This window comes from Melanotaenia boesemani, chromosome 19, assembly GCF_017639745.1.
Source record: "Melanotaenia boesemani isolate fMelBoe1 chromosome 19, fMelBoe1.pri, whole genome shotgun sequence".
NCBI lineage: Eukaryota > Metazoa > Chordata > Actinopteri > Atheriniformes > Melanotaeniidae > Melanotaenia > Melanotaenia boesemani.
Genome location: NC_055700.1, coordinates 12,511,900 through 12,572,847, shown reverse-complemented (window position 1 = coordinate 12,572,847; position 60,948 = coordinate 12,511,900). Strand labels below are relative to the sequence as shown.

Here is a 60,948-nt window from a genome sequence, read left to right as displayed (position 1 = left end):
GATCACCTGGGACAAATGAACTGTAAAAAAATATTTCTTCTCTTTGTTTAAATGTATACACAAACACAAGACATTGGTTATAAAGTAACTTATAATTAAAACATCTTTCAGTTCACATGTCATTTAGAGAATGTTCTCCTGAACTTTTCAAGTTTGAAAAAAGACGTTTTAGAGTGATTCCACAGAGATTGCAAAGTATTTGCAGCAAAGTTTGGTTTCAAATTTGTTCCTCCAAAATGTTATGTTATGTAAATGTGGTGGCGGGGGTGAATTAAGTTTAATGTACACATATCTGGGACAGTTCCCCCCTCATTTGGAGATTTGATAACAGAGTTGAAGATTGTCCAAAATCTTCCAAAGGTGTTCAACTAGATTAAGATCTGGTGATTATGAACCCCTGAAATTTTTTTTATAATTATAAACATATTCAATTATCTCATTATACAGATGGGGTCAGTGTCCTCCTAGTTAAAACCATTCTTCCATCTAGAGAGTGTTAGATATTATTTTAATTTGTCTTGGAATGTATAACTTGCGTATGACCTTAATTAAAATATTTAGTTGCAGCTATTGTAAGTTGGGGAAAAAATTACACACACTTAACAAGAACGTTGTCTAAGCGTGGGTTAACATGTTGCTTTCTGCTTCTAAGTGAAGAAAAGGAGAAGATGACACCTAAAAATTAAAACTTGTATTAGGGGGAAATGGTCTGCAAGACGTGTCTGCTTTTGGCCGTACTTCTGTTTTTGAAGAAACAGGAAACCAGTACCTCAGATGGATCCAGCCGAGGGTGACAGCAGAAGATGCAGAAAATATCTGCCTTGCAACAGCTGATTAGTTAGTTATAGCGTCCAGTCACTGTTTAGTTTAGACAAGGTATAACTACTGGGTTCAGGGAAAGCAGCGGGGTTCTGATTTTGGCTATCAGAACTACTTCCTCTGTAACCAGAGAGGGTGAGATAGTCTAGGAACCCAGAATTCTGTGCACATTTCCAATTATTTGTAAAAATAAATATCTTAATTTGAGAGAAGCTGTTTGTTTTCACTGGCCAAAATCAACGAACACGCGTGGAAGGCAAACCTCAGGGACAAGATATTATTGTGGAACAGTACCTATACTAGTTAAGGAAGTGGGAAATTAGTACCTACTTGGTTAATACTGTGGGAAGAAGTACCTGGTCATTATTACCTGTGCATTTGAAGGTTTTCTTTAACAAGAGACATTATTAAACATGTGAAAAATCCCTTTAAAAGGGCCCAAACTATGCCAGCAAAATGCGTGAAAAGGCCCAACATTGTGAAGGTCAGCATTCAGGCTTTATATAGGTCTGTTGTTTTTCACAACACATCAGCTGGACCTGAAAAATAAACTGTAATTGCTTATCAGACCACAGTTTTTTCTTCCACATCTCTGTGGATTGACACAAGTCTGAGCTAAGAAACTGCGACTGATGCTCCTGCCATCTCTCTCAAAGTCGCTCTGCCTCTCACTTCCTCCACAAAAGCAGAATCAGCTGGTCCTGCTCGACACGTATACACGTTATTTAATCAGCTGCACCATGCTCAGGTGCAGCATTCACTGTGTTTCTCCGCTCATTTATTAAATTTTATTTTTATCACCTGACACAAAATGTTACTGAACCACTGTTTGTGCAGTGAATAGTTTTGACCACAAGATGGACTTATGGATGCATGGCTATGCACTGCTTGGAATGACAATGAAAATTACATCCTGTGCAACTTATGTACACACACAAGTGGTAATAATAATAATAATAATAATAATACATACACACATATATATATATATATATATATATATATATATATATATGTCTCTTGTTAAACACTGACTGGCAGTGCACTGAGATGATTTCATTACATTCGTATACTGTGGGTACAGCTGAGTAAATTCATGCACTGTCTGCAGTATACTGTTAAGTCAAGTTTCACAAGTTTTCTAATGATTTATATAAAAAAAAAAAAAAAAAAACAACTTCTTGTTATTTGTGGTTGGCATACCACTCTAAAGGAGGACGTATTTGTCAGTGCATGCTGTTTGTCTCTAACTTCATCGAAGATATTCGTCCTACCTCGTGGGTATGGCAGGCCTCTGTAGCCGCAGGCTCCTGCTGCTCTGGGCTGGAATCGCTGCTTTGGCTACTTGTAAGTAAAATCATTTAAAGTTGTTATTAGTTCTGAAATCAGATTATATTCAGAATGAGGTGCAGTAATTCTTAATTACTAATTGTTTTTAGTTTTTTGAGTTAGTGAAATTCTTAAATCTGCCCCACACCACTCACTCTTTTCACCAAAATATAATTCACAAACCTAACATTATTTATAGACTCAATAAGCAATTCGTCATTTTAATTTTTCTTTTATCTTTTTCTTTTACATATCTAAAGTAAATCAAATTGTGAGCTGGTCTCTTTTATGTGCAGATGCATTTTTCCGTATGGAGAACGTTACCATGAATAGTGGCTGTAAAGTTGCTGTGTTTATCGTCCATGACTTCTCCTGTTGATTGATTTTGAATATTTTTTGATGTAATAACACACACACTCACATACACAAAGCAGTTTGCAATTGCAAATTTAAATATTACATGAAGTTACTTTTTGTTTTGGGTGCTTTAAATTCTAAAATAATCATGGCCTCTCCTGAAGAATGTTGTACTAGTGGGAGTTATCAGACATGGACTTGCATGGACTTTTATATCAGAATAATAGGTGCAGTATACATATTTTACTAAACAATATTCAGAAATGTTCTTATTGGTTTGCCTGGTCTGAAGTCTTCATACATGAACCACTATCAAGACCAAACTAAATGTGTTCTACATCTGTGGAGTGGCTCTATGATTTTGCTTTCTGAAATAGCAAATGTGTTTTTTTTTTGTTTGTTTTTTGTCAAATTGTCATGATATCCAGGTTGCACAGCACTGCATTTATATATTTGATCCAATATACGGTTTTCTGAAAAGAAAAATAACTATTTTTTTTTCTCTCTCTTGTATTTTCAGGTGAAGGATACAAAAGTGAGTAATCATTACATCGATCTTCATATATTATAATATTATGTATGTAATGACACGTCCAGTAGCGCTTTAATGTATTATTCAGAAAAATACTTTTTTAAAATGTATCTAGGTAAAGCTAAAAATTGTAAAAAAAAATATATTATGTATATAATGAATCACCTCAGTGCTTATTTGTAATTACGCCTTCAGCAGCAGAGTCAGAGTCCTCTCCAGAATGTCAATCAGACGAACAAACACTGAAGAACACTTGTAAATTTAATCGGCTCTCATTTCACGGGGCAATCTCAATGAAGGTTTTAAATACAAAAATGACATAATAAAACCAAACTAAAATGCCAAAAACTAAAATACCAAAGCCTGCTTAAATACTCAGAAATGAGGGTGACTTAAAATGAAATGCTGCTTAATTCATTCATTTTTTTTAAATTTTCATTTCAACATAAGAAGTAATCCCAGTCTCTTTTCATGTGGAGCTTTAGTTTCTGTATAAAGTGGATATTTAACTGAAACTAATTTTCATCCTGATTATTTTACAACGGATTATTTTTACAAATCTGCAAGTAAATGCGCATCAAGCCTGGATAATGTGAAGTATAGATATAAATTGTACATGATAGACATCAGCTTGCTGAAGAAGAATCACACTGTGAAGTACTGACTACAAGATGTTTTCTTTATGAACATCAAGCCAGACACTGGTTACTCCCCTGAATTTGTTCAAACAGTGTAGATCTATAATCTCTTGTCTTTTTTTTTACTTTTTAAAAGATTATTTACTCTTTCTATGGAAAACAGATGAGTCAGCCACCTCACCTCTACGCACTCTGGCAACATCGATTGCCACAGCTTCAGATACCAAAGTTGTCCTCAATTATTCACTCACCTCGTCACCCCCCACCTCAAACACCTCATTTCAGTCAAACCTTTCAGCCACCATAACTGGTAATGTATTCAGTTTCAGACTCAAGTTTTATGAGGTATATTGGTGCTACATTTAGTATGATGGAAGTGTACAATGTTGGTTAAACCTGATATCAAGTAAAATAGATGGAAGGGAAGTTTTTCAACCTGCAGATCACCTCCAGTATGCTCTCTAACTTACAGTCATTCCTGCTTCAAACACCTCAAATCAGAGCTTACCCACACCCACCTCCTCTAGCACAAGTTCTGTCCCTCAGAACCAGAACCAGACCACTCCTCCAGTCATTCAGTCCAACACCACAATGGCAGCTCCCACCACAGGTTGGAATTTCCTCCATTATTTTATGGGATTGTGGTAAGAACGTACTATTAGTTTGAGTATAGATGATGGACATCAGCTCTGCTGAGGTACAAGCTGAGAACAGATCACTGGTATCCATGTTGAACAGGTGACGACTTCATCAAGATGAACACTGTTATTACTCCACTGGATTTAAAATTGTGTCCAGTATATGTTTATAACCTCTCTTTTTTTAAATGTGTGAGAAATGTAAAGTTTTGGAATGAGAAGTGGTCTGGCTAACAAGAAGAAAAGATTGTTTTATTGTTAAAGGGAAAGTTCTACATGTAAGATCTCCCAGTGCTGCAACAACTATGTACATATTTATTTGTTTACTCTTTCTATGTAATACAGATGAGTCAGCCACCTCACCTCTACGCACTCTGGCAACATCGATTGCCACAGCTTCATATACCAAAGTTGTCCTCAATTCTTCACTCACCTCGTCACCCCCCACCTCAAACACTTCATTTCAGTCAAACCTTTCAGCCATCATAACTGGTAATGTATTCAGTTTCAGACTCAAGTTTTGTGAGGTATATTGGTGCTACATTTAGTATGATGGAAGTGTACAATGTTGGTTAAACCTGATATCAAGTTAAATAGATGGAAGGGAAGTTTTTCAACCTGCAGATCACCTCCAGTATGCTCTCTAACTTACAGTCATTCCTGCTTCAAACACCTCAAATCAGAGCTTACCCACACCCACCTCCTCCAGGACAAGTTTTGTCCCTCAGAACCAGAACCAGACCACTCCTCCACTCATCCAGTCCAACACCACAATGGCAGATCCCACCACAGGTTGGAATTTCCTCCATTATTTTATGGGATTGTGGTAAGAACGTATCATTAGTTTGAGTATAGATGATGGACATCAGCTCTGCTGAGGCACAAGCTGAGAACAGATCACTGGTATCCATGTTGAACAGGTGACGACTTCATCAAGATGAACACTGTTATTACTCCACTGGATCTAAAATTATGTCCAGTACATGTTTATAACCTCTTTTTTTTAAATGTGTGAGAAATGTAAAGTTTTGGAATGAGAAGTGGTCTGGCTAACAAGAAGAAAAGATTGTTTTATTGTTAAAGGGAAAGTTCTACATGTAAGATCTCCCAGTGCTGCAACAACTATGTACATATTTATTTATTTACTCTTTCTATGTAATACAGATGAGTCAGCCACCTCACCTCTACGCACTGTGGCAACATCGATTGCCACAGCTTCATATACCAAAGTTGTCCTCAATTCTTCACTCACCTCGTCACCCCCCACCTCAAACACCTCATTTCAGTCAAACCTTTCAGCCATCATAACTGGTAATGTATTCAGTATCAGACTCAAGTTTTATGAGGTATATTGGTGCTACATTTAGTATGATGGAAGTGTACAACGTTGGTTAAATCTCATATCAAGTTAAATAGATGGAAGGGAAGTTTTTCAACCTGCAGATCACCTCCAGTATGCTCTCTAACTTACAGTCATTCCTGCTTCAAACACCTCAAATCAGAGCTTACCCACACCCACCTCCTCTAGCACAAGTTCTGTCCCTCAGAACCAGAACCAGACCACTCCTCCACTCATCCAGTCCAACACCACAGTGGCAGCTCCCACCACAGGTTGGAATTTCCTCCATTATTTTATGGGATGGTGATGCGAACATATCATTCAGATGAGTAGATGATGGACATTATTGTTGCTGAGGGACGAGCTGAGTAACCATCACATACTCGTAAGAGGGTTTTTAAAAAGTATTTAAGTAAATAATCAAGTTTTAATGTTTTTCTTTTGTACTTTAATCATTGAAGCAGGCACTCAAACAACTGCTGGACCATCTCCACAGTGTGAGTGTTAGTTTAAATATTATCTGTTTTATAAATGGTTGCAGTAAATGTGTCCATCCTGTGTTTTTTTATTTACAGTAAATGTACAAAATATTTTTTTATCTTCAGCTTTAATAAGAACAAACTTTCAGATTAGAAATTTAATCAGTAAATTTACTTTAACTGACTTAAAGATTTTGTTGATTTTCTGTGCAGGTTTTTACCAAGTTCAACACATCCCGGGTGGCTTCTTGATCAACATAACGAATTCTCCCGTTGGAAACTACATTATTACCATTACTGAAAACAACCAAACAGTGAAACAAGAAAATGTTTTTGTTTCCCATGAAAACGCAACACATGAAATCAAACATCTGAAGCCCTGTACTGAATATGAGCACAGCGTTGTCCATGCTGATAGAGGAATAACCTGCAACAGTGATGCAAATAAAGCTAAAACACAGTGGAGTGAGTACAAATACGTTTGTATTTTTATTCATTTTAATTGTTTACAAAGACTGTAAAAATATATAATATGTGCATTATTTGTGTTTTCAGTTGATGATATTAAAGAAATCAGCAACACTTCTGGATATGTTTGTTACCAAAGCCCCTGGAACCTCAATTTTTCAGTGTCACCATCAAAAAATCATCGATATGAGCAAAGAGAAGATGGAAAATTATGTTTCAAACTTGCTGATGAGGATTTTTGCTCAGATTTTAACATAAACTTCACTCCAGAAAACTGTAATGAGACCTTTCATCGCACCAGATACATTTCTGTTGGTATGTGAGAAAACAGATAAATAAAACAAAATTTATTTTAAAGTTCACATCCTTTAGATCTGATTTCATCAAGTTTTGTTTGTTAATTTCAGATTTCATTGATCCAAATGCCATCGTTCAGCGTGAACCCACAGGACTTCCTGCAAAAATAGAAACAAAGTTACCTTCAAACTGTAAAAACTTCATGGTGGATTACACCTGTTCAGGTACGTTAACAGATGACAAATAGATTTAACAGTAACTTTAGGAAAAGAAGAACATCAGAAAAAAAGTGGACACTTAGAAAATCTCATGCTAATGAATTATAAGCAGCCTGAAAAATACTTTGATGCTTAATAAGCATTATTTTCTATGTTCTCTCAGTTCAGTTTTGTTCTCTAAATCAGTTAACAAAATATTTTTGCTTTAAAGAACTCAGATACAAACTGAGAAACAATTAATGAGGAAATTATTTCATCTTTCTGTCTCCTCAGAAAGTGGAAAAGTTAATCAGTCCATAAATCTTTCTGATGTGGAGCCCTTTACAGACTACATCTGTACTGGTCTGATCCAGCACAACAATGTCTCCATAAAAACTCCACGTCTCCAGTTTCAGATCACGTGTGGTATGTTTATATTTACCTCAGTGAATTAATGATTTTATCATCACAGTCTGAAATGACAGGAGTCAGATGAACTGGATTAATTGTTACTGATGTCGGCTGTTTTCCAACAGATCTCACAATAACGGTCACAAAGCCTCATGGAACCAATACTTCCACTGAGCTGACATGGAAAACAAGCAGTAACAACTGTGAAGGTTTTCCCCAAAACTTTACGAGGTTTAGTTATACTCTTAACTGCCCTAAGTCCTCTGGTCCAGGACCATGCAAAAGTAATTGAAATGGTTTAGATTCACCGTATTTAAAGCTTTTATCTACATTTATTTTGGAGATAAAATGTGTAAATATTTATTAGAGATGTTAAAATGTGGGCATGTTGAATTTTAAGTGCACTTCTATCAAGTTTTTAAGTCTGTGGAAGCATTTTATTTGACCTAAAAATAAAAATAAAGATATGGGTCAAAACCTAGATGTTGTATTGAGTCAAATCTTGGTTTACATTATTACTCAAACACAAATCAGTAACAATAAGTTTTTCCTCAGAACTGATGTGAAGCAGTTTCCTCTACAGAGACAGATGTGAACAGATTCTCAGTCTGCATGTCATGTAGTAGACAGTACATAAGGACATTTTTACTATCAGGACCAGAACCAGCGGTCTACAGCAGATGTGACTCATGAGGATCTGATGGAAATGTTCTTGACGTGTAATTTCACAAACAATCCTGCTGATGTTTATTTCTGCAACTTTAACTTGAGATTTAGAGATTTTTTTTTCTGTGGTCATAAAATCTATCATAAAACAGTAAATATAAATGATGTTGTATTTAAAGGTATCAAACCTGATGGAGGAACATGTGAACTTACTGGACTGAGTCCTTACACTGATTACAAATGTGAAATCCAGCCCACCTACAACAACAGGAAAGTTTCCAAACCAGAGACATTTACCTGGAAAACTGAGCCTGCAACCTACACGCTGGAGGTTTTTACAATAATATTTTAGTTTGACAAGAACATTAAAACTTTAGACTAAATCCTGTGATTCCTAAAGAAACATTGTCTCTGTCTAGGTGGTTGCTTTCAATGCAGCGTTAAAGAGCAAACCTGCAACAAAACAAGTTCCCACTCGTTGTACGTACTGATCAAATGACGATCACAAAGTAAAAATAACTTCACCCTGATGCTGACTACAAAACTCAGTTTCTACTCACTGTCTTGAATCAACAAACCACTGCATTAATATTTCTCTGACTTTCATTTACAGACAATAACAAAGCTTTGATTGTTTTGTTGGTTTTTCTAACCATCATCATCATCATCATTTTTAGGCTGTGACCAAATGTTCAGCTGTTACCAGAAACAAATACTTAGAATTTCCTCTCTGTGGTTTTATTATTATATTCACTGACGCTGTAATATTGTAATGTGATATTTTCTGTTTGTTGTTGTTTACGTATTAAGTCCAACTTAATGCTCGACCTCCTGGATGGAGAAATTAATAAAGTTGCCGGTGAAGCAAAGCCTGACGGAGCTGCAGACCAAACCATCTTTTATTTTTCTGTTGAGCTACTGAATTTTTAATCATGTAGAAGATGTTTTTCTTTTATTGCTAACACATTGTTATAAGCAGTGATTTCCAATACTATGTTTAATTTTCCTCATTTTGCTCCATGTCAGAATTTTTATTGTTTTTGGAATAAAATCAATAGTAAATACAAAATAAACCACATATGACTATTGTATTGTTTCTCATGTCACATTTGGGAGGATGTTTTTTTCTTAAAAAGATTTAGCCCTGGTCAGAGTATTGGGCTGAAAAATATTTCATTTCATCAAAATATACTAGACCTGCATTTTGAGAATACAAGAAGTTTATCCCATAGTGCCCCTTACATGAGATTTTGCAGTGTGCCCTGTTGACAAAATTTTATTTACATTTAAATATTGTGGGTTTATCAACTTGGGTTCACATGCTACTATTTCCATCAAACGCATGCATACTGCCAGCTTGGAAATTCATTATTATGGCTATATGCATTTCCTTAACTGCTAGGTGATATATATATATATATATATCAAGCACTATTAAAAGACAGTTTACACTTTGAAATAACTTAATTGAAACCTTTGGTTGTAATGGACAGTTTTTGTTAGGCATTTTTATCCCATAAAACCACATTTGGAAACAACATTGTCCTTTGGTTTTATTCTGCGCACATCATAACATCTTGGCACAAAATAGTTAGTTGTGGATGAACTGGTTTACAAAATTAAATGAAACTGGTATTTATCTGTTGGCACTCAGTAAACTGTAGGATGACTTTGTTTGGAAGAACAGTGCCAGTTTCTGCAGGCATTGACTTTTGTTTGGACTTCTCAGATCAGGAAAGGTGTTCCCATTTCAAGATCAATTTAAAGGGTGATGTTGGAGGATAAAATCTTTAAAATGTGTCTTTATTCTTTTTTTTTATTTTATTTTCCTAGGCTACTGTGCCCAAACTTAATTTGTGGTTGGAAAGTCACTGTTTTACTTGAATTGAAAATTAAATGCATGAGCACAATGTTTATTTTATATATGATAATGCATCTTGAGAGGTTTTGCTTTGTGATTGGTGATATTTGTGTATGATTTACAGATGTTTATTTTATGTTGCCTTCTAATTAACGTCAAAATGATCCCTTGTTTGTCCGTTTATGTTTTTAATAATAAAATTTAATCTAATACCAGAACAGAACCGCACCTGTGAGAGCCCGTTAACGTGACGTCAGAAGTGTCATTCCGCACATTTTTGCAGGACAAAGAAGAGTCTGGGAGGAAAGAGGAAAAGGGGAAAACAGGCAAGTCTGACGAAGAAAGTTTTTCCTTCATGACCACGCTGTGAGCAAGCTGCGTCCTTTTCCGGCTTCAAGCGTTTTCAGTATCTTTTAGGTCAGATTGAAAAGGTAACTTCCGCTTTTGCTTAAGTTTTTGTCGCCAGCGTCAACCTTGCAGGCTGAGCGCACAAACGGGTCTCGGGAGTGCGTTTGCAGCTGTTTGTCTAACTGCACGCGCAAATAACATTAAAACATTTTAATAACCACTTTTGCAATGTCAGTCTGAGATGTACTGAGATATTTTTCTTACAGCCTGTATTCGCTCCAGATTTCAGTGAGCTAACATAATGCGCTTTCACACAGCGTGTAGTTGAAAAAAAGTTTACTGCACAGCAGGAAATATGGCCGCCATCTTACCTAAGTGTGTGTGTGTGTGTGTGTGTGTGTGTGTGTGTGTGTGTGTGTGTGTGTGTGTGTGAGAGAGAGAGAGAGAAAGAAAGTCAGTCAACTTTGCATTTTTAGCTTTTGCTTGTCATTGTTGCGAGTTAGTGCATAAATGGGAAAAAAAGAATATATATATATATATATATATATATATATATATATATATATATACATACATATAATGTGTATATATATATATATCTATATGTATATATATATGTGTGCTGTGTACTTGTTTGGTGGTGGGCATTATAAGCTTTTGCTTCTGCCTATATACCCTTTTCGGGCCCAAATGAGAGCCTATTACCAATATTATGCACAGTTCTTTATTCAGTAAGGTGTATGTACATTCTTGTACATTTGTGTACTACTTACAATAAACATACTTCTGGTGATTACTGAATTGGGAAATAAAAATATTACCAACATGTACTGAAAGCAGAATGGGGTGCGAAGTGTCAGAAACTAGGTCTGAAGTAGAAATGGTATTTATGGCTCTTTGAAGGGAGCCCGATCTGGAGGAGCCATTCCTTTAAAATAGCCATTCATATGACTGTTTTTATATACATTGTAACTGGTTAAATATCATTAGCTAATACAATTGTTTTATTTTGAAAGCAGGTCTGTGAATATCATCCTGGATGGCTAAAAAACGTGTAGCCAGGCCAGATGAAGGCCTAATGATGATGCAGGAGCTTGATGATCATCTAAAGGAGCAGATTGACAAGTTGGAGCATATCCGTCTTGCTGCTATGGAACTGAAGGACAAATTGTCTGGGGTATAGAAGTTAGAATCCTCTTCTGTTAAACAAAAAGTATTTGGCCAAAACTTTTTAAACTTAGCTTTACTGTTTCTTTTTTTTTTTTTTGGCATGATTTTTTTCTAATATAGAGCAACAATGACCTGACCCAGTCTATTGGTGACCACCTGGAATGGTTGAATCACTTGTCAGAGCGAGTGGAGACTCTTCACATGAACACGTCTGTTTTTGTTCAGGTAGTAAACAGAATTCTTCAACGGGTTGATTGTTTTAGTTTTTATATTTATTAACTCCACATATTTATTGCCAAAGGCTGCATGAAAATGTATTTATTTGGTTTTCATCTTTCTTCAAAGGTAGTCAACTATAGTTTAAGATTAAAATTGTATATACACTGAAAGCATAAACCATGTAAGGTGTATCAGTCTTTAAATGTTTTCAGATGAATCCAAAACCTCGCACATGGGCAACAGGTTCCAGGCATGGCTACCGTTGGGGACGTCTCCACCAGGCAGATGATGCCATGTCAGAGTTTGGCTGGTCCCCGATTCGTACTCGACGTAACAGCGATGCCGCCTCTGAAATGTCCTGTAATTGGTGACCATAAATCCTGTTCCATATGTGAGCTGATGATGCAAAAACTGTCTAACTCTGTTTGTATGTCATTGCTAAAGCTTTGACTTTTGTGAAATTATCTTGAGTGCAAAAATGTGGTTTATTAAATTAGTCATGACTGGATTTTAACTGATTTCTAAATTTTCTAAAAGATACAGCAAACTGTTATTTTCTAACAGTTAAGTAAGCAGCACCTTTCAGTTTCTGATGTAATGGGCTCTTTGAACGTGAAACCATCGTTTAGCAGTGTCACGTGGTGTGTTACTGAGTAAAGCCTATAGAGGGCGCTGCGGAAATTCTCCCATCATGTCACTGCTAAAAACACAGTTATAAATAAAGCTTTGGCAGAACGCGTGGGTGATCATTCTGGAAGGAGCTTACTAGCAGAAGCAGTACTACCTTCTGTGAAAGAAAAACAATAATATACTTAGTCGAAGTTTTTTTTTTTTTTGTATCGATAAAAAACATTACGGGTATTTAGTGAACCCCTAAAAACATGGCAGAAAGCGACTGGGATACGGTAACTGTCTTGAGGAAGAAGGGGCCCACAGCTGCCCAGGCCAAATCCAAGCAGGTCGGTATGAACACATGAATTCATTTGTATGATTTAAAATGAGCTGTACTTAACGCGGAGCTTTAAAATGAGCTGAAATCGAGCTTCACATTACAGCTTATCACTGAGTGAAAATTCAATGGTTACTGTATTTATAGTAATTGGTTTTGCTTGTTACGAGTCGAACTGTCGAGCAGACACGTCGTGGTTTATCATCACGGTTATGACCGTTTGAGTTAACCATTAGTACTAGAGCGAAGTTAGCTAACTAGCTAACTGAATCGATCGATTTAAATGGGTGTAAGAACATCTTTAGACTTGCAGGGTTGTTTGTTTTAGTAAATAGCTCGTAACTCAAACTTTTTTACGTGTTCGAGAAACCAAACAGCTGCGTTGACATAGGCAAATCGAATGTGTTTAGAATATCACCATGGCAATATCTCATAACCAGCTCAAACCAAGCTTGTGCAGACCCTGAATTGGGACACACCTAATGAATTATTATGCTATTCCTAGTTAGCAACCATGCTAACCAAAGTGGCCAACTGGTGGAGGTAGCATGCCGCGTCCAACAACACTATGGCACATATTTCTGTAACGGTTGTTACATGATGTTCAGGGAAACACAAACGTGTCTTATCATGACTGTATGTTAAGTTTTCCTGAAAGTGAAATCAACGAGTAAAGAAATAAAGTGCAAGTGTATGTACTTTTAAAATGATCATGATTAAAAACGAAAGACTTGCAAGTGATAAATACGAGATTCTACATCAGTTACTATTTTCAAGAAAAATTCTGTTTTAAAGGAAACTACATTTGGGTAATTTGCCTTTGGACAAGAATTTGCTCCGAAAACTATTAGAAATCTTATTATATTTCACTATAGTAGTTGCTACGCTAGTGATTGTGCAATTGATTCAGTTCTGCATATTTCAGTTCTTTAATTGTTATAGACCTTGTCATTTAAAGTTAATCAAAATATAGTCTGAATATTAGGAATGAAGCACGTCAAGCCCATGTCATCATGGCTGAAAAGAACAACAGTGTAAACGTGGTGAAATGGGAATAGTGATTGAAATGCACCATTATTCATTCTATCTATCTATCTATCTATCTATCTATCTATCTATCTATCTATCTATCTATCTATCTATGCATAATAATAGTGGTGAGAACAACTAATTATCAATTATCTGCACATTTTTACTTTTGCTTTAAATTTGGCTTTTCACATTTATATGAACCTTTTGAGCCCATGTTTAGTTATGACCATATGTTATTCTGTACAGTGAGCAAAGCTTTAAACATACTTTTTGTACTAAATTTAAAATGTGCTGTAGTAAGAGATGTGTATGGAAAACCTCTAAAAAAGCCTGTTTCAACAAAACTGAAACATTAGAGGCTTAGCATTTTGGAAAATATAAAAGCTTATTATTCAGGCAATAGTTGTGTCATGCTATCATTTTCTTTTACTGAGTCAATATGCTTACATAAGTAGATGAGTTACTTATTAACTACATGATAGGAAATGATAACAGAAAGCAGGGTAGGGTGTAAAATGAACCTGGTCATAATTATTTATGACCAGTGAGACTGAGATTTGTTTTGACGTTTTATGTGTACATGTTTGTGTTCTCCAGGCTGTCACTGCTGCTCAGAGACGTGGGGAGGATGTTGAGACAACCAAGAAATGTAAATTTATGCTTTTTAAGTAATAATTGAAAGACTATAGTTTCCTACTAAAACGTTACAGTATTTGATGCACTTCTTGGATTCCTCTCTGCACCACACAGCAAACCCTAGATGAGGCTGTGTTATAAATATGTTATTTGTGTGTCTGTCTGCCCTAATGATTCATAACTTTGACCTTCTGCTTGTTTTACAGGGTCTGCGGGGCAGAACAAACAGCATCTTGTGACAAAAAATACAGCCAAACTTGACAGAGAGACGGAGGAGCTTCACCATGAAAGGGTTACGCTAGAGGTGGGCAAGGTCATTCAACAAGGTAGACAGGCCAAAGGACTTACCCAGAAAGACTTAGCCACTGTGAGTATACACACTTTTTGTTATGGTTACATGCCTGGCATAGTGGAGGAAATGCTACAGGACCATTCCTCAGTCATATAAATGTAGTTACATTAGAGCCCAACCAACTGATTGGCTGACCGATTAAATTGGCAGATTATAGCCCTTTTCAAAACAATAATTGGCCGGATTTTTGCTGATTAATTTCTCATAAAACAGTAAATGCTGCCAAGTGTCTAGAGTTGTGCAGAATGATGTTGCACCGTTTGTCCACTATATGGAGCTCTGACTCCATTCTATCCTCAGTCCTGATCTACTGTTAGTAACTACAGCAGTAACAACAGGCAGGCAGCAGTACAGGGGTGGGCAGACTGGAGCTTAACGACTGGTACGTTTATAACAACTTTGTGAAATTAAGCATGACTTACCATATCTCGAGTTTCAGTTTAACTTAGTTTGCCATGTGTCATGATAGGGACCCGTGCTTTGTTGCGTCAGTCAAGCTTTTCATTTACGTTGCATTGCTACGGTTGTGCTAACCAAGCTTAAGTTACTCTCTGTCTGTAAAAGCAACCTATTGTGTATGTTGTTGTAGAGTAACATAAGTGCTATACTATTTGTGACCATTATATATTTAAAATGCAACTCTATTAAACATGACATGTTTTGACATCTGCGAAAAGTGTCTCTTAGGTTTATTTTGGTTCATATGAGTCATGACTTCATGGCAAAGGTAATGATAGTGGATAAATAAATGTGCATAAATATTGTTTTGCCAGTAACATCACTCATTATATTGCTTGTATAAAGCAAACAACTATGGCCTAAATTTAAAGATAAATTCACAAGTGCAACTGGTAACTATATTAATGCACACAATGCCAATTTAAAATAATACAATAGTTTATTTTTTTCGTACATATTTTTTTTATCGGTTATCAGATTTTTTATTTATTTATTTATTTTTTTCTGACAAATATCGTAAATTGACATTAACCTAAAAAGGTCTATATGGGTTGGGCTTTAGTAATCTTCTGCCAGCGTATCTATCTGAAATGTATCTTTTAGGTGGATTTGGGGCCCTGTGTTTAAACTTCTAACTAGTTGCAAACTTTTCCTACAGAAAGTTAATGAGAAGCCCCAAGTTATCGCTGACTATGAGGCTGGAAAAGCAATACCCAACAATCAGGTCATGGGCAAAATCGAGCGAGCAATTGGTGAGGATGTCTTTTTGCAAGAGTTTTATGAGATAAAATCAAATCTTTAGTATGTAACAGTTTTCGACTTTGCATGTTTATTTTCTGCCAGGCCTAAAGCTGCGTGGGAAGGATATTGGCCTACCCCTGGAAGCCAATCCCAAGAAGAAATGAACACAAAGCCTCGAAATCAGCCCTCCCCACCCTTGTATGAAACCTGACCCCTACCCCAACCCTTGTCCCTGTTAAGCCCCCTCCGTCCCTTTACCTTTACCTTACCTTACCTTACCTTACCTTACCTTACCTTACCTGGGCTGATCTCACCAGTGTCCTTACCTGAGGACCTGGTGCTCCCACTGCATTGCTGGCTGCGTACTAACAAGTCATCTGAAACACTCTGTTGATCACATTAACGAATGATTGAATGCTTTTTTTTTTTAGCATCTCAAACTTTAAGTTCAGTAAATTTCTTTTCACCTATGTCTGTTTAGGCTTTGGCATGATGAAATTCCACTTTTCTATAAATGAAAAGGTGATTTCTTCCTCATGATCAAACAAGTATGACTAACTTCTAACCTGAGCATGATTTTAAATCAGATGTGCTTGATTTTCAGACAGTGGGTGGATGTTATTAAAGTGAAATGTTTTAATGCTGTGCTTTGTTTTGATCTAAAAATAAAGTTTGGCAGTTCATGACATCTGTGCATGTTAATTCAGTGCTTTAGTTGAGGATTTAAAGCAAAACCAGTGACATTTATTTAAATGGTGTCTTAGTTTTTTTCCATGTTATTTACTTTTAAAGCTATCAATTGGTTAATTATCTGCTTGTGCTAGTACCAGTGTTAATTCCATCTTTGTGTTTCAAAAGCTATAGGATCATAAAACCTGAATGTAATAGCAATGTATAGCCACTAGATGTCAGAATATTATTGGAAATTAGAACAATTCTTTAAAATGACACATGGAAACCCTTGTTTAAAATCGTTTCCAAGGGGGAAAATTCAAAATTTCTACTAACTTATTTCATTTAGCCATATGTTAAATGTAAAACTGTTTTTGATCAGGCATCAAAGCTGTGACCATTAATTTTCTATTGTTACATTCTGTACCATTGGGTATTAATATAGGCACTGCATTTGCCAACAGTTAGGCTGCCTTCTGTTTTAATTAAAGATTCATGGACCTTATTGTTGCAGAATTATAAAGGCAGCATAGTAAGGGGAGTGTGAGTGGAACAAAACTACACATTCAAGGACTTACATGATGTCAGCTTATAGGCTGGCGGAAAGGGAAAGAGGGAAGCAGAAGAGGTCAAGTTTATTGATGAGGTCGTTCAGCCCCCAGCTACCTTTTGAAGTTAGTGTTGCTGTGGAAACGATGAAGGCAACAAGTCCTTTAGCTGCTCATTTGGAAACACCAGAAGGAAGCTGCAGCTGTGCATGTCACCCCCTTGTTTGGAAAAGATAGTCCACCGGATGCTACAAGTTTGGAAGAGTCTTTGTCTGATACTGCATTTCCTTAACGTTTTACAACCTTCAAAAACTGAGGAAGTGTTTTTGTTGGAGCCACATCATGTGAAACATCTGGAAACTGCCATAAAACACCCTTTCTTTTAAACATCACAACCTTCAGTACTACCTTCATCACTAACAATAACTTAACCATTTTGGTCGAGTTTTTGCAGTCTTCATACCACTGAAACACCCTCAGTTAAAGTCAACAAATGATCTGTGGATGACAGTTGACTGGTTTACTTGCCGTACTCATCCTCCTCAATCTGACTGCTGCTTTTAACACCATACTTCTCAGCTGTGTAGCATCTGTTAGTATAACACTCCACTTTCTTGGCTTGCATATTTCTCTGACTGCGCTCAGCTTGTCAGACTCATCTGCAGCAGAAGCTCAGCTTGGAGAACATCATCTCTACCCTTAAACAACTGCACTGATAAATAATAAAAATGGATTAGATTTATACGCCTGATATAGTGTGTTGCCCAAGGACCGAACAACAGATCAACTGGGGGAGCAAGATTCAAACCACCAGCCCTTCAGTAATTGGACAGCCTGCTCTGCCACCTCAGTTACTACAAAATCTTGCTCATTCATATCTTTCTGAACTTTCCCATCCTTACATTCCATCGTGAACTCACCAATCATCCTCTTTCCTGCTCTTCACTCCTTGTGCTCATATGTCCAAAATGTGGAAAAAGCCTTCAGTTGCAGAGCCCCTCACCTCAGGAATTCTCTTCCACCATCCATTCGTACCACTGAGTTTTTAGCTACTTTTAAGTAATCTCTTAAAACCCACCTGTTTGCACTAGCTTATGCTACATAACGCTTATCTAATTTATCAATATATTTTATTTTCACATGTTTTGGATGATTTCTTTACTTGCCTTCTTTTATGATCAACAATTTGTCACATTTTTTTTCTAGGATTTTTTTCTGGGATCAAGTAAAAAACATTTAAGTCAGTCAAGTGGTAAATGTACTGTAATTTTTCTTAAGTGAATTCAGTCATTTCTGTAATTCTCTATGCAGGATGATTTGGATCATAGTTATAATGCACCGTGTGTGATTTTTTTGTAGTGCTAGACAGTTTGCTGAAAGGCATATTTTCTTAAGAATGCAACCTCCTGATCTGCGTTCACAGGACAAACAAAGAAGGGGCTTTGCTGCTTTTACCAGGGGGTTATTTGGATTCTGGCTCAACAGGCTGCTTTAGTCAGTTTGCGTGTGTGCGTGTGTGTGTGTGTGTTGGAGACAGAGACAGAAGCTGACTGCGTTCCTGGAAATACCATTCCATTGGTCAAAACACCATAGCAACATAGTTCCACCTATGACAGGGGAGCAGCCAGTGGTTTTGAAGGAGTGATGTGAAGCAGAAAGCTGCACGGTGAGGGGGGAGTAGAGGGCAGCATGGGGAGGGATTTGGGCAGGGGAGAAGTCTCTGTTTTGGCCTGAGGCCCCAAACTCAAATTAAGATTCTACTTGATCAGCCCGTTGTGTTGATTGGTGCAGCGCATTGCACGTTTTACAACAGTAAACGCTTTGGCTGTCTAGTTTTCTAGCTTAGTCTCTTTTTTAGTTTTATGTCATGAAACTGTGGCAGACACTACCCAGAGACAGGTGCAAGAAACTTCTGGATGATATGAGAAACATTTGCAGGCTAATAACTGGTGCCACAACCTGTAAATAATAATGAAATGTGCAAATAATTGTGTCTAGGTGCCATTTGGCTGTATTGAACCTGCTAATATCAAAACATTAACAGTCCTATTATGGACATAAACAATAAAAGAAAAATGTTCTAAACACCAGATACCGTGAGAAAATATATGAACAGTTTATTGATAGATGCAAATAAGAGAGGCACACAAAGTAATTCAACTCAGTTAAGTATTAGTTTAGGCCATGTTTTTTTTCTTCTCTTGATTAAAAACATGGAAAACATAAAAAAACCTGCATGCAGGCTGTTTCTTACCACACTAGATGCAATTAGGATGCTATTTAATGAAGATGAAAAGTTCATAACGAAGCTTTTCCTGCAACTAAAAAGAAGAAGAAGAAGAAGAAGAAGAAGAAGAAAGAAAAACGGAATTCCAGTGACTGTGACAGGAAAACAAATTACATCATAAATATCTTTAACTGCTGCTCATGATCATGGCTTTTTAAGACCTGCTTGGGCTCATTTTTCCATTTTTAAACTTGAAAAATCATCTACAAATAGCTGTACAAGGCTGTTACTGGAACATTCTGTGAAAGGCCAGTTTCACAAAGAAGAAATGATCAGTAATATTTACATTTGGTTTGAGTCACTGTAACATATACAAAGAACAAAAAGGCACTGTGACAAATGGCAGAACATTTAAACGTGATAAATAGTAAGCACAACAGGGAAAACAGAGCATTGTCTGTTTGGTTGAAGCAATCTGATCCTGTCAATCGTTTTGTCAGTTAATACTTGAGGAATATTGCTTTGTTTGTTATGACTAGTAAGCCAATATTCACCAACATACACAGTTTGCAGCGCAATATGTGCCCATGACTCAACATACGAGAAAGAAAGGTTTCTTCAGGTAACCCCATATTTTTATTGTAAAAAAAACAAAACAAAAAAACACAAACAAAAAAAAAAAAAATGGACAGAGTTAGCTGCACAATTAGACATGAGAAAGCATTAGTGGCAGACACAGACTAAAGACACTGAGTATTAGGCTCCCTCAGTGTGTAAAATGTTGCTACTAATAAATACACATAATACAGAAACATAGAACTTTGGTAAGTGTATTATGTAATTATGAACACTCCTCAGTCTCCCTCGGTGTAACTGGTACAAAGTTATTTTGTCCATATTTCTGGGACGACTACTACAAGTTTAGCTAGATTTTCAGCGCTTACCTATTTTTTCCCGTCAGTACCAGGACGGCAAAGGGTGGATGGCTGGTTTGATGCATGGCTCTCATGCAAGCAGAAGTAATACCAACAGGTTCACAGTTCTTCCAGAGGATCACACCATTTCGGCCGATCCGTAGTTAGACATTAACTTTGACATATGCACATTCAATAGTTCACACATGACTTAAACTCCATTCAAGTTTTTTTAATAAACTCAAAGTGAGCCGTCAGTTCAGTGAGTAGAGCAGTTCAGCAGTATGGCAGAGAGACAGAGGGTGAGCCGAGGAAAAGTACTGACAGCACAACCAGTCCTCCAGCTCTGCGTTCCTCTCTGGCTCCAGTGAGCGCTCAGCGAATTTCATCATCAGAAGGGCCCTTTTCACATCAAGCCAGTTGAGGAGGCCCTCGTGTCGGGACCCGTCAACAAAGCCTCCTCGTCTGTGTCTCTCCCACTGCTGCTCCATCAGGTCCTTCCTGGGACCCCAAAGCAGGCTCTGCAATATACGCTTGGCCTCCTGGATGTGGATGCGTTTGATGGGGTCGGGTTGGAGAAGGAGCTGGGCCAACCTCTGGAGGCCCAGAGAGTAAAGAGAGACAGAAGGGACTGTAGGCAAGTCCTCACAGCGGTAGTCTTGTTCTCTCAGGGCTGGACTCACCTCAAATGGGTTGGGCTGGTGGAGGAGCTCATAGATTAAAATGCCTGTCTGGAACTCATCAAATTTACGGTACTGGGCTGCTGAGACAATCTCAGGCGCCAGTCTGGCATGGTCACGTTTCATACGAGGGTCCCCGCTGTTTGTGGCAGATTCCTCGGAGGTGCGACGCTTGGCCTTGGCAAAGTTGCTGATGAGGAGCCGGGGAAGGTGGCGCTGAATGTCTCCAGCACTCGCACCGTTACAAGTGCTGCTGTCAGAGGTTGTTTGTTGAGTTAAATGGGACGGCCTGCGCTGATGAGGCACTAACAGCAGGTTTTCGAGACACAGGTCACGGTGCGTGACCCCATACTCCTTCAAGTGCTCCAAACCGTTGCAGAGCTGCAGTAAGAGGAAACATACGCGGCGCTCGTAGACCTCCGGCTGGATTTTATGGAATCTCTCCCACTCCCGAACAAAGTCAGCTGCCGTCTGCTGAGGAATCTCAGGAGTGATGACCACCACTCGCTCTCGCTCCACCTGTTGACCCTGCACAGATGTTGTGGGCTGAGGCAGCGATGAAGCAGGTGCGCTGGGCAGAGGCACTTCATCTGAAGGCAGCATGCTTTGAGGGACACAGGCAAGAAAATGGCCACAATCCTGCTGGAGGTTAAAGTGAGGAGGGATGCTCTGCTGCACCGACAGACTGTACAGATGACCCTGCTTGGCATCCATGGATGGGGTCTTACAGATCTGGAGAGGAATCCAGACAGAAATTCCAGTTAGTTAGATTAAAAGCTAAAACACCAGCCTAAATCCTGTTCTTGTTTAAGTGAAATCAGCATCCTTTATGCTAATCAAACTCAAAAGGAGGTTTTTAGCTGCTGGAAGACGAGTTAATTTTCTCCTGTAGTCAGTTTGGATCAAAGTAAGCTACTGCTATTCAGCATGTGTCCCACAAAACACATGTATGTTTAAATAATGTTTTGTTTGGACAGGATTCGATTTCTAATCTTTATGATTAACGAAGCACAAACCCACTTTTGATGATTTCACATTTTAGAAAGCAATATCACATTAACATAGACAGACTGGGTAATACAAACAAATGCTGATTGCAGGTTATAACAAGTTCATTAGTGTTATTGCTTTCACGCTACATTGTTTATGTGTGTGTGTGCATGCTGGCCTTGGCAACAGAGGTCTGTCTGACTGTAAATCCTGACTGGAATGTAAAGATTAGTTTGGCCTAAAATTATTAAGCAATAGTGTGGGAAGCCCGGCTGTGGCATAACTCCTACCACACAAACAGCCGCTGCTTTGTACAACAGTAATGGCTTAAGCACAAAGTCAGTGAGGCTGCATCCACACCCTTCTCACTGGCTGTTTACACTACATGCCTTGAGGGTTGTAGAGGGACCATCCCATCAGCAGCCTGAGAACAAACAAGAAACTGCCCAATTTCAGTTTCCTCACTCTGTCTTCAAACTGTCAAACCCTTGCTAAAGACACAAATTTACACCCACAAGGCAAATTTTTCCTAAAACAACAAAAGTGCAAACCAGCAACCCAACAGTATTAAACCTATTGATTTCTATACTTGAGATTTATTGGATATAAAAAGCAGAAACAATAAATAAAATAATTTTAAACATTCATTCAGTAATGACACCATTTGGGAATGGTTAATTCTCCAACAATTAAATTATATTTCTTAAAATCTACAGGCTAAGCTGCCTTAAAGTGCAGTTCTCTTCACCCACTCTGATGTAAAAATCTGATGTATACACAGAGCCAAAACCTTTCAGACTAGTGGTCAAAATTTTTTCCAAATGACAGGTGTTGCTCCTAAAAGCTACACTATTTCTTGATTTGCATGTACTCAACTCCTCTCGTCACATCAGCCAAGTCAAGGAGTCAGGGACAGGTTGGGAGGAGTTAAGGTGACATTTAACACAATTCTTCAGTCATAATTTTGAACTGATATGTGTTAAATATGACCAGCTATATTTATATTTATAAAGCACTTTTAAAAGAATTAAGTAACTAAGTCTCACTGAGTCTGAAAGCTAAAGAATAAAAAAGGGTTTTAAGAAAATTTCTAGGTGGACAAATTTTAAAATAGTCTATATTTATATAGCGCTTTACTGTACCTGAAACAATACCCAAAGCGCTTTACATTATACACACACATTCACACACTAATGGCAAAAGCTGCCATTAGCAAGGCGCTAACCATGGAGCAGTTTGGGGTTTGGTCAGGCTACAAGACGACCACTCTACCCACTGAGCCATTACTTCTTGGGTCAGGGTTTTAGGCAGGGGTCTCCAACTCCAGTCCTCTTGAGCTATTGTCCTGCAGGTTTTAGATGTCTCCTACTACAACACACCTCTGCACAAGCCTGTTAATAACCCAGTGATTTGAGTCAGGTGTGTTGCATCAGGGTAGAATTCTAAACCTGCGGTAGCCGGACCGGAGTTGGAGATCCCTGGTTTGAAGGGTTAAGTTAAAAGTGCCTCAGGAAAAAGTGGAGAGATTAGTGAATATAAAGTGTCATAACGTTTAGTCTTTAACCTTCATTCATTTGATGTGTTTGTTGTGTTTAGCTGTCTATTTAAAAAGTTTCAGATATTAAATAGTAACTTTTTTTTTTACAAATAAAATCCCATACAAAGGCTTTTATGAAAATTGCTTTTCAACATATAAACAATTTAATAAATGTTGAATTAGGATAAAACAGAAGCTTTAGAAGTGAAATTAATGAAGAGACATTTGGGAAGTGAAAGAGCCGGTTCTTCCAAAGGGAACAGAACCAAAAGAGCAGAATCTTTGAAAAAGGTTTGACTTCCACTTCAACACTTTTGCTTGCGAAGTTAAGAGGTACACAAACCAGCTGTAACATCATCAAGACTCATCTGGTGGCAGCAGCAATAACAATATGTTTTTGGCCTGCATCATCACATGCAGAGATTACCATAACAACTTTCAGAGCTGCATTAAGTTTCTGAATATCTGAATATTTCTAACAGCTGCTGGTTTGCAGTGACATGTCCAAACACACTGGCTTTTACTTTTTATTAAAAGTTAGTTTTTATTTCTAATGACTTAATCATAATAAGAGTTTGATGGATTCTGCTTTAACAGGAATGCAAGACTTTTTATTTAGAATTAGGATATTAGTATTAAGGGGTTACCTTCACGGCGTAGGAATTGTTAGGGTCAGAAGCACAGGCAGCGGCGTAGTAGACAGCATCTCCTGCGTTGCAGCTGGGCTTGTTTGATGTGAGCCTGAACAGAGACCAGTTGCTCTCTTCAAACCTAAGTGGATTCTTTTGGGAGCGGGTGAAGTGATCTTCGCATTTCAAAGCCAAGCGCCGCAGAGACTCTGCATACAGCCCGCCCAGTTTGGAGTACACCCCCTCTCTACTGTCAATATTACTCAGAAGGGTCTGCAGTTGAAGACTTGAGCCATAATTTGGTGCTAAACCCGGCTCGGTGGCTGACAAGGGTGCGCTGAGCTGGGGTGAAGAGGAGCAAGTGATGCTGCCTCGGCAGTGCACACCCAGTCGCCCCTGAGCCTTGAGTGGCTCATCCAGCGTCCGGGACCTCGAGGGTCGGCCTAGTGGGGCGTGACACCGCTCCAGAGACTCGTTGGAAGAGAAAACGGGCCGGGGGTCAACAGGGCTGGATGGTAAACTGGAACGGGAGCTGGCATCAACAGAGCGACACACGTTGCTCTCTGAGCCGGTGAACGGAAGACGTGGGTAGGCTCGGATAAAAGGTTTTCCATTTGTGCTGTCTGGAGCAGACACAGTGCGGTTGACCATTTTCTTTTCCGGGAGAGGAGGGGGCTGGCTTCTTGAGCTGTTAAAGGAAGGCGGGTGAGGAGACCCTGGGGCTGAGCCCACTGGAGTTCTGGGAAATGGTGATGAACAAGACATCCGTGTAGCATCCCGAGAACCTAAGGAGGAGGAAAAAGTTTTATTACCAGGTCTGTTATGAGTTGTATAGTTTATTTAAAACTTTATGGTTTCATACAATATAACTTTTACAAATTTCTCTTTACCCCACAGTACTCACCAATTTACACATTCCTCAGTGAAATCTGTCTCATTTAAATTTCTATACCACCTCTATCACAAGTTAGTCCTAAAACATTCATTGTTTCATAAAAAAAAAAGTTGTAAATATCCACAACTCCGGCTTCAAGCTGACACTCAAAACATCTCCCATCCTATTATGTCCCATTTATCAAATTAAGACCTTAAAGCTGGATCTTGACATCACACTAAAGCAGACAGACACTGAAATAATTGTGTGGCGTCGTCTTCAATAGCTGCTTTCAAAGTAAGGAGGAGACTGTAATAGGAGGAAAAAAATAAAAAAGTACTTCATAGGATGTAGCCAAGCCCTTTTTCCCTCGTTATCAGAGTCCATAATTATCTCTTCAAACACTGTTCAGGAAGTTGCTGCAATTACATGCGTCTGAGCACTACCAAGGTTTAAAGCCGACATGCCAAGGACAGATGCCACTAATTCTGAGCCCTGTCTCAGGTTTGACGGAGTAGAAAACTGAACTCTGTTTTGAAAATGAACACCCAGCCATAACAAAGTGTATGAGCTGGGTGTTGTTAGATTTAACCTTGCTGTGTTCCCTTTCCTCTTTTAACTGTTGTAACTTTTGTACAAAGCATGTCTTTTTATTTTAAAGATAAACATGAAGAGCAAGAATAATACCTTCCATAAGGAACATAGATATGCAGATGATACTGTGAACTCACTGTACATTAGAGTAAATTCCCTTAACTGAGCTTAAATTCAGTGAGGAACTTACCAGTGTCAGCAGTTAAGCTGTCAGTGGAGGCAGTTGGTAGGTTAGTGCTGCCAAGGCCCCGTAAGGATGACGTAGGACTCTCTGCTGACCCTTGTTGGTTGCAGTGGTCCAGCTCCATGTTGCTGCCACTCATTCTACCACTCACTCTGCAAATTCAAATAAACCAAAAAAGTTATATTAATGACATTTCCCCCTACAGTGAATAATTATTATCCTAAAACATCAACATGGGCAACTACACCATCGCAAAGTATGTGCGTCTGTAAATGTGGAACTGATACTCTTCCTCTTGTTTTACATTTGCAACGTGTCACTGACGAAATTCAAGTGAAAGAATATACAGTTTCATTTTAAATGATAAGGAAGCCAGTCCGCAGTGGTTTTGCTTCATTCTTAGGGAGGACCACTTCTTAATTCAGTTAATCTGCTGTATTTTGAACAGAAGTAGCACCAACAGCATAGTGACACATTGACTTTCTGTCTTAGACATATATGGGGAAGGGGCTGTTTTTACCATTAGTATGCAAGGAGGAAGTTTTGCCTTCCTCTTATTTTGCATGCTGATTGCCATGATGGCCTCTTATAATGCCAATGAAACCTGTGCATGAGGAGGGTTTTAATTAAAGTAACCAATTAAGCTGACTGACATCCATTCATGGGTCTCATTATACATGTTAATGGCTCGTGGAAGCAAGGCCCCATTCCTTTCCTTCATCTTGTGTTTGTCTCTTCAATCACAAAATGACTCTTCTCTCCATTTATCCACCGGCCTCTGACTTCAATTCCACCATTAATCAGCAGAACAAACAGACCAGGAGGAGAGAAAAAGAGGAGTGCAGGTGGGAGACAAAGGGTTAGGTATTCTCTGTGGGCAGTTAGCTAAAGGATCAGCTATCGTTTTACAGACAAAAAGACCACGATGAAAGGGAGTGGAAGTGCTGAGGCAGGGGGAGAAATGGTAATGGCTGAAGGGATTATGAGTCCATGTCCATGCGTCTGCCTGTCTCGCTCTAGATCTTGCAGATTTGTATTCAAAACAAGAGATTTTGCACAGTGAAAAAAATGTCACTGATGATGTGCTGTGGGATGTGATTGTTGAGTATTCCAAGGACAGGGATGTAAAGCCAGTATTGGATAGTTTGATTAATGTGTCAGTTAAATTCCCAATTAATTGAACGTTTAATTGTTTTGTCTGGAGGGTGCCATGTTTTCTCTAGAAATTCCTAATTTAGCCCAAACATCCTGACTGCCCATTTCCTCACAGTAGATCTAATCTTTTTTTTTTTTTTGCCAGCATGAAATACGTCACCCCAGTAAACTTGTAAAACAAGGTTTGTACCCAGTACGACAGTGATCCTGATTTAGACTATAAACAGTTGCATTACAGCAAGTAACAACCTTGATCTGTTTACACACAAGCCATCCTGGTGTTTTATTAATAAAGCAGTGTGACAGGAACTGGGTGAGCTTTAAAAAGAGATTGGGTGGAGTTGCATCCAACTGGCTGCAGATATCAGTGCAACAGAGTTAAAGGAGACAAACTAAGCTGCAGTAGTATTATGGATCACGCAATGGTTCTTGGTTCTTTTTTTAGAGGTCTTGTATTTAGACTGTCTTTTAGTCATAAACTTAGCAGGTTACACAGCATAATAAATAATTCATAGAATTTAGATTTCATTTAAATTTCTGATTCCCCGACTCTGATTTTTACTAATCACTTTGCAGATGGTGGAGGGGTACACATATACAATGTGCTGCCTGTCCTGGTTAACAGCTAAGCAACAAACAGAGAGAGAAACTGAGTTAAATTAATTTTTAGTGCCATCACATTGGACAAGATGTACACTCTTAGGTTTTCCTTTTCAATTCAACCAGGACAAAAGGTAGACTTATTTATTGCTTGTCTGCTGTGTTGGATTACATTTTATCTTTCCTGTTGTGCAACTACTATACGCCACAATATAGTATAGAGAAGAATGAAACCTATTGTTTCTTTCCCCTGACTGTAGGATAGTAACCATGGCTATGCAGTCATATAAACCATAGATCCATTAATGTTTGACACAAACCCTTGTTATCTTTTGCAAACGGCTCCAACCTTGTTTTGTTATCTCCCGCTCAGTCAGCGACGTCCACTGCAGCTCATTTTCATTAATGTGCAAAAAGGTGTTCTGATAATTTAGTTAGCTGCTCCTCACCTCCAAGGACTCCAATATCCGTTACTTCTCATGCTCTGCATCTCCCCACTTTATTTATAAAAAGGTATAATAAGTAGACGAGCAAGATGCAGGGATGTAAAAGAAAATTACATTCAAAATTACAGCTGGGTTGTAGCTATTAAGCTCCTGATAAATGTGTGAAAGAGCAGAGGCCCCTGCTTAAATTTAAGAAAAAAAACAAAAAACACTGTGGTTTAGTATGATCTTCTTGAAGCGCAAACTCTGCCACAAAACTATCATCCTTTCACTTCACCCATCAATCTCGTCATTTTCTGTACCTAACTAGGGCCACGTATGAGAAAAAAAAACTAGATGTCAGGTCCCTACCTCATGCTGCATGAGTCCTCGTCTGGCTGCCGGGTGAGCAAAATGCTTCTGGATCAGACTGGTGGCTTTCTAAAGCCCCACCATGTGAAGTAACACAACCCTGGTTCCACAAGAGTCATGTGTGTATTTAAAGTGTCTCAGCAGGAAAAGCAACAGCATCCATTAGATGCATGGATTTATAGTCCCTATTTTTCATATTTAGCATCCACTAATACAACTACCAGTTCACTTTGCAGCCACTTCAAGTCTGCCAGGCAGCAACAAGATGCTATCTGTTGTTCTGCAGAAAAAAAAGGGATCAGGGCGGCTTTATGGAGGGAGGGGCGGACCATCTTGGAACGCCAGTTTACAGAGAAAAAATTCCAACCAAAGTCAAACCCTGTGGACTTGAATCCACGTGGCTGATCTATAAACTCTACTTCTACTGATGGCAGCTGATTGCCAGGCTGGGACAGTTTGGGAGTTGCCAGGGGCAACAATCTGTTCATTAAACCCCTCCTTTTGGCAACCTTCAGCAGCCAGTTGACACGCCCTTTTTGTTAAAGGGTATTTAAGCCCACACTCACGCATGACGTAGGCACATGCACAAACACAGGTTGACCTATCACATGATTTGACGGGTTGGCCTATTGCAATGTGACTAAAAGGAAAAAAAAAAAAGTTCCATTTTCAGCTTGGTCTCTGCAATGCACATTTTTCCAACCATATGTGGTTTTTAAATGATTCAGAGGATCAAAATGCTGCTTCACAGGGGGGTAGGCATGTGATTGCAACTTCTGGAACAAATGCGATCCATTCTTCAAAACAACTACATATCTAATTCCTCCTTTGTTGACAAGATTCAGATTCCCTCCAGTGTTTAAGACACTTGTTGATTGAAAACACTGATAAACTTGGAACACCAGAAAGCCAAAACTGTCTATAGCTAAAGGCGTGTTCTCACATGTGTCTCAACAAGGTATTTTTATCAACGCAGAATGCCGGCAACGCTGGACAGGAGAGATGGGTCCTTACTAAAATTACAGCAAACATAAAGTCCTATGAAAACATGTTGTCCAATAGGCTTTTGCTGAGTCTTACTAAACCTGGTAAAACATCTGCTTGTTTTGAGGAAGCCACTGCTCATCCTGTCAGACAAAGCTAAGTTTATTTTCAGGAGATTCTTTAATGTACCAATAAATGCAACACGCTTCTCTTTTCTGAGCTTTAGGTAGCTGACTCACATGGCAGAATGTATTCTTAGCCTCAATGAGACACTGTTAAATACAGAGAATACGCAGCAAAAATAAACACACAAGCACATGCATCTCAGCAGTGCAGATTTGAAGAAATTATAGCGTAGCAACAGAGGAAATATCTCAATTATTTTGCTCATAAATGCATGAAAAAAGCATCAGAAAGACAAAAATCAAAATTAGGAAAAAAAAGTTATGAATATTATGCACCAGCCAAGATAAATTTCCACTAATGTGACACAGCAGTGGACTATCTACCAGACCTAATTTTTGTGTTAATTAGAACTGAAGAAGTCACACTGCCAGCATGAATAGAACAAGGCATGCATTGAGTATTATGCCCCACAGTTTGAATGATCACAAGGAGTTAGAATGGAGGCTGATTCATGGCTGGATGATGATGCGCTGAAAGGAGAAAGCGCTGTGAGATTCGCATGGAGATGACTGCTCTAAGGTATGGATGTACAGGCAGTCACTAGCTACACACTGTGGCTTATTAAGCAAGCAGATCCATACATACACACACACCATCAAACATGATTTTAACTATATGTGAAAAATACTCATACTAGGCAAAAAGTACAGAATAAAATGGGCTAATATTTCTGCTAATGTCTTAAGTGTCTTGAAGCATCCATTAAGAGTTTCTTTTACACTACTGCCTTGACTGTAAACAATAATTTCCACCTTCCACTCTTCAATATCTTTGATCTATTTTCTGTAGTTTGCCCCTTATTAAACATAAAGAGTGTTTATGTTGCACTCTTACACAAGAGTTTGAGAAATTTAAAAGGCAGTTTTCTGGGAAAAGCATGTGAACAGACAGTATTTAAGGTCTGTAATTATTTTCAGCTGCTCTAAACTAAGTTGAAATGAGCATACATTATTGGTTTATACAGTAAACTGAAAATTTTTTGTCATTGGTGAAAATGAGGGAGCAGCTTTACAGTCTCACTTGGCAGCTGCTAGCTTCTAATTGGATTTTCATTGTTGTTTTAGAACCATCAGCAAGGTTAAACTTTATAAAATTTTAGTCATGACAAAAATAATCATAATTTTTTTTAAATTTTATTAAATATAATGCCACTGAAAAACTGTTCTAACTAAAAGAGGAAAAAGTTCTTAAAAGTGCTTACCTGTAGAGTTTAGGAGGGGGAGGTGGTGGATTGGGGTCATTGTTGGCAGCTCCTTTCCCTGCTGCCAGCAGCTCTGATGAGCTGCCATGCAACGGTTGCTTGGCCGGCATGCTCCCGTTATGCTTGCCCTCCTCCTCTGTGCCGGTGCCCTTAGTTTCCCCCTGACAGACACCATTGTTGGAGGCGGCCGGGGGGGCCGTGCCTGGCTCTGTCGTCGGAGGGGCGCTGCTCTGGGCCTTCCAGACAGCAGCGCCATTGACCATTCCTGTCCCTAGAGAGGTTGTTCCCGGGCTGGCAGCTATCTTCTTCTCTATTCCTTTCCATTCTCTCTCTTCCTCCTCCTCTTCTTCTTCAATACGACAGTTCCAGCTAGAGCTGTAGTGACTGGGCTTATGCCAGGTTTCAGATGCCGCACTCTGGTTTTCGACAGGGACCTTGAAATGACCCTCTCTTGCAGAGACGAGGAAAAGCATGGGGAGTTCTGGGGGCTGGATGGGGGATGTAATGGACGGCGAGAGGCTGGAGGTACCTAATTTAGGAAATTCAGGAAGAGCGACTGGAGAAGACATGGAAGACGAAAGGCTAGAGGTGCCTAGTTTTGGGGAACGTATGTTCCTCTTTGGAGGAATGGGTGGGCTAGACTGGGGCTTGGGAAGCAGGGAGGGGGGATGGAAAGCCTCTGTGCCCACAGAGGGTGAACTGCAGCTGGGCCAACAGAAGGCTGGGCTGCCTGAGTCTTTACGTGCTGTAGGGCTAAAGTTGCACTGGGTGCTGACGGCTGAATCTGGGCTGCTCAGATAGAAAGTTCTGTTGTTTTCCTCAGTGTGAGCAGCCATTACAGTGATGGTAGCCCGCTGATTTTCTCCAGACCGTTCAGCCTCAGAGCACTGGGACTGCTTTGCCTGGTTTGGGCACTCAGGATGGGGTTGCAGTCCATTTCCTTGCGGCCTGCGCTTTTTCTTGGTGCTTTCAGCATAAATAGGCTCAGAGTCAACTTGTCCATTAGGAGAGCAGGGAGCCGACTGTGGGCTACTTATGGCTTGTGAACTCGGCGGGCTCCCCAACCCACCTCGTCTTCCCATCGAACCTTCAGGACCAGGAAGTGAATCTGTACTGCTACGATAAGAAGAAGAGGAGTCCGATAGGCTGCTCTGTTTAGACAGGACAGGAACAGAGTGAATAGTCGTGTCCACACTTGACGCTGTGTGGCAGGAAACGGTAGAAGTGCTAGACGTCTTGGTGATAACAGTGGTGGAACTCAAACTGCTTACACCATTGCTATGAACTGTGGCAAGACTGGAAGGAACAATATTCACTGACAATGGTATCTCCACAGATCCTTCATGGGACTCATAGTTTGTCCTGGAAGTAACAACACTCCCATTGTAAGTGCTCTTGGTCCTGATAGCAGCCATGTTATGCTGCTGCCTGCAGGAGTCCTCGTTGGCATTTTTCTTTAAATTCTGACAACCTTTACCTTCCTCTTGGCTGACATAGATATTGCCGATGATCATGGAGTCTTTGGGCAGGATAGTTGGGGACAAGGAGATACAGTTGTTGTAGTCAATCTTGGCATCTGGACTTTGAAGAACTGCATCTCTATGAGCCCTGTTGCTTCCATTACCATCAATATAAAGTGGCGTCAGGTTCAAGAGCTTCTTCAGGTCCATCCGCTCAACTGGGCTCTTTGTATTCTCCTGCTACAAATGAATATATATATAAGAACACATTAAAATATGTATAGATTTTATAACACAAGGTTCCACACAAACATTTTAGACTCACCTGCTCTATGTTCATATTGACGTCTTTTGTCTCACTGGTGTCGAAGCTCATCATGGTGGGTTTGACAGCGATGGTGGGTTTGCTGTAGGGTGAAGGTGCCGTCACTCCAGCTTCTTCATCGCCTCCCAGGCTGCTCTTCAAACAAGGTGCTGGCAAACTGCCATCCAGGATGCCAGTGGTCTTGTGAGCACTGAGTGGGTGGAAGCAGTTCTTACAAGAGCCGGGTTTCCACACGTGTTCTGCAAAGTCACTGCACGCTGACATCTTTGGTTTGCTAATTTGGGTTTGGTCAGAGGTGGATGTGAGGGTATCTGGTAGATGGAGGATGAGCTTTCATGGCTGGCCCACCAAATATCACAAGATGGTGACCGGAAGAAAATAAAAAGAGAGGTGCATTGTTAATAGAAATAAGACATTTAGTCAGTTTAACAGTTTTGCAACAGATTTAAAACAATCATGTCTTTGTGGTCAAATAAAACTATGTGTGGTGCATTTAAATAGTAACCAATGTCATTTAGCCAAGGGATGCAGCAATCTGAATGTAAATGAGACAAAAGATATAAAACAGGAAGTAAATATTCTGGTTTAATGTGTCTAAATTTTTAACAGAAAAATGTCATAAAATCTACTTAACAACAAAAGTGTCCAGGGTGACAAGTGTTTTCCAAGTGCACTGAAGGCCTCAAGATGAGGATTTAAGTGTCACCAACAGATGTAACTCAAGAAGACCCGATATGTGCTGTGCTACATGTTCCCATGGTCTCCTAAATTAGAGGGCATGTGGTCTCTGCTCAACCAAAAGGCTTGCCGGTGTGAGCCCAGCAACATAAAAGCTCTCCAAAGGAGTCCTCTGCAGCCCCCCGACAAGTTAGAAGAAGACGGAGGAGCCTCAAGCATCCCGGAGGTCGGAATGCCAGGAATGTCTAAAGGCGCAAGTCTCACCAGGGTGAATCTCACACCCACAACAACTTCCCTTCCCCCTTTCTGCACACAAACATGCACCCAAATGTCCAACTTCACATGTGTGTCCTCCCACTGTTATAAACAAAACCAAGCTACGTACACAAGCCTCCTTCCTCTGACTCGTTGTGTCCTGTTTAACTGGACTGACAGGGAGACGATCAACAACATTTCTGAGAGATCATTTGTTTCTGTCTGCAACTGCTGGTGTCTTTTAATGGTCAGTACACAGCGTTAATTGCCTCTCAACAAGGTGCTACAATGACACACACCAGAGTTGGCTCATTATTTAGACTCACTAGTCACATAACAACTGGAGGAGGCAAGAAGATAAAGACAAAAAAGGGATGTACTACACTGGATTACTGACTTAATTTTTTTTAAGAATAAAATGGCAAAAGATAAATGTTTGAGACCCCTGGTACTTCATGGCACAAGCACAGCCACCTTGAAATCTAATCTTATGGTAGGCATGAAGTGTTTTTCTGTTGGCAAAGATAATGCTTGTTTACATTTTTCTTTGTTCTGTCTGACTCAGTTTGTGCAGGAAAGCTTCCTCTAGCTCACTGTTTGCTTAACCATTCCTGTGACAACAGAGGAAGCAGAGCCTTGCCCAACACCTTATGGCGTTGTGCATGAGTCATATAAAGAGATGATGGATCAGAGGCGTGCAGATTATTAGGATACTGCTTCTTCAGAGGACTGACTGGCTGGCAGTCGTTCACAAGAGTAAGAGGACTTCGGAAAATTCCAGTATTTTAGATCCGTCTGTCTTAACCAGACAAGACTGAGACATACTTCAAACTGTACTCTAGCCTATGTTGACATGTTCAGCCCTGCTTGTTTGAACAGAGATAGACCCCCTTGTCTACATTCCCCACTCCTTCTCAAGCTCAAGGTCCAATATTTCTCACTTCCTCTTGTAAAAACGACACACACTCACAGGGCACAACCAGAAATTTCTCTCTGCAAGACAAGTCAGGAGGTTGAGAGTGAATGTTGATGTGGTGTGGAATTTATAGTTTTGGACTTTTTAGACAGAATGAACCTCTAAATGACCAGTTTCATTCATTATGTCGCCTTGACCCTTGTATATAAACCTCACACAAAATCGGGCAACCACTAGAGGTCTCAAGCTTGTCTAGTTTTACTGAGACGCAAAAAACAACAACTTTATTTGATAATTATTTACAGTATATATATTATTTAAAACTCTACTTCTAGGTGATGTATGCAGTGAGGATGCAATGCGAAGATACCCACAGATATGGTGACCAAGAGATACAATTAAAGTAAACCGCTTTATCGTCTTAAAGGTTGGTAAACCGCTATGAATACTAAATCTGTCTGCATCCATAAAAAGCAACCGAGAACGCACGCGCACGCCATGAAGTTTAGATCATCTGATAGTTGCTGTAGTTCACTGCACTGTCCACCTCGCTGCTTTTTCAGAGAACTGCTGAGGCATGAAAAAAAGAAAGCATAATTGGATACAATGCCCACTGGGGGAAAGAAAAAGAGAGTCCAGTCATTTATGATCACAGTAATTGGACAACCTGGCCCCCGTTACAGTCTGATAGCCAGGCCACTTCACTGTGCAGCCCCTCACTTTGGATTCTTTTTACGAGCTGAATTTGTCACGCCTGCTCGCGCACACTGGCCCGTTCATTCATTATGGGGGCACAACCTGTTCTTTTCCTTATGGTCAGGGCGGATTTCCGCCAAAAGTTCTCTTGAAACTTCCAGCTCAGGCTGATTTGTTGTATAAAGGCATCTGTTATAACAATGATAAGACTGAAGGCAAAGAGCGCACGTGCTTTGGGCTTGAGCTCCTCTTTTTTTTTTTCCTTAGACGTGACAAGAAGATATGGTTAAACGTTTTTAACTCGAGTCAGTCCGGATTCGGATTCAAGTGAGTTATTAAAAAAACGTTATTATTATCAACTGTGACATTCAGCACACTGATAACACATGCAACGCTCAGAAAATACTCTTATCCTGCATCACCGAGCCAATAAATCAGGTGTACGAGAGGGAAATAAAGGGAAGAAGGACGCCAGCTTCAGTAGAAAACATGTAGCCAAGGTTATCTGCCGCCTGCTTACCTGCTAGGACTTTCTCCTCCCTGGCAACACAGAAGCTTTCTATCAAAAAGAAGAAGAAGAAGAAAAAAGACTAAATACAATCGTGGCTGCTCCTCTAATTCAATTCACATGTATTCCGCAAGCGACAGGTCACAGACCGGGAGGCTGCGCGGTGCTGCAGGCTGGGTTCAGGCTCCAGCCGTGTGTGCTGCTACTGCTGCGGCTGCTGCTTGTCTGTGCAGAGGTGGAGTGTTGCTGGAAACACAGCAGAAGTACTCTGCAGCAGCGTGGGGACTGCACAAGGAGGTGGGAGGAGCTCCAAGCCAGCTATGCAGTCTGCCCAGTAGCCACTGATTTTCACTAAACCCCATGTGCAGCTTGCTGTCATTATTTTAAATGGCTCAACTCACTCCCCCAAAATATTAAATATATTAAAATTAAAAGATGGATTAAATTCCTTATGGTTTAAAAGGTTCATTTAGTTGTGGAGATTTATTCTGCAAGTAATCAATCTTGGTCAGAAGAGTCTTTGAAGTGGAGAGAGTGGATGTATACAAGCTTCCCCTTCCCTTCTGCTAACCCCCCTTCAGGACTGCTTCTGTTCATCATGGCTGAGAGGTGACAGAGTGGTAGAACAACACTGGTTCTGCTTCAGAGCCAGGCTGGACCCCTGCTGGTTTCCATTACAGGCAGCAAAAGGAGAGGCCGAGCTCAGGGAGTGACAAACACAGCCGCAGTGTTGGAAGAAACCAGTCATCCATGGAGATTAACCTTTTGACTGGGCATGTCTTACTGCAAAATACCACTAAAACAAGCTGTTATCCACTGGTTATTTGATATAATTCAACCTGAGATACCTATAGAATACAACCTCTTTCCGCTTTCTTATTGGTCACATGTGTCAGAGTGGTGGAGAGACAAGCCCTAACAGACTGAAAATAACTGATTTTTTGAAAAGGTCAGAAAATTCAATGCTACATCTGTTAACAATCCAAATTTGAAAGTTCCTTTGGTGTAGTCTGCTTCCTGTGCATGGTCACATCCACACATATGAATTGATTGGACACAGGACCCACCGTTTCCTGATCCTCATTCAAAGATTTATAGCAGAGCTGAAACAATCAGCATAAGTGGCACAGCAGAGACTGGATCCAGGAAAAGTGATGTTTTACAAGACCACCTGTTGAATTTGGAAAGAGCTGCAAACCTCTCAGGAGGATTAAAAGTTTGTTGCGTTTCATCTAATTTTGGCAGCATAGAGCATGTCATAATTCTGCTAAATGCTAGCGAGGTTTCCAGCAGGTAACATTGCACATTGTTTAAGAAATTATAATTTCATCTTCCTTAAAATTGTGCAAGTAGTGGTTGCTTATATTTATGTTCACCAGTGCTGAGAATCTTCTTTCCACAGTGGTTTCATTCTGCAAAGTCATGGGAAGAGCTGTCATATAAAACCGGGATGCTGTGGAGCACAGCCGAGGGGTGGGATCACTTACAACTGCTGCAGTGTTGGGAGGCTTATTTCCTTTACATCCAGCTATTCCTTTTATTGTCATAACAATAGAAGTCAAGCAGGTGAAGCAATAAGTGTGAAATAATATAACTTTTTATTTAGCTAGAGTCTTCATTCCCTTACATTTGATCTCAAATAAATCATCTACACAAATTCTGCATAAATTATTGCTCATGACATCAGCTTGCACATACTGCATGTCACATATGCACAGTCATCACTTGTGCTGGCATGAGGTTGATTTTGTTAGGCCGTGCACACTAAGTCCCATAAAGCATATTGAGCTGCTCATCTTCCATGACGCTACCTCTCGTGAGTTATGAAGGGAACCCGTGCCAGTTAATGTTAATCTAGCTGGCAATGTTAGAGCCTTTGCCACGTCATGCACACTGATGAATTAGCTGTTTGGTGGTATGCTGCAGGCTGCAGCGAGTTTATGTGGAAGACAGAGAGGGATACTGGGATAGCGATAGCCTCGCGGCACACTGCAATACAAAGATGATGTGGAAAAAGAGCCATTCGCTCACTGGCCTGGTAACAAACCCAACGTAAGGACAGTAAAATATGTGCAGCACCTTGACATGTCTGCATGATGTATGTTGTCTGTTGTCAGACCACTATAATAATGAATATGCAGTGTTATAAAATGCTGGTTTCAGCCTGTCAACGCCTATATGTCGCTCCTACATGTGTACACAGCTTTGCCAGCAGTCATGCAGCGCTCTACCTACTCTACTTTTCCTGTGAATTATTAAAGGGGCAATCATCTCAAATTAAATTCACTGAGGAGATAAATGGCTTTAATGCAAAGCAGCAAGAAATAGACTTCTTCTTATGATGGAAGGCATGACTGAGATAAGATAACACCAGCATTTATTAGAACAGTAATATTGAAGGTCATTACTGTATTGACACGGTTTCTAGTAAGAGTTTTAGTAAAGCTGATTGTAGTGGTGCTTGGAAGTTTGCCACTTCTTTAGATATTCTACGTCTCTGTTTAAACATTTCTATAGACAGGAATGGACTAAAATTTTTCTTATTTATATGTTTATGGATTAAATAGTTCTGGGGACTTTTTAAGGGTAATAACTCATTGGAGTTCCTCTAAAAAGTACATAACCATAAAATACATAAGCATGAACATCATCAGTGGGGAATAATGAGGTAAAATTATATCAAGATAAAAAATTAAGTCCTGCATTATTGTGCTCATCCAATACTCTACTCTCACATATGTCACAGAAGTTTCCCATCTTTGTGGATATTTAGGTGTTTTTGGATTGCAGGAATATTTTCAAAGTTTTCTTGACTACTGGAGGAAGTCCCTCCTCTCTCTTGTTGCCACATCATAGGAACTGTGGCTGGTTGTAGCTCTTTGAAGTCTGTTTATAGGGTATTTTTCAGATCCTATTTCAGAGAAGGATATTTTTCAACTGTGATGGTATCTGTGATGTAAATGTATAGTAATTAGTTGGGAAAATGAAAGTGTGAATGGATGAGCACAGCCCTTCATTAAAATAAATTAATAAATAAAAACACTCATATAAATGACCTTTAGCCACCAAAGTCTAAAACGAAAAATAGAAGAATGGACTCATGTGAAACTCATCATTTAATGAGGAATTATTGCTGAATTTTGAGCATCTGGCAGCTTCAGTATTCAGTATTCCTATCTGCAAATGAAACAAAAAATGACTACAGCAATTTGTGGGTTATTATCCAATTTTGACTCAGCCTCTAGGGGAAAACACCACCTTCTGTTTTTTGTTTTTATTTTATACTAAGGATGGCTGGGGCTACAAGATTGAACACAGTTCTCATTTTCTTAATAGAAACACACATTTTACTGAATGTAAAGTCTTACACGGAGAGTATAAAACTAACAGCAACAGCTGTGACAAAAGGAGAAGAGACTCAAGGATTTTACCTGTAAGACAGCTGGCAGCTCACTGTGTGGCTGTGTAGGACAGACATCCATGGTTTGATAAAAAAAAAAACAAATTAGCCCTATCAACTCAGAAAGTTATGATGATTAGAAAATGTGGTCCAACACAACCATCTCTTTGCTGTCATAGCAACACGCCTGTTCCCTGTGACGCACAATGTTAAGTTGTAGCCCTCAACATGCTACTATTGGTAATGAGAAGGGGTTTAATTGGCTTGTATTAGTAAGTGTATTCATGTTTAAATGTTACTTTTAGAGTAAAAATCGTATTTAAAACAGTAAAAATGCACTGAAAGTTAGTTCTGGGAACTTGATCATAGCAGACAGAGAGACGTAGCCTGCTGAATATCTAGTTCCATTCTCACCTGGTCTCCCAACAGTTGGTGTTAAAAGTCATGTTAACAATTCCCCCCTCTCACTTGGTTTGGGCTAATTGACACACCAGGTACTGTGCTGCTCAGTTTTCTTTCTGTTTGAAAGTGTCACTTCCTATTACCACAGGAGGCCTCATAAAAGATTTCCTGTCACAACACCAAAAGGTCTTTGTTTGCATTTGGCTGCCTGTGAAAAATACTCTTTAGTCAGTAATCAGTGACATTAAACCCAGTGTTTCTCTCTCATTCTTGTTGTCTTGAAAAAATAATAATAATAAAGAGAAAGAAAAAAAGTTCAAGTGGAATTTGAACATTTTTCAGCAGATGCTTGAAATAAAAGATGAAAGAAGGAAGGGAGCGCTGTTTGCAGTTGGTCTGTTTACTGCTTGTTGGAAACATTACAAAGAGGGAGAGGGATAAAGTGTTCACCAGCTCCCTCAGGACTTGCTTTCTTCACCACAGGTCGTCCCTCTTAAAACCCAAACATTCAAAGGTAACCCCCCCGGTGTAACCGTATGCCTCTGAGAGCCAGGCACTATGGGATTAATGTTGTGTGTCTGTGTATGTGTGTGTGTTAGAGAGAAAGGTGGGTATCTGATTTAGTGTCTTATCCCCTCTGGGTTGCCATGGCAGTCATGCTGAGGAACAAGGTAGAACCACACCTCACACAAAACACCTAAGCACAACGTAAAACATACACACTGGCCCTCTGCATACTTTCTAACACCTACATGTCTCAGATGACGTTATTTCTCTGCTGCTTATTGTTGCATTCCTATACCTGCCACTGCAGGCTTGCTGTCTGATTATGAAACACACACCAAACACTGAAGAATTTAAATTCTCTTTGTTATTTGTTGATAGAGATTGAGGGAACTTCTTACATGATTTCAGTTTAGTTTACCCAGATAACTCACTATAATATAAGACAATGTCGACATTGTTACAAACTGTCTCAGTTTACTGAAAGACAGACAGAGGAAACCGATGTTTAATGTCCAATATCTCAATTATCATTTCAGAAATTTTATTTAGTTTCAGTGTTGACAACTTATATTGACTTTAAGTGTGTCAGCATCTTCCAGAGCCATCAAAACCAAATCAGCTGGTTTAGTAAACTAACCTTCCTCGATGCACACTGATGTTGTTTTGTTTTTAGCTTTTTATATTTTTAATCAAGTTCTGGTCTCAGTGTAAATTTGAGCTACAAGTCATACAACGCCTTCAAACATGTGGACATGTGTTCCCAACATGGAGAAATGATGTGGATTAAATAATGGATGGATTGCATGAGGTTGTTACTGTAGCTTGAATACGTGCTGCAAAGTTACTTTGGATATGTTGGCTTTATGGTTACAATCCAACTTTTCTTCAAAGATCTCTTAAGAACTTGTATTATAACCTCAGGAGACAGTTTCCACTGTAAAAAGATGTATAATTGAGTAGAGATGGATGTCGTTCAGTTAAGTCAACAGAGTTTAGCCTGAAAAACAGCAGCTGGGTGGATGTAATTCCTGTCACAACAGGAATTCAGGAAGTCACAACAAGTAGCTTACAATAAAACCACTATTTCTTATTTTTACATTTTCATTTCTGAAGGAATGAGACATGGAAAGCGTACCAGAGAGTCTAATTAAAGGTAAATGATTTTTTTTTTACTCTCTTTTCTTTCTTTTATGACAATGCACACCAACCTCTTACAAAAAAAAGACACTGAAAAAATTTAAACAGTTCATTTAAATCACAACTCTGTTGGAACTTTCATAGTTTTTTTTTAAAAATGGAGCTAACATATGTGGAAGTCTTTTCTATTTTTACTATAATGTGAAAAATGTTGTTGTGTTTCAGTAGTTTGTAACATTCAGAATGTCATAAAGGAAATCTGAACACTTTGTGGTCAAAGGTCTGTGTGTACAATATGTTTAATCTATTTCCTTATGTTTTCACCTACATTTTTCACTTGACAGTCAATACCTGAACAAATTCTTTAAAATCAAATGTGATTGATAATGAACACCAAGAACATTAAATGAAGATGATGATCTTTATTATCACTTGCCATGATGATTTTCCGTATCAGAGCTCTATTAATCAATTATTTTTCATTACCTATAAGACTAATTCAGAGGGAACAGTCAGAGTTAACTGGGTCAGCTTTGATTCCAAAAACTCAGAGTTTCTTAAATAAGAATTCAGAGTTAGATATTGAACCAGTTTTCTGGAAAACAAAGTTCTAAATATCAATCATTTTTCAACAATTTGCAATGATTACAGACTGAGCTGTATTTTATTGTACAAATTAAATCTTTTTGACAGCTAATCTGAAGCTACAGTATAACAACTGGCAATTAACCAGATATAGAACATTTAACATATGTTTATCCAGTGAAATAGTAAAACTTCAAAGTTGGAGCAGACATGTTAGACATACCAGCCACTCAGTTTGTGATTAAGCTGTTGTCCTGACTACAAACGCACCGCTCTGATGTTCAACTTACCTGTTGGTTGATCAGTGGGCTGCTGTTCTGCTTGAATAGTTAACACACAAACAAATGTTTACATAGTTTTCACAGATGTATACCTACACACACACATGCCAACACACAAGCAGAGCCATCTGCCAAATGCATTAACTGTCTACAGGTCCGTCCAGGGCTCAACTATGAGTGTGAGTGCATTCTTGGGGCTGATAGAGGCTCAAAAAATTTTAACAAGTTAGAAAAGAATCCCTCTTTTCACAGAGGGGGATCTCTCTCTCTCTCTCTCTCTCTTACACACACACACACACACACACACACACACACACACACGCACACACACACACACACACACACACACACACACACACACACACACACACACACACACACACACACACACACACACAAACAAACAAACAAACAAGCCTAGAAGCTGCAGTCATCTGCAAAATCTACTTAGTTCAAAGACAGTCAAGTCTAACAACCTTACCTTCCAGCAAAGACACAAATCATGACAAACTGAGACTACACTTTAGTAAAATAGTTTTATTTATGTTTTAAGATTTGCCTAAACTTGCGTCAAACAAATTTAAGTTGATTTGCTTCAGGTTTAGTCGTCTCAGCAGGAGGATTCTTCCTGATGGTATTTTGTGGTTAAACAAGGGTGTCAATTTCCTTTTCTAGCATTAAGCACTTCTGCCAGAAAGTTTTCTAGTTGTTACCACCTACAAGACATTAGAGTTCCTATTTAGTTACTATTTTAAATTTTATCACGAACATACCTTATTATTAGGAGCCGTTTTTTGCTTTTCAGCTGGTAGGAAGCTGTTTAGACAAACCAGCGTCCGTGTTTTTGAAGCTCTGAAATGAACAGACTCCCCATTTCTTTTTCTAACAATGACTGTCAGAAAAGCCAGAAGTTGAGCAAACTAATAACAATCTGAGAAAGTAATGTTTTACTTTTAACCATTTAGACTTTTTGAATATCAGCTCACCTTATGCTCATATTAACAGAAAATTAAACTTTTATTTAACCAGGTAAAAAAATGTTTGAGAACCAGTTCTCATTTGCAAACATGACCTGGCCAAGAGGCCCCAGCAGGAATAAATAACGTACATACATACAAACATACAACTGTGCATACACAAGAACCACAATACAACAATACAAAAAATACACCTAACAACGCAGAACAAGTACAAATATATAAAAATGAAAGGGGGAAGGGAGTAGGTCTCAGTATATGGGACAGATCTATATGAAAGAAAAAGTAGTGGACAAATGTTTGTATCTAAGTGAGAGTCAGCATCGTCAGCAGGAACAAGTGTCGACAATAATCTGTTGAAGTCTCTGTCTAAACAAAGAAACAGATATCAGAGATGGAAGTTTAAGAGTGTTCTGCACTGTGTGCCAGTCATTTGCAGCAGAAAAGTGGAAGGCGTTATGGCCGAAAACAGTGGAAGTTTTGGGAGTAATGAGCTTAATAAATTCGGTTGACCTGGTGTGATGAGTGCTGTGAGCGAAGTGGAGAAGAGATGATAGATAGAAAGGTGTCTTGAATTAAGATTGACTTGTAAATAAAAAGAAACCACTGATGGAGTAGCCGGGTGTGAAGGGAGGGCCAGCCCACCAATTTATAGAGATCACAGTGGTGGGTGTGGAAAGGGGCGTTTGTGGCAAAGCGTATGGCTGAGTGGTAGAGAGTGTCTAATTTTTTAAGGGCTGTGCTTGTTGCCATTTTATAAATGATGTCACCATAGTCAAGAATTGGAAGTAAAGTCAATTTGACTAAAGTACATTTGGTTGCGTGGGTGAAAGAGGCTTTATTACGGTAAAGAAAGGCTAATCTGGCTTTTATTTTGGCTTGAAGATTATTGATGTGGCTGATGAATGACAGAGATGAATCCAGCCAGATGCCCAGGTTAAGCATTGCAACAGTTCATGTAGCCTACATATTGGATCACTGGCCAATCACGCAGCTGTTTCTCCTCTGTGTGTGTACTTTTTCAAAGTATTCTGTATTATCTCATTGAAAACACATCATCATATTACTTACAGTGTAAGTATTTTCTTAAAAATCTTGAACATTGCTTCCCAGTATTACATCAGCTGAGACATCCATTTATCTCAGGTACCAAAATACCACAGATAATACCGCAACACAATGTCTGATGATCATTTTAGCTGTTTCCTCAGAAAGTTTCTTCCTGCTGTCTACCTAGGACTTCCCAGAAGACTGATCATTTTGTGTTGTAATTGCTGTGGGACACTGTTAATCCTGGCAGTTGCTTTGACTGACAGAAAGTGGATGCTCTCTCAGCTTTAACGCTCCCTCAGTCACTCATTAAGTCCAACAAGTAGCCCGCACTTAAACAATCAAGATAACTATCTTTCTTTTAAGCAGTCCCTAACAATGGTTTAGTTTTTCTGTCATTGTTTGTATCAGTACTGTGTGTTCCATACATAACAGTGATGCTCAGTATCTGGGACAGACCCACTGACCCCTTGACTGAGTGGATGCGTTCAGAAATGGAGCTGGGCCTGAGGCGCTCTGCTGTGGCCACTGCTCCCTCCATGTTATGATGAGAGAGAGCACAAGGACAAGTTTTCAACTTGGGATAAAAAAAGAATTCAAATCAAACAGACAGAAAGCATAATAATAATGGAAGAAATTCATCAAATGATAGAGAAAGTGACTATTCTATAATCTGTGACCTCAAACATAAGTTTGTTTACTTTCTCTCAAATATATTCAACTTTATATAGTTTCATAATGGATTTGTAAACATATTCTTCTTGTTGCTAAAAGGCTTACCTGAAACAACAAATTAATAGCTGTCATTGAGAGGTTGGCATGGAGCTCTGAGACTTTTGACCTCTTTGTTTTTACTGTCAGTTCCTTAGCAAAATTGTTGAGGACATGTGCTCTAATTAGCTCTTCTGTGTGTAATAACCCTCTTCAACTCCTTCCACTTGGCTGTTTGGTGTTGCATGTTGTGAAACATCAGAAGTGAACTACTTTGTGCTAATGCACCGGCTGTGCAACTGAGACAACTTGCAAAGTGAAAGCTGAACTTCTGCTGCTTTATCTTGCCGTGCTGGATTCCTGGACTGAGCTGATTTATCTTTGACTTCTTTCTTACTTCAGGCTGATTTGATTTTAAAAAGATAAGTAGGTAAATGAATACATGTTGGATCCTTTTTAAGCCTGAGGCAACAAATAAAAAGTACATTCATTTCAGAAGTTTTCTTTTTCTTCTTTCTTTTAACTCACAAACACTCAGAGGACTGCCAACAAAGCCTCTCTCATTGAAGTGCCTGAGGCTCTGTATAGACCAGAGCTGTATGGGGATGAGCAGCGTGTGAATCACACTTGGTTCCCAGACGCATGTTTGCACCAGACTTCACCTCCCCCCCTCCTGTTTGCTTCATCTCTCTACCCTCTGATGACCTTCGAGAGGTCAACATGTCTTTATATCATGCCAAACAACAAAGACTTGAGAGCGGGACAGAAGAAGAGCTGAATGTTTTCAAGTTCATTTTTCTGGACGTACGTTTTTTGCATTGTTAATGAAAAATCATACAAAGTGCATCAGAGCTTTTGACCTAACATACTAAATCAATACACTTGGTTTAAGGGATGAGAAAATATTTTGATTCAACTTAAATGTTAATAATGGTACAACCTGAATGAAGACACATTAATAATCACTCTCTAAACAAAACATAAAGAGCTAGTTGTAGTCTCCATGAGCTGCCAGTAAAGAAAAGTAGGACTAAAACAGTGTTTCTCAATCCTGGTCCTCAGGGACCACTGCCCTGCATGTTTTAGTTCTGTCCAACTCCAGCACATCTGATTCAGAAATAATTGAACTGCTTGTCAAGTTCTTTGCAAGCCTGCTACTAGCCATTCATTTGAGTCAGGTGTGTTAAAGATGGACACCTCTAAAACATGCAGGGCAGTGGTCTCCAAGGTCCAGGACTGAGAAACAATGGACTAAATAAATAGTAAAGAGTAATAAATTTGCATTTAAAGTATTCTGCATATAAATTAATACATTAAATACATCTTTGTTTAATTAAAATGTTAATTAAATCAAAATTGCAGTGTTTACATTAAATTTACAGAAATGGACTTAATATTAATCCTAATCATAAATATTAATAGGGTTTTAACAGCAATTCAGATCTAAACCTGTTTATATGCATTATATAGGAAGCAAAGAGATTCAGTGATTTGGTTAAAAATGCTTGCCAATTCACAGTACAAGAGTTTATTAAGATTATCCAATTTTACTATAACTTTATCCTTCATCAAAAAAAAAAAATTAAGCATACAGTAAAAAATTTGATTTTATTTTATCAGCAAACACAGCACCATGCTAGATGTACTGATGTCATATTGCTCTACACAGCAAATTCAGCGAGTCCAGCTATTATCCTGGACTAACTGGCTGGAGGCTTCTGCATTGGCACCTCTACTGCACTGCCAGACTGATTCCTTTCAAATGAATGAGGGGGCTGCATATTTCTCACAGGGATACTGTTGCTCTGAATGCAACCTTCATGGTAGTAAAGATTTGAGCCTTTTAAACATTCATGTTTTGGAATATAATAACACTGGTGAAGGAATGCAATAGATCTTGCTCCTTAAGAGGAAGAGAAAAGCTTTGAATTCCTAATCTGTGAGACACTGATCCATATACATGCACATGCAGTTTGCTGGTGAAACATTTAAATTTTAAGCTACTTTTGTTTATTATAATATGTTAAAGACTTTAGTTAAGTTGGGAATTAAAATAAGCTGTAGTGGGAATAAAATCCAGTGATTATCATAAAGACAAAGCAATGAGAAAATAAGAAGACAATTTAATGAGAGTTGCAGAGTGCTGTAATTAAAAGTCTAACTGTGGAAAATACACTTCTTATAAAGTTAGACTCTGGGTGTGATTCTCCTCTGTTGTTGCTCGTTGAGTCTGTGGTTTAAATGAAACAGACTGAGTGGGACAGAGAAATAGTAAGAGAGTGGAGGGTGTGCAGTGAAGTGGGACAGAAAAACTGTAAACAAGAGGCGGACATTTTCAGTAAGTAAAAATAGCTGGAAATGTTTGCAGAAATAACTCCTGTCTGTCTGGGGAAAATGATGAAAATAAGATATGTGGATGGGTTTGGTTCTCATTTTATTTGAAGGTTGTGGTTCAGTGCTGTTTATGTTGTAACTTTATACCTGTATCAGAGCATACCGAGTTTGACAGTCGCTGTTCTAACTTTAGATCTTTTTTATTCTCCCTACGATGACCTGCTTTCTCTCCTAGCCATGCTGAATTGACTCATACGTCAGCATGAATGTGGTCAACTGTGCTGCATGACAGGAAACCTAAACCAGTTTTAGAAGCTCTCAGTGATCATCTAAACCTGAACTGACTCTTAAAGTTCAACATAGTTTTATCCAAAGGACTTTATTAGTTTAAATCTAAAACTCTGGCTGCAACTGTACTACTGAGATCAGTTCAGCTAATGGGCACCGCTTCATATCGCATCAACCTCCTGGATTCAACCTGATCACAAAACCTTGAAATTCCACTCACGTTTGCCAAAGTCAGGTCGGGATGCAGAGAGCTTGTCAGTCTGATGATTCTTCACAAACTGACGTCTGTGTGTTGAACCAGAACCAAAGACAAAGGCTCTGGGTTTAGTCACGTTTTCATGAGCTACAAAGTCTCTTTTGACATGCGTGTACTTTAGAGCAATGACATCATTGTTGAAGAAGGTAGAGTGTCTTTGCAGATGAAAAATGTTGTTACTGCATCAGCAGAAAGCAATGTTTGCAACTGTGGCTTGTAGGGATACGTTATTAGCATCTCACTGTTAAACTTCACCTCGCTGTAAAACCACAGTGCTGCTCATGAGAAGGTACAGCCTCAGCTGCACACTGAATGAAAAGGAAATCAATATGTGAGGATTGGTAGCAGTGTTGCATGCACACACACTCACATACAAAAAAAAAAAAAAAACCCAAGAAAACCCAAAAAGAAAAAAGTACCCATATTGTAAATGAGGTGTCAGATAGGGGGGATTTGTTTTGTCTCCTTTTTGTCACCCCGTTATTTTTATAAGCTTGTCTTATGTACAGGTTTCACACACAAAGGAGTATCTAACATCAGAGAGGAGCTTTCTCTCTCTCTCTCTCTCTAGGCTATCTCATTAGTACTCAAATCAGGAAGCTTTTCTTCTTCTTTATGTTGAGCTGCTGGGGTTCCAAAACTAATCATCACAACAACAATGATCATCATTATAAACATTGTGCATGCACAGTTCTAAAGATACATTAATTATTCTTTGTAAGCACATCGACTTACTACAGTCAGACAACATCCAGGCAGTATTTCTCTCTCAGGAAATATAATTTTAGAGTTTAAATTCCTGCAATTTTTAATATCTGTCTAAAAAGAGCATCACTGTGAGAGAATAAGTTTAAATGTATTAGGAGATAAATTCACTAAAATAACAAAAACAACTTCAGATTTGGGAATTTTTTAAATTATTTTTTTTTTAAGACAAAAAAATTGGTAAATTGAATTTATGCCATACTTAGAATGTATTTTGAGGATTTTTTTAAAAACTCTTCCATCTTCCATCTAGGCAGGCAAAAACAAAAAAACAAACAAACAAACAAACAAAAAAAAAAAAAAATTAAAAAGTGCCTTGTCACTTTAAAGAAAATGGCTTACCTGCACTACAGATGAATCGTCAAGTAATTATCGCCTATATCTTTTCCTTGACACTTTTATTTTTCCTCAGTGAGAGCATCATAAGGAAAGATGGTATAGGGAGAATTTGAAAAGACAACCTTGCTGCAATAAGAATATGACCGTGCTTTGTCATGATGGTGGTTCCTCCCATACCTTCTTACCATGTGGGTTCATGTACGTGGACGATACACCACAAGCTGGTAATAAATAAGAAAAAAGGAGGGAAACCAAAGAGGTGAAATATGTTGGCACTGACCTCAGGCAGATGAACTAAAATAATACTTCCTCTGGAGGCCCTACCCACAGATTTGCTCTTAGTCCACTTCAGTTTGTGAGGGAACTGTGCAAATAAAACATACATCAGTTTAAGCAGAGACGACTTGCTTTCTGGCATTCTTTTAGTTTTTCATATAATTTAAAAGACAAGCAGCTCTCAGTTCTGTGACCTTAATTTACAGTAATTTTTCGTCAGCTATATTAAGCAAGAACTGTACCCTCACTTAAATGAAAGAGACATGATGCATGTCTTTGTGTAACTATATGTGCATTAATCACAATTACTTTTTAATGGCATGGAGCAGTGCTGTGGAGACAGGTCTCAGGAGATGGAAGCATGATGCATTAACCTCCTGTGCACCCAAACACCTGCCCACCCATTTCTAAAGAAAAGATGGGTGAAGTGATATGATAATAAAAATGGGTAGATTATTTCAATTCATTTATAAAATTAAATTTTTTTTCATATAATTTATCTATAGCTCTTGCAGACTAGCTTTTAGACGCTAATAAAACAGTTTTCCACCCTCTGGTGAATTTCCATATTAGGTTTCTGTTTTTTGTGTTAAATATCTTTAAAAGAAACTATTGCATAAGGAGCTAAATGGGAGGGAAAATAACAAAAGCTGTTCTTAGGAAAAAAAAAAGGAATTAAAAAGATCAGGTCAGTGCCATGGTACCACACATTTAGCATCTGTTAAAGCTATTAAAATAAATTAGGCAATATTTCTTGCAAGTTTAAAACAAAAGAATTATTAAAGTAACAAATTAATACTTTAAAACTGATTAAACTGCAGTTGCAGAGTAATCTAAGAGACAGACTAGAAGGTATTAATGTGGTAACCATATGCAGACCTTATGTTTGCTTGCCTGGTCATCTATAATGTATCAGGGGCACATCTGGCACTCAGCAACATCCCACTGCTGATGGGTTGGCTGCTCATGTACTCACGTAATTGCTCACACTTGGAGACTTTCTTTTCACTTAGAATTTAATACACATTGTTGTAAGTCTTGCCTTATTCATTGTGTCATGTGAAAGCAAAAGACTGGTTGGTTGTCTGCAGCATGTTAGATATTTTGGGAATTAGGAAAAACAATTCTAAAGAAAAGTTCAAACACAAGGAGGAATGTATAACAAAGAAAACAAACACTGAAGAAAAACAGATCTGTCCCTCTAACTTGTGTCCATTTTAATAATTCAGATGAGCATCATTTTTGTCTCATAGGATTTGAATAGATGACAGGGGAAACCACTCGCTTGCAACCCGTCTACCCAGGAGATCGTATTACCAGCACTGCATTAGTATGATGAGAGCACCTGCTCTCTCTCAGAGCTATTACCAGACACTAAATGAAGGTAGTCAGCTCTTATGATGCAAAAAATAAAGTGTGATAATAAATAATTATGTCTGTTGAGGGAAGAAGACATGCATCGTTAGACAAAGCCTTGATTGCAGGGAACTCAGACTGGAGTATGAAAATCATTACAGTTTCATACACCGTGAATAATGATTGCAGCTTCTTCAGTAATTTCTCTGTTTCACACTCCTTGTGACAATAATTAATCACAGTAGTTCTTGATATAAAAATATACTGTTATACTGGATGATTTTTTTCCTTTCGTCTTGGGAGACAGATTTAACAATCAATAAGATTGCCATGTTTGTCAGCTTTACATGAAGCTACAACATATTTAGCAGTCTACCACTTTGGCTCAGATAAAAATAACTCAGCTATGACTGCACTGATTGGCATCACATTCAATACAGATATTCATAGGACTCAGAGGATGAATCACTCTAATATGCTACTAACTTTATTATTCTTACCCAGAAAAGCTTAAGTATAGTTTTAAATACTTAAATTAATAAGTATACCTGAAAAACCTCATATACGCTCATTATTAACTTTCTGTTTGGTGCAAATTGCAGCTTTAAGTATAAAAAGCTGTGATAGTAAAGAAAAAAAGGAATTATACTAAACAAAAAAATGTCAATACCAACATAAAATTGCAAGCTCAAATTTTATTTAGCTGGTTTAATAAGTAAAGTATATATGATACATGACTTCTTTGCATTACCAAGTCTTAACTTCCCCTTACCCGAACTAATAGATGCATAAAGGTAGGATTTAATCCCTGAATGGGAGATTCCAAAATGGCCAGCACCATCAGGTGATGACGTTGGTATTTGGTTTGTCTGGTTTGCAGGCTGGTCTTCTTGTCTTTTATATTCTTGATAGATATAAAAGGTTCTTTCTAGAGTAATGGAAATAGATCACTTCTTTGTTTTTATTTTTTTTTTTTTACCCTAATATCGAGTTAAGTGGAGCTTAACAGTAACAGACAGGTGTAGGCTTATTTTTAGAATACAAATATAGTGGCATAAATGTTATATAACTGTCAACAAGTACTACTAAGTATATTCCTTCTTTAGTGCTCATCCCAATAGTTTATTTATAATCACCAAATAGCTCCTACACTGTATTTCTGAGTCCAAACACATGCCCTGGGCCACATTAAACTAAAAATTGAGTTACAGTAACTGGACAACCACGACTAATGAGTGATGAAAAGGAATGAGGCATATGGTTCAACCCCCTCCACACACAAAGAGAATAAATTATGACCACAAACTTCCTATCAACCCACGAGGAAATGCTGGCCTTGCTCCCACACAATCTCACTGATCCTTGAGTCTTGGGGAACATGCCATTCCTCATCAATACTCACCACAAGAAAAACCCCAGAGTGCTTTGGCTTCTCATATCAAACAGCTTCCATATTAACAGCAGGGTGAGGAAAGCCACAACAATGGTAGGAATATTAAAAGCAGAGCTTGCCTCAAACTGCAGCTCTCGGCAGAAATTCATAGTTGAGAGAATGCAAAACAAATCCACCCAAATCTCTTGGTCATGAAGTATAAAAAGGATGCATCTCATAAATAAGAATAGAAGGAAATAAGGAAGAAAGCAGAACATTTTTACACTGTCAAAACTGGTTTGAATCAGATTTCCTTTTGAAACCAGCTTCCCATGAAATGTTGGGACGTGACAAAGCCCTGGTTTTATCTGTGTTCATCTAAGAAACAGAAAACTGCATTAGCTGCTTATTTATCCTAAACAGAGCTGTGCGGAGTTTGTAGTTTAAACAGCTGGCAAACAAAAGGGGGAGAATTTGGCAACATGCCCCACTTTTCTGATTACCTATGTGAAAAAAAGGAGTTAGAGGTTCTGAGGGTGGGTGGTCTGGATAAAATCTTCACCTCTTCTCTCCTCTATGTGGCATTTTGTCTCATTTTCAGTCTCTTGACCCCAGAGCCAAGTAGGGCGCATAAAGAAAAAGAAAGAAGGGATTTGCTGTCTTAATAAGCACCTGTCTCAGGGGGGTAGAACAGAAATTCCTGGCTGGTTTTTTGTGTGTATTAGTGTGTGTGTGTGTGTTAAAGCCAACAGACATCACCAATTACTTGTCATTTGTTGATGGAACAGCCACAGGTGCTGGTTTTTCCTGCTTACTCAAAGGGGTGTTCAAATTTGGGCTTTGGCCTAACCAGTGACAAATATTTGGCCACAGTCGAGAATCTGAGTCAACCTTCTCTTCTTATACTCAGGTGAAGAGTTGCTTCAAAAGTGGATACAGGAAAAAGCCTATCACTTTAATACCTCCATGGATTTCCATGTTTAACAGTATATGGGACCACTTTCTCTGCAGATCTAAGATCTCACTCTTATAACGGATTAAATGTGCTTCACATTTGTCTGATAAACAGAAAGGCTGCATAAGACTGAATAGAAAGACATAAATAGAAAGTCTCACTATTGAATTTTGGCAGATTTTCACACAGTGGCGCCCCCTAATGAAGGCTCCCTCGATCTTACACCCTGTCTCATCTCCGAGCTCTTGCCAGTCAGAAAAAGTCAGTCCAATGTTGAAGCTGTGAAACGCGGTTTTTCAGTCTCCAGATGCTGCAGAGCAAATATGGCTCCAGGAATGAATGTCAGTGTGCCATCAAAACCAGTCAGAAGCACAGAGTTTTAATGTCGGGGAATTTACTTACTGTTACTTAAAAGTACAACTATGAAACTATTTTACCTTTAAATATTAAAATCAAAATAATTTAGATGCTACTCTGGTTGGCAACAAGGAGAATAACACCTCTGAAATGCTTTTACAATTTGTGACTTGACTGAGTGGATACAACCTCCTTTTCTGCCAGCTATACACAGGATTCTCTTTATTACCAGGGAAGTGCATGGATTAGAGGGCAGCAAGCTGTGCTCACCCTGGTATTTTTTTTGGCAGAACTAAGAAGCTGCTAAGCAGACATGACAAGGCAGTTAACTTTTACAACCACCAAAAACATAAATGAAGACTGTCCTATATTCTGAGGGGGATTATAACAAATATTTCCTAAGAGCATAAAAGGCTTAAAAGGATGGACTTGAGTCCAGCAAGTCCAAAAGACACCAAAGTCTCTGCAGCACCCACTTTGTGCCAAAAATGCTAAATTCTGTTCCTGTTTCATACGACTTTATCTCTTGTAACTACTTGGAGGATGTAATTATTTGCATTTCAGGATTCACATGCACAGAGATTTAAACACCAGGCCTCTTTGTGATCTAAGCATATCAGGTCACGCAATTAGAAATTACTAACAATTTGTGGTAAATAAAGTTTTCCAGATCTCACAGTTGAATTGTTTAACATGTTTGATAATGCATTTTTTTATATAATTAATACAACTGGCAATTAGTGTAATTTCTGTTAAATCTGACAGGTTGTAAGAAGCCTGCTTGTAAAAATCTTTTGGAGCCCAGTGGAGCTAATATTATCACTAACCTGCTGATATTATATCATAACTGTCATAAACCAGGTAAAATATTTATCTGCTGGCTTTTATTTTCCACAACTCTATATCAGAATTCTAAGAAGAAGAAGAAGAAAAAAACAGAAATGAAGAATTTGATCATTTTAACCTATAAGATCCCAACGTGACGTATTTGTCACATACTGTTTCTGAGACATTTTGCTTCCATTTATGGTATAAACTTTGCTCAAAATCCTGTTGAACACAATCTGATACTTATCTTCTGTCCCCTAATAGACACCCAGAAGCAGAAAACCACATTATAATATTTTTAATATTTTACATGGTAATAACTGGTAGAAATAAATGATGTGCTATAAAACAATGTTAATAAGTTTATATATTTACTATAAGGGTGTGCATTCACAAAAAATTTAGCAATACTTAATAACCCATTTTCACATAGGTATTTGTTTATATCACAGACAACTGAAAGTTTGTTCATTTCTATCAGAGCTGCTGTATTCTCTAATAGATTTGGAAAACTCTGCGTCTGCTACAGTACATCAAAATGTTTTAACTTTTGCACTGAATATTGTGCGGAGGCATTTCACAGTGAACAGGTGAAGAAAGGTTTGAGAAACAACTAGATTTATAATCATACTTATCTCTATGATTTGAACCAACTCAAGGGAAAAATTCAAAGTTGTATTTAGCCAACATTGGTATTATAATATGGGTTCATTCATTTTAAAACATCTGTGACAACAAGGGGTGTCCGACATCTCTCGCTATGTCTCAGTAATACATACATATATTCCATAAAACTAGATCTCCTGAAGGGTAAAGTTCATACATTATGGACCAAACATACACTTATGTGGAAACAAGATGTAAAATAAAACTATGCCAAGTACATAATCCAATAATTACCGACTTCTGTGAACCTTTTAAGTTCTGGTACGAGGGGCCAGAATGGCCATTTTTTCTAAACAAAGTACAGCAGATTTATTTCAGAAAGGATGAAGGTGGGGGTAAAAATTTGATACATCCGACTTCACATAAAAACCACCACAATCTGGAGATGCTGACACCAAAGATCAGTCTGCAGGTGTTGCAGTTTTATGGACCACTGCTCTACTGACTGAACCAGCCACCTCACCTTTGGTCTTCTTGATAGTCTTGATATTTAATCTTTTTGAGGCGGAAACTGAGTTTTATTTGTATAAAATTGTTGGTGTTTAAAGTTTTAAAGTTGACTAGAATGAATAAAACTTACTTCCAGGGTCATTGCTCAAAGAAAACTGTGCAAAAATATATATTTTTCTTGTTTTGTAACCCAATGCTGTGATGGCTTGAAATGTTCGCCAGTAAGCCTCCTTAGATCTCCAGTCAAAGGAGGGCTGTCCAGTTCAAAATGCCCAGTTCAAAACATAGCACGAAAGCTGTGTTGTGAAATGTACTTTAAAATTGGCTGTTGTAGCATAAACTAAATAAATATATTATAATATATACTAATAATTTCAGTATATTTATATAGCAACTATAACAAAAAATGAAAGAAAGGGGCAGAGAACAGTAATGAAATAAGCACAATTGTGATGGAAAGGAAGAAAAAGAGGAGACAAAGATTAAAGATCCAAAGTGAAGAGACAGTAAGTTATTGTGCAAACCTCAGCAGTGAGGATGTCCTCTGCAGACACAGTCAAACTACAAGATGGAGAAATACTTGCACCTGATTTGTCCTCAGAGTATAACAGTAGTGTTTCACTTCACATCATCAAAAATAAGCTGGAAAAAGTGGAGCAATAAACTTGATTGCTGTGGGACAAATCTGATTGCTTTTCGAACACAGAGGAAATGCTGAATCAGAAAATGGGCTCTGTGCAATTACGCAAGCCTCCAGCCGTAAGAGATGGTCTGAGGAGAAAGAGATAGACCGGCAGTTAGAGGAGGGGAAAAACTCAGCCCATGGATGAGGGAGTAAATTGACATTTTTATTGTTTGTTTCTAAATAGGGCCACTCTTATTAGTGGCTGCCCATGAATCTGCTGCACACTTTTTGGGAAGCTGTACTCCCATTTCTAGTTTTTACTTGTATTATCATAGAGAAGTTGTGTTAAATTTCTATATTCTTGCATCATTAATGCTGTAAATACTGTGAACTGAAGCACTACGGCGCATCTAGGAAGGTCTTTATGGTTTTATTCAGACCCCTAGGGACTGTTCTATTGGGTTTGGATGTTTAGTGTTACACTCACCAGTGTCGTTCTCAATCTTTTAATTAATGGGTTGTTTGATAGGAACCTTACATTCCAGCCAAATACAATAATGCTCATGCAGCCGAGTTGGATTTTATTGCTCAGATATGCAATCTTACAGCTTTATATCATAAACAATTTACTGTATTACAAAGTAATAAAGATGATTAATGTTTAGCTCAGGAACCTTGGCTGTGAACACCCAACAGAAGCAGAATGGATCATTCTGTAAAGGACCAGCTATCTAAATAACATTTGCAGGGTGCAATGCAGACTTTAATGGATTTTAAATATGTACTTTGTTTTGTCAGGATCTCTTGCTATCACAAATCAAAGCTGAGAGTATTGTAAAATATCAGCTTTCAAGCTCGCTTTATAGACTTTTTCAGTGTGTTTTTAGCCCATACATATTTCTGACCCCATGTGAAAATGCTGTATTAAAATCTCCTTATGTGGATTTTGTCCATTACTGATTTGAAGTTGGAGCATTTGATCTTTTTGTTTGAAATTCTGAGCTAGGACAGGGATATTAGCTTTCTAACTGTATATTATTGAATTTGTGACAGAACTAAAAAGCCAAACATTTGTCAGAAAACACTTAAATAAATGGAAAATTTTCATTGTTTATTAATTAAAGCTGCAAGAATAAATTAAATCTATAATTTTTAGAGCTTATTCAGTCTTGTGAATTTGTGTTGATGTTCATTTCAGATGTGATGTTTGTATTTATTTCATATAATTTATAAAATTACAACACTTGCAATGCAATGGTACAAATTTGTAAACACAATCATTTGTGTTGATACACAGTTGTAAAACTGGTCATCTACTTGAACTTCAGAAGAGGTGAACTATCTTTTAAAAACATTTCTTAAATGTTGACTCTGTTTCTAGCATGGTGGTGCTGTAAACAGATCTCCGACAAGGAATTAGCTTAGTTTAAAACTAGCCAACTAGACGTGTATCTCACTACAGCCTTTGTAAATATTCTGCTTTCATCAAATACTGTAAATGGATCTTAGATGCTGGAATTTAGAGAAACTCAAATAGCAGATGAAAATTGAGAAGACGACAAAGGACTAGACAGAGCAAAGTTGAAGGTTTGCACCAGGGATGTCGGAAGTGCTACCCCAACACAGAGAATATAATTAAATTGAAGGACCAAGTTAACAGTGTTGTACCACCATTGTTAAGAGATTGGACATGCATGCACTTAATGGAGTTACACAACATGAACTAATTTTAAAAGATAATGTGATGCATCTGACAGCCAAACATTGGCTGGTTTATAAAGCCACTTATCGCATTTAAAGTGATTTCATGATTGATTGTTTGGTTAAGTGGTTTACCCATTTTTGTGTAATGTGACAAAATCAGAACATTTATTTTGTTTTACTCTGACATTAAGATCACATCTGATAGTGTAAACAAAGAACAGCATAGAAGTGTTGGGAATGCACATCTGGCTAATACACATAACATCTGTGTACCCTGATCTAGCATATATTAATCTTGTAGAGTCTTGCAGCAGAGGAGTCTATTCTCATTGAAAGTTAAATTGATTTATATTTTATTACATTCCTGGATCGTTATGGGTGGAATAAAGTAACTGTAACATTAATAAGGAATCTTATTTTACCCATGAAGAATCTTTTATTTATAAAAACATCTATCAAATGAGGATTTCTTTTGCAGCATGCATTATGAATTCAGGTCCATTCTCATCGGATCTGTCTCATATTTAGCTTATAGTCCAAAATGGGTAAAAACTAGAGACAAGATAAGAAATCCTTCTAACACAAACATCTGTGGTGCACACAGCTGTGGAGAATGAATAAAAATATGAATATCAACAGGGGCAGAAATGGATATTACTTAGCTGCATATAAAATGTTTTTATTTTAAGATGTCAGCAGTGCTGTGGTTAGATGCCTACTGTCGTCTCACAGCCCGGTTCCTGGTGTAAATCTCAGCTGTGGCCTTTGCATGCCATGTTTGCTTGTTTTCTCTGCATCTTTGTGGTTTTCTCCTGAGATGCATGCTGACGAATCTCAGTTGGCAGTAGGCATGAGTGTAAGTGTGCATACTTGTCTTCCTCTTTCTATTAGCTCTTTGATAGACAGGCAGCTTGTTTATAATGCAGCCTGCTTCCTGCCTAATAAAATATTGGATCAGCTGCAGCACCTTGTGACCCTGAACAACATCAAGAAAGGATGCAAAACAGATAGATGTTTTAATTAAAGAGATGAAGAAAGTAAAACAAACCTTTTGAAAGGAGTGTAAGTAATTATCATTCAAGTTAAGCACAGAGGAAAACGACTGAGAAGTGCCAGCTACAGTACACACCACACCTTTAATTCACATTTCTAGATTAGCATGCATAGATATGTGTGAAGACCTTTGAACTTCATTTTACTAATGTGTAAATTATGGAAAAGAAAATTTCCTTACTGTGCAGCCATTCTAAAACATTAACACTAAATTTTCTATTCCAGCTGTGCATTTTCTTCTTTATTTATATGATTTTTTTTTACTTACTGGTCCGTTGTCTCAGTCAGGTTTCTTTTTTGTTCTTTTCCAGAGATACCATGGAAAGCATCAAAGATTTTTTTCATCAATGATTGACCTCAGTGTTGATGATTAAATCTACATTTCACACTCAGTGTCACTATAAAAGAGGAGGCAGAAAATGAGTCTGTAATCCTCAAGGTCACATCCCTTCATCCCCTACTCTCCCCTGAACATGGACTAGAATATCTGGTGGCACTCTTCTAGAATACAGATGGACAACTCGATGTAAATGTCAAATAAATCAAAGAGAGGATATGAACATCTCTCTTGTGTTTTCTTGAACTTTCAAAATGGATTTGTGTTTTAATTTGTGCTTTAAATCAATATATATATGTGTTGATTTTTGTCCCTCTGGTATTTGTTGTTTTGCATTGCTGTTCTGAATGCATCATTGATAAAAGAATCATGTGTTATTCATGCTTCATAATAAAGATGTTGCATGTTGGAGTTTATGTGTGAAGGAGAAAAAGATTGATTTTCTTTTTTTAACATCATGTGTCACAAATCTCACACAGTGAAATGCAGCACAGAAAAACATGTAAACTGAACACTGATCTCTTGAAAGAAGTAAATGAAGCATTTTCTTGTATTTTCTCTAGTCCACTATAAAAGTAATTTTTGAATTTTCAAATATTTTCATGTAAAAACCGAAGCTAGATCAGCTGGCTCTGATTGGATAGCTCCAGGAGGCCCGGGGTGGCACTGCTTACAACTTTGCATCAGTTCTGTTGAAATAAAAAAAACATACAAAGACATTTAATTGGACACAACATAAGTATTAGTCTAATTCTAATTATGTAGCTTCAACCCGGAGGGTCAGTGGATTGATTCCAGGGGCTTCCCCAGACTATATGCCAAGTGTCCTTGGGTAAGATGCTAAACCTAAGTTGCCTCCTGATGTGTCTATCGGCGAATGAATGTGTGTAATAGAGAAAAGCATTAAGTACATTATCAATAGAAGTGCTGTATGTATGTATGTGGGATTGGGTGAACGTGGCATGTAGTGTAAAAGCACTTTCAGAGGTCAACTGACTAGAATAGCCCTACAGTCCATATACCATTTAAAATACCATTAGGAAAACCTACAAAACCATAAGGCTGTTCAGTTTCAGACAATAATCAGTCCATTTCAAGTGCTGATTATGATAAACCACTGATTTGTATTGGCAATTGCAATATAATTTAGGAATCAGTACAACACTCTGAATAATTAAGTTTAATTATAAGAGTAAATCCAGCTGACAATATCACATAAAAACCAAAGTCACAACCAACACCAGTTGCATTAGTGCTGGTAACATGAAATAAACCACAAGCAGCATAGCTCAGTAAAAGCCAACATGTCAACCTCAAGCAAATTAGTGTCTCTGTTACCTGACAGCTGCAATATTTCCAGAAACTGCCACTCCTAACCACAGGGTGTCTTTAATGGGACCTGACTTGTAGCTAATTTATCTCTACGAAGACAGAGACACAACAACCAGGTCTATGCCTATGAACGCTTACAGACTTGTAACTCTTAATAATTGATTTTGACTAATCTAATCAGCTCTAACATGCATTTCTCAGATGTACCAAAGGTTTACTCTGCTGCATCCCATTTCAAACAGCAACTGCCTCACAGCCATGTTTTTAGTGATTAATTGGTAATGAACTACGCTCATCAGCAACCCAGTTGTGAAGCCATATACTTATCCATGGGTGACATAAAATTTGTTCACACTCTAAGCAAATCTGCCCTTAAAATGTAAAAGATTTTACATTACCTTTCACTGCCTGCTCCAGTGTTTGCTTGAGGCAGCAGTGTTACATTTAGACTTCAGTGTGACAAATTATTTAAAAAAACAGCTAGTTATGACTCTCCAGGCTGTGTCTTGCTCATGTTGTTTTTTATTTAAACAGCTTTGGGTTAGTTTAGTAAACATTTTATTCAGCTGGAGCCTCATTTACAATACATACTGAAAAGATTACAGACTGAGAGGATAATGCAATACATACCTGCAGGCAATGTTCCCTTTTTAAATCAGTGTCCACCATACTTGCATACATGTCATTCTGTAACTGAGCATCAGCCTGAGGGTTCAGTGTACTGTAAACAGACAACAAACTAAAGAGAAAAAAAATTAGCAGCATTAAAAAGATTTTAAAATGCAGATTTGATTGAAAAATTAATACAGTGAATTTTAACTACATTTGCTACAAATAAAACAGAAATGCTAAATTCTCAAATTACTTTTCTTTTACATGCAAGGATCCCTACAAATACACAGATTCATAGCAAAAAGACCAATCTAATAACAATCTTTCACACCAGTCTTTTCTGGGTTTCAGGAACACACAATACGGTGAATTATTATCAGGGCACTCTATCATTCAGCTATTGTCTGTCTGGATGACAGACTCACTCCTCCGTCTTGCCTCCCTTT

At 38.3% G+C, this 60,948-nt stretch overlaps 3 protein-coding genes across 7 annotated transcripts; 2 read left to right on the top strand and 1 right to left on the bottom strand.

The window, feature by feature from the left end:
• The first annotated feature begins 2,049 nt into the window (after positions 1-2,049).
• On the top strand, positions 2,050-9,180 carry LOC121629555 (mucin-5AC-like). 4 transcript variants are annotated; one of them, XM_041969188.1, is made up of 16 exons: positions 2,050-2,166; positions 3,026-3,040; positions 3,839-3,985; positions 4,148-4,285; positions 4,659-4,805; positions 4,968-5,105; positions 5,478-5,624; positions 5,787-5,924; positions 6,117-6,149; positions 6,345-6,596; positions 6,687-6,914; positions 7,007-7,120; positions 7,388-7,519; positions 7,630-7,788; positions 8,350-8,501; positions 8,590-9,180. In XM_041969188.1, the coding sequence occupies exons 1-16, from the start codon at positions 2,103-2,105 to the stop codon at positions 8,659-8,661; spliced, it is 2,076 nt and encodes a 691-aa protein (XP_041825122.1). In that variant the 5' UTR covers positions 2,050-2,102; the 3' UTR covers positions 8,662-9,180. The 4 variants fall into 4 exon arrangements, with proteins under 4 accessions (XP_041825122.1, XP_041825120.1, XP_041825123.1 ...); XM_041969186.1 differs by having other exon boundaries at positions 6,114-6,149; XM_041969189.1 differs by lacking the exon at positions 8,590-9,180 and having other exon boundaries at positions 6,114-6,149; positions 8,060-8,488.
• A 3,306-nt stretch (positions 9,181-12,486) lies between these two features.
• On the top strand, positions 12,487-16,623 carry edf1 (endothelial differentiation-related factor 1). The gene is made up of 5 exons (XM_041970369.1): positions 12,487-12,727; positions 14,347-14,398; positions 14,592-14,752; positions 15,855-15,948; positions 16,040-16,623. The coding sequence occupies exons 1-5, from the start codon at positions 12,650-12,652 to the stop codon at positions 16,099-16,101; spliced, it is 447 nt and encodes a 148-aa protein (XP_041826303.1). The 5' UTR covers positions 12,487-12,649; the 3' UTR covers positions 16,102-16,623.
• Positions 16,624-19,251: 2,628 nt separating this feature from the next.
• On the bottom strand, positions 19,252-35,832 carry LOC121630338 (inactive tyrosine-protein kinase PRAG1-like). Of its 2 annotated transcripts, none has more exons than XM_041970594.1 (6): positions 35,560-35,832; positions 32,495-32,833; positions 30,710-32,409; positions 25,793-25,938; positions 24,153-24,919; positions 19,252-21,710 (listed from the first exon to the last, which is right to left on the bottom strand). In XM_041970594.1, exons 2-6 carry the CDS (start codon positions 32,756-32,758, stop codon positions 20,553-20,555), a joined length of 4,035 nt encoding a protein of 1,344 aa, XP_041826528.1. In that variant the 5' UTR covers positions 32,759-32,833; positions 35,560-35,832; the 3' UTR covers positions 19,252-20,552. The 2 variants fall into 2 exon arrangements, with proteins under 2 accessions (XP_041826528.1, XP_041826529.1); XM_041970595.1 differs by having other exon boundaries at positions 30,710-32,406.
• Positions 35,833-60,948: the final 25,116 nt, after the last annotated feature.

Excerpts from the sequence above, each read along its gene's own strand:
- LOC121629555 (XM_041969186.1), top strand. The coding sequence starts at position 2,103 with ATGGCAGGCCTCTGTAGCCGCAGGCTCCTGCTGCTCTGGGCTGGAATC. Across the intron at positions 7,520-7,629 it reads CCAGTTTCAGATCACGTGTG|ATCTCACAATAACGGTCACA; the intron begins GTATGTTTATAT and ends GTTTTCCAACAG. Across the intron at positions 7,789-8,349 it reads TGGTCCAGGACCATGCAAAA|GTATCAAACCTGATGGAGGA; the intron begins GTAATTGAAATG and ends TTGTATTTAAAG.
- edf1 (XM_041970369.1), top strand. The coding sequence starts at position 12,650 with ATGGCAGAAAGCGACTGGGATACGGTAACTGTCTTGAGGAAGAAGGGG. Across the intron at positions 14,399-14,591 it reads TGTTGAGACAACCAAGAAAT|GGTCTGCGGGGCAGAACAAA; the intron begins GTAAATTTATGC and ends CTTGTTTTACAG. Across the intron at positions 15,949-16,039 it reads CAAAATCGAGCGAGCAATTG|GCCTAAAGCTGCGTGGGAAG; the intron begins GTGAGGATGTCT and ends ATTTTCTGCCAG.
- LOC121630338 (XM_041970594.1), bottom strand. The coding sequence starts at position 32,758 with ATGTCAGCGTGCAGTGACTTTGCAGAACACGTGTGGAAACCCGGCTCT. Across the intron at positions 24,920-25,792 it reads CAGCTTAACTGCTGACACTG|GTTCTCGGGATGCTACACGG; the intron begins GTAAGTTCCTCA and ends CCTCCTCCTTAG. Across the intron at positions 21,711-24,152 it reads ACAATTCCTACGCCGTGAAG|ATCTGTAAGACCCCATCCAT; the intron begins GTAACCCCTTAA and ends ATTCCTCTCCAG.